This window comes from Lepisosteus platostomus, chromosome 9, assembly GCF_059453375.1.
Source record: "Lepisosteus platostomus isolate fLepPlt1 chromosome 9, fLepPlt1.hap1, whole genome shotgun sequence".
Classification (NCBI taxonomy): Eukaryota; Metazoa; Chordata; class Actinopteri; order Semionotiformes; family Lepisosteidae; genus Lepisosteus; species Lepisosteus platostomus.
The window spans coordinates 21055710-21127798 of NC_142619.1; the positions used below are offsets into that span (position 1 = coordinate 21055710).

General features: G+C 35.4%; 2 protein-coding genes across 4 annotated transcripts; both read left to right on the forward strand.

Annotated features, from left to right (window-relative positions):
- The first annotated feature begins 11079 nt into the window (after window positions 1–11079).
- Window positions 11080–37813, forward strand: dcn (decorin). 3 transcript variants are annotated; one of them, XM_088647180.1, is made up of 9 exons: window positions 11080–11337; window positions 14453–14604; window positions 24300–24545; window positions 26427–26539; window positions 28021–28234; window positions 29348–29461; window positions 29781–29874; window positions 35752–35890; window positions 36193–37813. In XM_088647180.1, the coding sequence occupies exons 3-9, from the start codon at window positions 24341–24343 to the stop codon at window positions 36391–36393; spliced, it is 1080 nt and encodes a 359-aa protein (XP_088503306.1). In that variant the 5' UTR covers window positions 11080–11337; window positions 14453–14604; window positions 24300–24340; the 3' UTR covers window positions 36394–37813. The 3 variants fall into 3 exon arrangements, with proteins under 3 accessions (XP_088503306.1, XP_088503305.1, XP_088503308.1); XM_088647179.1 differs by lacking the exon at window positions 14453–14604 and having other exon boundaries at window positions 11082–11337; XM_088647182.1 differs by lacking the exons at window positions 11080–11337; window positions 14453–14604 and adding an exon at window positions 11347–11481.
- Window positions 37814–61139: 23326 nt separating this feature from the next.
- Window positions 61140–68593, forward strand: lum (lumican). Its single transcript, XM_088647170.1, has 4 exons — window positions 61140–61294; window positions 61870–61992; window positions 65080–65980; window positions 67195–68593. The coding sequence occupies exons 3-4, from the start codon at window positions 65101–65103 to the stop codon at window positions 67347–67349; spliced, it is 1035 nt and encodes a 344-aa protein (XP_088503296.1). The 5' UTR covers window positions 61140–61294; window positions 61870–61992; window positions 65080–65100; the 3' UTR covers window positions 67350–68593.
- The last annotated feature ends 3496 nt before the right edge of the window (window positions 68594–72089 follow it).

Genomic DNA, 72089 nt, shown 5'->3' on the forward strand with positions numbered 1-72089 from the left:
CCCAAGGGAAAGAGAGGGACAGGAAGGACAGCAGACCGGAAACTAGGGACAGGACAGAGAAGGAGCGCCCCCTGGCTGCAGAGGGCGTGACAGGTAGCTTGTTCTGTTCTCTCACAACCCTTTGATCTTTACTCAGAAATTTGGTCTTTATGTACAACACCTAGGTTTATATCCCTGCCCTGGTTTATTGCTGCACTCTGAAAAATTTGGCTTTGTTCCAGTCTCTCTCAGACTATGAGGCGGTGTGTCCTAGGTCCCTGCTCCCTGCTTGCCTCCTCCAAGCTGGCACAAATAAGGGACCCAGCGCAAATACAAATTGTGCCACAGTTTCTACCAATAACAGGCATGCAAACAGTAACAGTAAAAAAAAACTAAAACAGAACAATAAAATAGGAACACCAGTTACAAATACATAACAGCAGACAACATGACATCACTGCAATTTACTCACAGTACAGACTTCCAGAATTCTCATACTGGAATCATGTCCATCGAAGTCCCACCTCCTTCTGAGAAGGACAATTGTTTGTTATAATAATTTTAGAAATCTTAATTTTGTATTTCAAATGGAAATGACTTATAGATTAGTAGAGAATAATATTTGAAGTGCTCCACACACTGAAATTAAAAATATGTTGAAACATATTTTAAAAATCAGTCACCTTGTATAAAAGTCTTTTAATTTTCAAGAACTTAATTGATTAAAATGGATCCAATATACGTAACATTTTGTTTTTCCTTGCAAACCCCTGGTAGTAGCTAGAGATTAAACAATATATAGAGTTATATAATGTCTTATAGGAGAAATGGCTATGAAGCATATATGTACAATATGTTTTACTAAACATATGACATTGGTATAAATTCCTCCTTTTACAAACAATACAGATAAAGTCCAGATGAAAGATAATTTTATGTGTTCAGTAATTTCCATCTAACAAATTAATAAGTCATCTGTGCTGTCATTATAAATTGTACATAACTTACAAACTGAATAATTTACTGTGATTTGTATGCTTATAAATCCAGGCTAAATATGGGTGTTCTTAAATTAAATTTAAAAAAAGAAAACTCAGTTAAATAGTTGCCGATTGAGTAATGTCTTTGAAAAAAAAACTTGCTTCAGAAACACCTAAAAAAAACGTTTCCAGTAAACCGGTCTGTGAAATAATTGCTGTACAGTAAAATAACACCAGAAACCAAACTTTAAAGTCTCAGTCATGAAAGAACTGCAGGCTTTCAGACTAAATGCCATTGCATTTTTTGTAAAACCCTTATTTTTTGCTCAGATCAGAAGTATATAAGACATCATTTTGAAGTACGGTAACACAAATAATTGAAAATGTACCTTTAACAATACATTTTAATGAATTAAGTATATAAAGGAATGTATTATATTTTTAAATTAAGGAGCTGAATCTTCCTCACCACTTAAAAAATTGGAAATTGCCAGCTCACATTAAAGAACAGAGAGACCCACTTCATACTTAACCTGCCATAAAACTACAGTTGGAGCTAGAAAGTAATAAATAAATTAAAGCAAAGCCTTGAGAAGCTAATTACTTAACATGAAAAAATAAAGAGATGTTTACATTATGCAAGACTGAGACAGCTTTTACAATGCAAGGATAAATTGTTTTTGCAGTTTTAATTTCAAAAGTTGGACTGATGAGAAAAGTTTCTCACAGGGCTACAGATAAATATCAGACTCAGTTTGAATATAAGTATAAACATGATATCTGAATCAAATAATAGTTGATACACAAAAAGTGGCACATTTATCTTGAATCCAAGAGATGTCATCTGTAAATTCTTTCAATGATACAATCATTTTAGTGACAGAGGAGAACAGTCACAGGGAATACAGAGGAGTTTTTTTTCCTCATTGTATTTCTTTATGCACAAGAAATTGAAGTACAGTACAGTGAATGCTTTAAATAAAAGGGCTTCCAGCACTCTGTTACCATGGGAATCACCACTCTACACTGACCTCATAGTTTTGGATTTTGCAATAGTGAAGTTAGTATCAAATGTTAATACAACATGTACTCCCACTCACATTGCACAAGAATCTTCCTATTTATTGCACACATTGTGTGATGTGAGATTTCAAGTCGTCACACCAACTTAATTTCATACAAAACAGCACAATAAACCTTTTTAATTGACCTTTTTTCTACTTTTTCTTCCAGAATGTTTTGTTTGTTGAATGCTGAAAAGCAAAAATGTAAAAAATATGACTGTTTTGTACTTCAATGTATTGTTTTCTAGAACCTTCAACAATTATTTGATTAGCTCAACTAATGTCAACAACCCTCAAAACAATATATAGTAGGGGAAAAGAGTAGGGGGATGTTTGCTCAGAAATGGGGTTTCCCCTGAAATGTACACTTGGAAAATCAACTAACCATTTTACACCATTCAATCCCAATAAATCCTTTCAAGTGAGTTCTTCGATTGGATAAACTGACCTTTCATTTTTTAGTTTCATACTCAATGCTGCAAAGTCACAGGCAGTTCCAAGGGTTACTGTTATGCAACAAGTTGAGATCTTAATGAACTTGAACCCACCAAAATATTAACAACCTTGAGCTTATTGGCCACACACCCTTGGAGACCTAAACTTACTTTTGCATAATGATGCAAAAGTAATAATAATAATTGCTTACACTTATATAGCGCTTTTCTGGACACTCCACTCAAAGCGCTTTACAGGTAATGGGAACTCCCCTCCACCACCAATGTGCAGCATCCACCTGCGCCAGTGCGCCAGAACGCTCACCACACATCAGCATAGAGGGGGATTATAAGGAGGCCATGATTGGTAAGGGGAAATGGGAAATTTGGCCAGGACACCGGGGTTACATCCCTACTCTTTTCAAGAAACGCCCTGGGATTTTTAATGACCACAGAGAGTCAGGACCTCGGTTTTACATCTCATCCAAAGGACGGCGCCTGTTTACAGTATACTGTTTACAGTGTCCTACATCACTATACTGGGGTATAAGGACCCACATGGACCACAGGGTGAGCACCCCCTGCTGGCCCCACTAACACTCTTCCAGCAGCAACCTTAGTTTTCCCAGGAGGTCTCCCATCCAGGTACTGACCAGGCTCACACCTGCTTAGCTTCACTGGGTTGCCAGTTGTGAGTTGCAGGGTGATATGGCATCCCATCATCAATCCAGTATCAACCCAGACTCAACTCATACAGTAGATAACTGGACAGCTGGGGTCAACTCAGTTTGTTTCAAATAAAATCTTTCATTGGTTGATGCACTTGATACTGCATTTTTGCAATGAATCAGAAACAAAATCAGAATTACCTTTATTTGCCAAATATATTTCATGTACAAGAAATTTAATCTGGTGTACTTGGGTGCTGCAAAAACATTCTACATATACTGTACCATACTCACATAAGATAATAGAAATCATTGAGACAGTGTACATACTGTATACTGTAACTAGAAAGAAAACCCTAGGAAAAACGGAGTTCAAATACTGGGGAGTTCTGATTTTAATAGACCAGTAGCATCTTCCTGAGGGAAGTTAAGGAAATAGGTGGTAACCTGGGTGGGAGATTTCATCAGCAATCTTTCCTAACCACTTCTTTGCTCTGGAAGTGTACAGTGGAGGTCAGATGACAGCCAATGATTTTTTCTGCAGAGTGACCTACCTGAAGATTCTAGAAGTTATGAAATATAGTGAAGGCCCATGTTAAGAGCAGCACCCACTGACCTGTTAACATGTGAAGTAAATCAATGTATTTGCAATGATGAATGGAATATAAAAGTAAATATTTTCCTTATTTTTTAGGGAACACAGCTGGCTATGTAGAGTGGTTTTAAGCATTCCAATACACCTCTTTCACAATACCACAAATTATATATTTGGTACTTTTGAATGTAGTCATTATGGTACTCTGTATCACACAGTGATTTGTGTGGCTTGTGTTTAGTAAGGATGGCAATTTGACACAATACAACCAATCTAGACACTGCATGTTTATTTTTTTCCATATAACAGCTGAGTATGTGAGACTACCAACCATGAAACCAAATAAAGAGGAATTGCTTAAAGCTTATAAAAGTTTTGACTATCATGTGAATATACCCTAAAGAATGTAAGGATTGGTAAAACTGATACTATTTCCACAGTTATTTGGGTTTTACTAAATTTATGTCTTTCATCTAAATTCAGCATGGAATTTCTTCACTTTAATGCTCAGGGAACTTTTTTCCAATAAGCTCTGAAAAATCTGTTTCCTGAATATACAACACTTAATGTATACAAATAAAATTTTCCATAACATAAGTTAAAAATCTTAAAAATCATAAGGATGGCTTTAAAAAGCTATTGTTGTATTTCTCTGGACATTTATTTGAACAACAAAAGTTGAAAATAATATCACCACTTAGCTAAACAAAATAAAAGAACTCTTAAACTGGTACATACTTAAGCTATGTTTCTGAAAAAAAGACATTTTGAATAGTCCTTAAATATCTGAACTACTAAACCAATATCTGTGTTATTGACAGGGCCCTGTCAATAACACAATAACACAGCTCCCTTGACCGCCCTCAGCATCCACACCAGGTACTTTCCCTTGCACCACACTCATTCGAGGCCCCTCAGGACAATTCCGGATCACCCAGATGGCATCTTGTACCTCCAGCAACCTTATTTACTGTATCTCTTGCAGTAAATGCCCAGTTTCTCTCTACATTGGAAAAACAGGAAGGAGACTTGGAGACCGCTTCAGAGAACACGTCAGGGCTGTTAAGATTAAAGATCTCCCAAGCCCACTGTTTCTCATTTCACCTCTGACGGCCACGACCACTCTTATCTCTCCGTCTGTTTTCTCAAAGATGGTTTTCCGAACTCATACATCAGAAAGACTACCGAAACCAAACTTATCCTGCAGCTAGGATCACAACTTCCCCCTTCTCTTAACGACAGGCTACTATTCTACTAAATTTTCTCCATTCACTGGAAGTTTCATTTCACACCTCTCGACACCTATTCTGACTTCACACATCTTGATTGGCCTCTCTTTCTGTCCCCTGCTCCCGCCTCTAACCCCTCCTCCCTCCTAGCCTTTGTTCTCCCACTACATTACCTTTGCCTACTGCCTTGTCTCTCTCACACCTGAAGAAGGCTCCACGGCCGAAACGTTGTGTTTCCTCTCTTCTTTTTTTCAGCATGGAATAAACCTATTACTTGTTCCTTTGCAGCCTACGCATGCTGACGCAGCTACCCACCTGAACTACTAAACCAATATCTACTGAAGATATGAAATGGATATTGACTTCTAAAGTTTTATCATCTTCATCTGTAAATGTTGTGTTTGTAGTGGCACAACATGAACAATAGGATAAGAAAAAATCCTGTTGTGGATTAGCATCATAGCATTTACTGTATTGGGATTTATTTTATTAATAATACTAAGAATAGATTGGTATAATGTGTATGGAAGCTTAACTGTAAGAGTAACGCTAATAGACCCCCCTGCCCTCATTTTCGTGAGGAATGAGCTAGGAGGGTGCAGCAACTGTGAAGATGGGTTTCCATGAGGGGTACAGAAGAGACAAAGGAAAGTATATACTGTACTGTATATGAGTACAGAAGTATCTGACCTTTTCCAAATTTCTGTAAAGAACTTAATTTCTACAAAATGTAAAACAAAATCAATATATATGTAATATGGAAATTTCATTTGCCCACAAAATAATAGCAAGCATGTATTTATTATGGTTAATTGATTTTTCTGTTTTATTTCCAATTTGTTTCTTTTCATATTTGTGTAGCACCTTTGATAACACAGGTTTACACATAGGAGAGGAGCGACTGCTTCTACCACTGAAACACAGCACCCATCTGGATGACACTCCACAGTTATTATGGGTCAAACAACACATCATGCAGAGAAATAAGAAATTAACTAAGAATTAACTAAGAACTTCAGGAAGGCTAGATTGTACAAGATCAGAGTAAAATGTAACCAGGACAATTGTGTTAAAACCCCTCTCATATCATCTGCAGGAAAATGTTTACCACCTCCAGTTACAGTACTAATATGTTCCAGGTATTATAAGTATTAGTTATGCAAGACTATAACCTGTAATATAAGGAAAATATGGACTGTAGTCTATGAGATGTCTGGTTCTTAGACTCAAAGATATTTACCATCGTTGCTGACGTGACATTGTAAATGTGAATTCAGACCCAACTGGTGTTACTCACAATCTGTGACATTCAACTTTAACTGGAAAAAGAATAAGTCAGAACTGAAAGGAAATCCAAGTTGGTTTATTGTAATCTAGATATTTGCACACTAATGAAACATACATACTATACCACTGAAATCCCCATGTCTAAACTCTAAATTTAAGTCATTATTATTGTAATGTTATTTCAGCAGTCTACATTTTCCAGGCAATCTACAGCAAACTGATTATTTTTAATCAGATTTTTCATTACTTTTTTGTAAATCCATAAGTTCAAAATGGTTAAATTGTTTTGATATTTAATACATATGTCTTTTATGGCTTTATTGCAGCATGCATTACAAAAAATAAAACTTCCTTCTTTTACTGGTCATGTTGTATTGAATAATAATAATAACTAAATAACAATAGTATTATAATTTGAGAATGTTCAAATTGTTCAAATGTTGGATGATAAGAATGTTCTTTTCTTAAAATTCTGAATATAAAATAAAACATTTAAAAAATCAAAACATATTTTTAGGAATAAAAAATGATTCATAAAAAATACCATATGCAGTTCTAATATAAGTATTTTAAAGGGTATTCTTTAAAAAGGGCCATGCTTCTCAAGCATTCTTTAATCTTTTAATTTTCATGCTTTGAGCCACTTTGGGAAAACTCATAGGTCAGGATTTGTTTTTTTTTTGGTCCCAACCATTTAAGCATCTGTATGGTAGTATTATTGAGATATTATGAGAATACCAAACTGAAACCAAAAAGGATACAAATTAAAGGAGGATATTGCATTATTCTGAAGTGTTTGGATGATAAGAAGTGATTGATCACTTTTATAATTCAAGCTGGGTAACTCTTTCAGGACTCTCACAGCATTTAGTAAAAAAGCCACTCGCAGTTCTCAATTCTAAATGTTCTAACTTATATCTTCCACTTGTGTCCTCTTATTGCTCTGGTGGTTCATTGTTCAAGAATGCACCACATGGTTGTCAATGTCAAAACACTTTACTTTTATTACACTAATTAAAATTCTGTAGTTTTAAAACTCAAATCCAAATCAGCAACAATGTGGGTCTTCCTTTAGACAAAATACAAGTTCTATAAGCATTATAAAGATTTCATGACTTTAAGTAATTTACTATTAAACATTACAACTGTTTGGTTTTGAAGAATGTTGGACTTTCATGTGAATATACAATATGTGTCACTGTTGAATGTGGATGTGCTGTTAATCAGCACTTTACAGATTCTTCATACAAATACTTTAAATGCTAGTCCTTCTTGTTGACATAGCTCACAAATAAGATTATCCAATGCCTTCTATTGCTGTGTTCATTTTCTTCAAAGATTTATTGTGAAATGGTTTTCAATTTTTGTAGGAAAGACTTACAAAAGTATTGGGGAGCATGGATTTCAACATTGACTGCTGTTTAACATCTTAAACATTGACTGTGATGTGTTGGGATGGTGTTTAGTGAAAGAATGAGTATAGGTTTCTCTAATGTAGCTCATGGCTCTTTTCCAATTTTCTTCAGAAGTTGTGTATTTTGGAAAGCTTTTTATAGATTTTTTTGTTTAAATCCAGTAACGTCAGATGTCTTAACAGAGACATGTCTCTACTAGCCTCGAAAAAATTCATTTTAGTTATTCTTTCTTTGCCTACAAGGCAACTCAGATTTACAATACTAAATTTTATATAATAGAAGGAGACATATCACTTTAATAAAGCAGACTGAGGTAAAAGATGCATTTATTTTTACAACATTCTAGGACGGTTTTATAAACTGTCAAAATATTTTTTTTCTAATAAATGAAGCAGATTAAAAATGAGATTGATAATAAGAATTGTCTTTCTTGCAAAATGGGCAAAGCACAAACAGACAAAATTGTATTATTTAAAAGATTCATTTTCAAATTATTTTCAATGGGAGAAAATACTAAGTGCTCTGCTATAACAAGTCAGCTCTTGTAATGAATTTCCTAATTATAGACAACATTGTTTATATATTTAGCTATCCTTTAGGGGGGTCTACCAAGAATTTTATTTAACCAATGGAAAATACTCATATTCTTCCAAACTTCCTCTTAATTTCTTTCCCGTGCCTTTTTTATTATGGTGACCACCAGCATTGTAACCCTCAGAGGTAAAATGTCTTGTTCAAATCAATGCAGTTTAATCCATCCAGATTTCTTTCAGAGTAACAATATGGAAAAATAAACATAATGTACTGTATAATGTCATCAAGTCTATAACTTCTACAATGTACAGTGACATAAACACAGAAGTTGACACAGCTTTTGTGGGCCTTAAGAAAACAGGACTCAATGCATGTTAAACTTGTTTATAGTTGCTTTTTAAAGAACATAGCACTCTGTACACATTAAAAACAGCTGTGAGCAAACTACATAATTGATAATAATACATAATGTATATCAGGTTCGATTTATGTTCTTTGAGGCTTTTCTTCATAAATTGCATTATCATCAACAAAGTTGATTTTTACTATGTAATACTATGTCAATTAAATATCTTTTAAAAATGATCTTTTGTTTTGTCAGGGACTTGACGAAATTAGTAAGACCCATATACTGTGTGTGTGGGCATGCACTGAAATGTGTTCTTATGCATAGTAGTACTGAAGAGGATTTGAAAAGTTACCTCCACTCTGTGAGGTTCTAGATAAAGTCCTTGGTGTCAGAAGTCAACAACATTATAGAAGCTCCAGCATTCAACAACACAGGTAATCACATTACCACTTTAATGACAAGGGTGGACACTCAATAACTTAAGTATTTATGCTTTCAATTCCTTACATTCACCCGTTGCACACCCAATTCATCTCAGCAGAGGCCACTTTAACAACACTCTCGTGTCTGTCCTCTTAGGACCCTCACTCAGTACAGCTGTGTGTGCCTGTATGCATATCATTTAACAATATGAAGACAGAAAGACATGCTGGCAACAATAATAATTTGAAATGGTACATGATGTTACATAAAGAGAGAAACCCTTGTTCTAGAAATATAAACCTAAGAGGTATCCTCCTCAGGGGAAGCACAAAAATCCTGCACAAGAAACCCCCCCCCCCCCCACAAGAAAATGGAAGACCTGCCAATGCTCATTAACCGAACCACAGTGCATATACAAGTACAATTCATTCCTCCATACAAAATAACCCCTTTCCTAACTGCGTCTTCCAATTCAGTGTTGCAGGGGAGCTGGAACCTATCCCAGCAAGCAGCAGGCACAAGGCAGGGTACACCCTGGACTGGCCAGTTCACTGGAGGGCACACTCACACCAATTTTCCCAGAAGCCTCTTAACCTACCCATATGTCTTAGGACGGTGGGTGGAAACCCACATGAACATGGGGAGAACATACATACCCTGCACAGATAGCACCACAGGAATTAAACCCAGGGCCCCAGTGCTGTGAAGCAGCAACACGAGTCACTGCACCACCAAGCCACCCAAAACAAAGCATTGATAATGAGAAATACACTTGCTGTGGATTTTGAATAAAGTAAATCCAAAATATCTGAAGATTTTTGAACAAGGGTTTTTAACATTCTACATGTAATTGGCACATTCACAATCAGGAAGATGAGGTATAAACATTAATATTTTTTTTTATGTGGATCAGTATTAAAAAAAATATTTGAAACATTAAAAATTAAAAATGTATTTGAAACAACAAAATTGTTCAACTGAAACTTAGACCTTTCCTTTGTATATAGATTAGGTTTTAGGATTTAGGTCCAGAATGTGGATATGCTGCTAAAATCTAGACTTTTTTATTCCAACAATTTGAGAGCCTGAAGCTAGAAGTACCTACAGTACATGTAATTATTTCATGCTTCTGATATGTAATAAGGCTATTAGACAACAACAGTACTTTAGAGTACTCACTTATATTCTCAGTTAACCTACTTTTCCTTGTTTTGTAAGATTATTTTAAGTGCATTTAAGAAGCAAAGTTCTAGTTAGTCCTATTCCATTTTTTCCATTCTGTAAGTCCCACAGATGCAATTACCATTACTGGATTTTATTATAGATTGCCTTTGATAGTTTTTGGTGCCTGATATTATATTATATTTTATGTTTTCTAGAAACTAAAAAAATTGAAAGGCTGATATATTTTTAAGTTCAGATAATGAAGTGACATTTGGGAATGTGCTGTGATGTTTCAGTCGCAAGTAACGCAAATCACAAATGGGTATAATAGAATTACTGTATTATTATAATAAAGTAATTTCTTTTCCATTATCTGAATTAGTTTATTATCAACTTCTTATATGAAGTATAAGAACTAGATTGAATCTATAAATTAAGTAGAACTTGTAAAAATGTTTTAGTCCTGTTGAAATAGTAAGACTTTCAAATGAAATCTGGATCCTTTTACTATATTAATGTTAATTGCTCCTCTTAATCTAAACTTTATAGAATAAAAAAAACAATTATTGTAGGAAGTTAGCCAGGAGAAGACATTCAAATGAAATGCATCAGTATCTAAGGTTATATAATTACAATCTGTGAAAAGCTTTCCATACCAAAACCTGTCTTCTCTACTGAAGAAAGATGTAGCTGCTCTTATTCAATAGTTTAAACCAAAATAAACACAAAAAAGTTAAGGGGGAGCAGTCTTTTGTAAATGCTCACTGGGAGAAAAGAAAATGCTTATGGAGTCTGTTCTGGAGCACAGCAGCCTGGGATCTGCACAAGAATTAATTCCCCCAGCAAGGAGGGAAAGAAAACGTTGATAAAGTGTTCTTGGCTTAAACGTAGAAGACATATCATTACCATATGATGTAGTGTGGGTGTCAGCCTGTGTTGTGTTCATTGACTGAGACTGGCCTCTTTTTTTTCTTGTGGTTCCAATTGCTTTGGAAAAGAAGCACAGAGGGAGTTATCTACCAATTGTCATCCATTGAAAAAGGACTAACGGGACCCTCCCTTTCTCTGCCCCCACCTCCTCTTCCAGCTCCACACACCTGCATTGCTTTGGCTGAACACTTTTTTAGTGCAATTACGCCTCGGCCTTGAGAGCTGCACTTCAAAAACCCCCACTGGATTTGGGAAAAAAACACCCCCAAAAAACAAAAGAATACAGGTATGGTTTCTTGCAGTCAAAAAACATGTTAGGAAGGAGCAGGACTCACCATGCATAGGGTTTTTGGAATGCTGGTAAAACTGTAACTTCTTGCACAGAAAGAGAAGGAGAGCTTGCTCTGTTCCTTGTACAGGGAAAAAAGAGGTAGGATGAAATTTAAATAATGGAGCTGCTGCTTTGTTCTAATGTTCTGTGTTAGATTTGTGAAATGTTAATTGTGTGCAGATTTTAAAAACATTTTATTCAAGCACAACCACAGCATTGCAACAAAAGTAAATTATAAAGTAAGAAAATGGTTTATAGATTTTTGAAAAGAGTGTTATAGATTTTTTTTGTGCTTTTTTGTGAAAGGTTGTAGTTAAAGAAAGGAGAATACTTGGCTGTTTCGTGTTCCGAAGTTTGTTACAAATGCTAATCATAATCTCATGAGCTAGTATCATATTCCAGTGATCACCTGGTATGTAGAACCCAAGAGGTGGGGTGTTTCCCCTGGAACTGCTCAGGTTGTCAAAAGTTCAGCAAAATGAATTATCTCACTTCAGAGTTATCTGTAATATGTTTTTCTAGACGTGCTTTACTTGTGTTAACAAATGTGAGGCTTGAATATGCTGTTTTTATTATTTATTTCTGGCTTACAGTTATGTGAATAGACAAAAGGAAGCCAAATAGATATAGATATTGTATAAGTCAATATTTGAATAAGTGGATGGTTTGTATTTTTTATATAAAAGTTATTTTCTTAGTATTGGCTACTAGTATTGTATTGATGGAAAGCCTGTTACAGTTTTAATTGTTTTTTTTTTCATGTATGCTTTTGGGATCTTTAAACTTGCTTTTTTAAATAATCCTTTTTTTGTCATTGTTAGAAATGCTGAATTAGGTGTGTCTCATTCATCCAACTATGCATCCTTTTTCTTGTCTCAATGTGAATAGTTTCCTTTCCCTTTTTTTACAGCTGCACTCCCCTAAATTGTTATGCCCCCAAGCAACCAAAATAAAAGGAGCAGCTGCTTTGAAGTAAACGAAAAATACCTGGCACTGGTGCCACATTTAATCCTTTAATAAGACAGCTTCCTTTTATTAAAGTGTGCCAGGAAGATAATTTCCTTTTTGAACACAATAATAGTTTTCTCCAATAAGAGATGCATGCAGCACAACATTGGAATTAAGCAAAGCTCCCTCCATATGTGATCTGGCAGCACATGAGTTACATCTGGAAGGTGACTGTTTTGTGGAAACAAACTGCATAGCTCTGACCATTAATTAATCTGTACTTTAGCCAGAAAAAACAGCAGAAAAATGTAAGATGTCTTGCTGAAATAACAACAATTGATCAAACTGAGTGCATTGTCATAAGGGGTTATTTTATAATAAGGTCAATGAGCACAGAAAACAAAATAACTTGAGTTTTGTCTGCATCTACGTATTATTGACTCCAACAGCCTTAGCTTAAGAGTCAAGTACAAGTCTATTTAATTCACCTTTGTAAAATCATAGCCCTGTAGTTTTTAATGTTCAATTTAATACAGAGTTGGCTACTACATACTGTTTTTCATAATGCAATGAAAAGCCTTAATATCATTGTAGAACTCTTTATAGATCTTAAATAAGCTGAAATTCAAACATCTGTTAGTCATTGCTGTTCAGTCTTCACTCATTCTAAACACAAAAAGGTTATTTTAAAACTAATAGTAATACACAGTACATTTTATGTTTTGTGATATGCTGATCAGTTGTACTGAGGCAATGCCCCTGTTCCAACAACTGACCACCCCAGCTGAAATCTTATTTCCAATGTCCATTTAACAGCCTTTCTCACTGACTGACTGGGGGAATATCACATTGCACATTCATAGAAACCATAGCTCCACCATGAATTATAAGCCAAGGGCTATGTGTTAAAAATATTACAGAGATACTATATCATGAAAACAGTTACTTTTTGTGTTTAAATGTTTTATTTCACTCTGTATTACACTTCAGATATTGTTAGAAATATGTTCATACCAAACACAGCAGTTTTAATTCCAACAGATGTTTATTTTCTCTACAGAATGTTTTCCCAGTGGGTGCTGTTGCAACACTCCAACATTCCAATACATTTACATTTGTCATTAAATTATGCTTACTGCATTTCCTGAGTGCTGAGAGTGTGGCTGTGTGATCTGTTTTCATTTTAACTCTTAAGCATACCGTTGGCTTGTTGCCATTTCTTTTCCATGGGGATTTTACTTGGCAGAATGCAGAAAATGTATGCAACATATGGATACACCCAAGCTGACGTACGTGTAGTATGGATTCAGAGCGTTGAGCTCAATTACACTGCACAAGTAGTGAATGAACAAGTAGAGGTTATTGTCAGGCTGTGGGAACAAAATGTTGTGCGTATATATCACCTTTTTCAGCTGCCTTGCACTTTTGCTTTTTTTTTTTCATTTTCAGCAAGGGATTACTGCCATGTGGAGACTGCCATATCATAAATTACAGCATATCTCCAATACTGGTTGGATGTTTCTCCAGTGAGAAATACAGGAGAAATATATAATGCCTTTGATTTTGCTAGATGTCCATGTGGATGTCTGTGGAGATATAGCATCACACATCCAGCAGCAGTATACCTCTATACAGATAAAGAGTTACAAGTAGCAATGAACTGCTTACATGTATGCTAAATGGAGCTGAGATCCAGGGATCATGGTGGTAAACAGTTGGAAGGGTCCTTCTCATGTTCCAAGAACCACTTTGCAATCCCAACTATGATGTTGAGGTTGAACAACTAGAATAGGCCATCACACACCATGTGGTGTGTCTTATGCAGCTGAAGTACACCACAACATTTACAAATCAATAGAGGAGCAGTTTCATAAACAGCACAACATACCTCAGACCAAGACATTTACACCAGCAGCCTGAAGGGGAAATAAAATGTAAATGTCTCCTCCCCACCTTGCTTTTTTCGTTAGTACTGAGCTTTTTGTGGGCTTTGTATGTTATCAAAGAGAAGGAGTTTTTGGATTGCCACAGCACTTTGAACATCCCATGACGTAAGATCCTAGAATATAGTTGTTATTGACTCTGGCATCTTTTGGATACAAGTGCCTATTTCTTCTTGCAGGGTTTGAAATCAGACATCTCTCCCTTGCAGCCTGAATTATAACACAAGAAGAGTTCCATAGCAAAACATTCTGCCCTGATGTGTTTAGTTGAGGTCCAAGGAACTCACCCAGCTATTCCTTGCAAGATGTTCTGATAGCACCATTAAATAGGGTAAGAAAACCAGATTCCCACAATCTTCTAATGAAAAGAAGCATGTACTGCTTTGAACAGATTCAGGGGCAACTATGATCTTCTTCAAATTTGGCAACCAAAACTGGACATAGTGTTCTAAAAAAAGTTCCTGTATAATTTTAACATAACTAATATTATGTTGAATTCTGCACTTTTTACATGTGTTTTGTCATTTTGGTGGTCTTGTATATTAAATTACAGAAAGTACATTGTCTGTATGAAGACACCATGGGTGCACAAAACACCTAATCCTTTTTTAAAAGCAGCTCACTCAATCTGACTAAAACCCATATATACTGTATATTATGTAATGTATATTTCTATAACTTGTAAGTCATAATCTCCACTTGCTAAAATAAACACTACTTGCTAGATGTCTGTCCTGTCCTGGATTATATGGAAATCTATTTTAAAAATTCTGCTACTAAAGTTTTTTTCAACTTTTTTATGTGCTGTTCTGTCCACTTTGTTTGCAAATTTGTCAGCTGGATAAACCCTGGATGTTACACCAGTCTGGAACAAGACACACACACAGAAATGGATATACTTACAGTACAACACATAGTTTGAGTAGGTAGCTGTGTCAGTATTCGTAGGCTGCTGCAAAGGAACAAGTTAAGGTTTATTCTATGCTGAAAAGTGAAGAAAAGAAACACAATGTTTCGTCTGTGGAGCCTTCTTCAGGTGTCACACTTGTTCCTACTCACAACAGGGCCAATTAACCTACCAGTATGGCTGTGGACTTTGAGAGAAAGCCAGAGCACCCAGAGGAAACCCAAGCAAACACGGCAAGAACATAAAAACATCACATAGATAGCACCTCAGGTGCTTAATTGAACCCAGGGCCCCAGTGTTGTGAGGCAGCAATGCTAACCAATGTTCCATCATCCCACCCTGTTAGAATCTACATAATGTATGTAAATCAGAAAATGCAGTGGCTTAAAAATAGATCTCCATGTTACTCTACTAATTACCTCATGTCAGTTAGATTTATTTCACTATATTTAAAATCTTAAATATCTATTGTATTAATTTTCCAATTTCTAATTACAATTACAATTTACACTTCAAATTTTAGTGTTTTGATTCAAATGGGAGTCCCTACCTGTATATGTGTTTCATTGATGAAAATAGGACAAACCTAGAATCTGAACTGAGGTTCCACCTTTGAAAGCACTCAGCCATTATTGAGATTATTTGATTAGAATATGGTTGATACAGTGGTGGTTTATGTATTGTATTGAATATATATATATACTGTATATATTTAGATATACAGTATACATTTTCTAGATATTGAGTGTGGCATGGCTTGTTCAGAAGTTAAATAATGCAGAGCCAAAATTGAGCCTTATGGAAAACCAGAACTGAAAGTTCTTTGCATAGTGACTTGAACTTAAAAACAGTGATTGTGAATCATAGCCAGCTGCTATATCACCCTGCAACTCACAACTGGCAACCCACTGAAGCTAAGCAGCTGTGAGCCTGGCTAGTAACTGGATGGGAGACCTCATGGAAAAGCTAAGATTGCTGCTGGAAGAGGTGTTAGTTGGAGTAGGAAGCACTCATTCTGCAGTCAGTTTGGGTACTGTAAAAATACTAAAAGGGTATTTTTTCTGAAATACTGGAAAAATCACCGTCCTTCCCAGATGAGACGTAAAACTGAAGTCCTGACTCTCCATGGTCATTAAAAATCCCAGGGCATTTCTCAAAAAAGAACAGGAGTGTTAACCACGGTGTCCTGGCCAAATTTCCCCCTGGCCAATACCAATAATGGGCTCCTAATAATCCCCATCTATGAATTGGCTTCATCACTTCTCTTCCCCACTGGTAGCCAAGGCAAACAAATCCAAAGGGAGTCCGTAGGGAAATCCAGGGTGAGCAAAAATCCATAGCCAGGTAATCCTTCCATAACAGACGAGACAAAAGTTAAAAGTTAGAGCGGGATCTGGTGAAGGGTCGGGGAAATAAAAAGGGGTAACGGGGCCAGGTGCTCCAAACCCCGGACCCAGATGGTCAGGATGCCATTGTGAAGCCTATGCCATTAGTCACTCCTGGACTCGCTGGTAGGGAGGCTTCCGGGCGTCCATCTTCCAAAGCTGAGCCCAGATTGGTAGGAGCATCTGGCTTTTATAGGAAGGGGCTGGAACAGGAGGCAGGTGCAAAGAATGAACAGAAACAAGAAAGAGCCGGAGAGCCCTTAAGAGGAGGGACTTACGATCGTGACATATATAAGTGTAAGGAATTATTATAGCCAGTATTGTCATGGGATAAATATTATAAATGGATTAAACTGCAAAGTTTCAAGGAGGCCCTTCCTCCAACCATATCATAGGCAGAATACAGTCGCTGTCTGGAAACCTGTTTCAGGTTGGGTACACAAGGCTTCTACTTGGTAACTGCAGCTCCTGTCTTGGCAAAATGTATCTTGCTGTTTAGGAAGGAGACTCTCAATAATGTTGCACTTTCTAAAGACGTGCATATTTCTATGACTTTAAACACTGTGTAAAGAAATGGGACGATAGTTAATAGGGACACCCACAGGTTTACTGATCTTAGGAATTGCTATGTCAAGGCTTTGTGTTATTCTTCAGACACTTTCCCAGTACTGTGCGCTTCTGATATTAGCTTTGCAAGCCCTGCACTTTCTCATTATCCTGGTTCTTGAGAAACTTAGACTTAAACTTCTTTTTCAATACATTTGCTATTCTTTCTTCATCACTTTCTATAAAGCCATTGCTCTCCTTTACATTATTTACTGATATAGCACTTACATGTCCTTTTAAATGATAATTTACGTTGCACCGTATTCAGTTTGCCTGGGGCCCGGTTCCCTTTTAAAGACATTATAAAGTGATTAAATCCTAATGTTGTTCTTAATTGAGTCACTATATCAAGTAGATCACCACTTTCTTCTCACTTCAAGTTGTTAAAAATTGGTATCAGATAAATAGAGAATTTATCTTGCGCCTCTAGCATCATTCTTTCTGAAATATAACTATCAATTCTCTAGTGATTTCTTACATATCAGACCCCTTTGTACGATTGAAAAGAAGAAAGCTCTGTGTTGATGTTTTTGTATTTACAAAACACGCCTGTATATTTGCAGATATTTGAATAAGTGCATTGGCCATTAATCTGATATCCATTCAGTGAAACACCAAAGGCACATACTGAACAGCAACATCCACCATTTTTTCTCACCTATACAAACTTTAAATAAAAATTACACTAGGGAGAATGTTTGGTTTGCAAATACTGGATTATCAAGTCCTTATTAGGCAAAATATATAGAAATAAATAAATAGAATAAAATCAAATAAAAATCATCAATAAAATCATTGGTGGTAATAGCAATTAAAAAAAAAACAATAGTAATATTATGTAGAATTTTACTTAACTATAAATTCTAAAAATTCTAAAAATTTGAAACTTTATCTTACATTTTTACATAAAAAATTACTTATAGTATAATCAGCTGTATAGCCCAAATTATTTTAACTCATTGAAACCTTATATACAGTACACTTTAAAGTTTTTCTTTTACAGTATATTATATATAAACACAGATATAATGCATACTGTGGTAGTTGAAATAATGCCAGACTACCTGAATAAGTAGTTTTGATCTAATATCTTAAGTATATGGTATTTGGATTTGTACAACAGTACATATTTTATTAATTATTTATTTTGATCTTTAAGATGAATAAGACAGGTCAGTGTCTTCCTCTTGTTTGAAACCCTTTTAGGTTCAACTAGTATGTCTTGAAAACACAGAATTCCATCCTGTCCATATGTTTCTATTGTTTCTATCACCCTTTTCTATTGTGGCCATGAAATCAAATGTGTTACTAGTTCTGTCAGTAACAACATGCTTCTGCCAACTTATGCTTGTCCCAGAAGTGATACTCCAGTGAATCTTGTGTTTTCAGAGTTGATGTAATCAAAAAGATACTCTTCTTTTCTGGTGAAAGTTTACTTTAATTTGGAGTTAATTCTAATTATTTCACATAACGTCAGAAGGCACATAAATCCTAAAATATTTTCTTCGAATCTGGTGATTTTTTACCACTAACACAAAATGTAACATGACAGGAAACAGTAACTTTTACACTTTTACATTTTCAAGGTCTATAAAAACTGATGAAGCTATGCTGTAACCATATAAAAGTTTTCACTCTAAAGCTTGTTTTAATTTAATCACATTATAAATATTTGAAATTATGTTGGATAGTTTTCTGTTGCAATCATTTGAGATAAATATATTTTCACCTTTGACATCTTTTCCATAATGATACAATGGAATGTTTAACATTTTAATCTATTCAGTTGATTTTTTCAAGTTAATTTATAACTTGCTAATTGTAAATTACAAGGTTGGTAACTGGTATTAACTTTTGAGTAGAATCTAGAGGCCTTTATCAAACAATTAATGGGCTATGTAGTTTAAAATTGGTGGAAGGGTTAATGTATTGAATACTTGTACAACTGCACGTTTTCTGGTAAGAAAATATCTGTTCATTGCATGTCACGTTAGTCATGAATAAAATACAGGTAAAATTCCTTTTTAACTCTCAAGTCATGATTTCTTAGTGAGTAGACTATGTTGACCTTCAGACCAGACTGCTGGCAGCCTTCTATTTTAGATATGCCCAGGTGAGAGCTGTTAATCTTCTATATACTGTGGTACAGATCAGACCAGGATTTGAAATTTTAAAAATTAGACTTCAGAAATCAGGTTTACAAAGGACTCAAGGTGCTTAATCAGACAATTTGAATTGTATACAGTATTTTGCAGAATATTATTATCTGGAGAAATAAATGTATCACACAATAGTGTATTTTACTAAGAAGAATATTTTGTGGTAATTATTTGTTATACAGATGGTAATTTAATGAATGAGTAGATTAAAATAAGCTAAATTACTAAAAATTGTCTTTATAAGCTAATACAAAAAGCAAAACCAAAGAGTCAAATGTCAACACAGTGAGTTTAATTGAAAAGTGTATTTGTGAGTGGGCATTTTTATCTTTTTCCCCGTTGCAAGTTTGAAAGATTTCATAGCGTTCATATGCACGTGTCTGGTGAACTGCAGTTGAGGCTATCATCACTGATGATGGTGTCTCAAAAAACACTATAAAATTTATTCTTGATTGTTTTTGATCTTCATGTGCTGGAAATCCTTTTCTGCCTGTTGCATCCAAAGGCTTTTAAAAATGTCTAAAAAAGGTAAATTCTAAATGAAAGGATACAGAAAATAATTATTGACACTCCCTGATAATTTGAACATGTGTTACGGCAAAGCAGTGATGACTTCTTTTCAAAATGATGTCTGTCATATTTCTGTTTACTTAAATGTGTCTACCTAGTAATCTCCTGTCAATACAGTGTAAAATAATTCTTGCATAACTGAATAAAGCAGCTTATGTGGCAGCAACATTGATTGCACCCTATAATTTCAATGCATGGCGAAAGTAGGGTTTTATGGGTTATACATACGGATAATGAAAAGGTACACTATGTCCTGAACTCAGCAGAGAATATACAATCATACTGATGGAAAATACTGTATATTGTATAGTCTGAAACAACATACAGTATATATACTGTCTAGTATTTATTGGCTACTTGCTGTGCCATTTTGTTCTCACATCAGCGCCTGACCTACAGTAGGTTGTGATGTGCAGGCACTTATTCTCTCATCCCACTTTTGTTCCTTCTCGCTGTTCTCGCTGCCGCATGCCTTAGTCAACAACAACACTCTGTTGTTGTCAGTCTCATCTAAAAGAAGAACAAGCTCTTTTTTAGAAAAGTGTGGTTTTCTTCTCTGGCATGTGTCCGTCATTTCTTTTGCGTTCGTCTTAGAAACGATAGGTGTCTGAATGTGTGCCTATTTAGATGCTTCTCTTAATTGGTAATTAAATTATGGTGTCATGTTTACTTTCTAATACTTTTCGCAACATTATTTCATCCCACTGAAGGACCAAGGACGACACCATATATTGAAAGTATTGTCAATTGATTGTTCTTCAATCGACTTGTGATGCTTTTTGCTAAGCAACTTCAGGGGCAGGGCTAACCAAGAAGTACTTTATATTTGCTCGTAAAATGACCAATTAAGAGGGGTTTTGGGAAAACATTAGAAAAAGTAGCACGTACGTTACGTATGTACATCATAAAGTTACTCGTTAATCTCTAAGACTCATCATTTTTGGGAAACTCACCCCAGATTCTCAAAATGGATTTTAGTAATTTTAGCTTCATACAGTAGTTTAACATCCATTGCATATCACAAAAGATTCCTATGAATTGGACTATCTGGTCGTCCCCATATTTTTATTCCCATAAAAGTAACTTGTAAGCAGGAAAATAATAGTACTGTCAGATTCAGTGATATACAGTATGAAAAGACATTCTGTACTACTTCTACCAGCACATTTTTAATCCTTCAAGATGACATAGTTTGCTGGCAGTAAATCAAGCATGAAGATCTGTACTATCTATGAATGTGGGTTTAAAAACACTCAAAAAACCTATTATATTGTAGCGTTTCCAGGTTCTTTTCAGAACAAAAGAACAGTGGAGACCCGATTAACAAACCAAGCGCTAGCTTTATTCATTAACAACCACACAAAACCAAACACAGGATATACACGCACATGAGGAGACTGACGGAACACGTACACATCTTTAGGGTGGTAATTACTTAACAACACGCTATACTTTTACAAGACTACACAGGGCACTAGAACTACACAGGTAGGGTCAGCCGCTGGTCATCGTGCTGGCCCTCAGACTCTCCCCGGCTACCACTCCCAGCATGCCCAGCGGTACTACGAGTGCCTAGGGGCGCTTCCTCCTCACCACCAGGCGAGGGCGTTACAATATGACAGCTCATATGCAAATATGTCTGAACTGTCATACAATAGGTTCTGAACTGTTGATTTCCTGAAGACTGCAAATGGATAACAGAGATTAAAAAGGTTTTATTGTGAAATCACTCAAACACATTAAAAGCCTGTTAGAATGAGACTTTATCTAACATGGTGGCAAATGATAACCTTATTGAGCTGCTTTAATTAATTTAATTTGTTTTGATAAACTCTCCTTCTCAAGAGGGATGTTTAATATAAAGGGAAAGTGAAATCTAATATTCCCGTTTGAGGCTCTTTACTACATAGGAAAATTCATGATATCTGAGGCATATACTGTACACATGGGAAAGTTCCTCATGCAAAAAAGTAAGCATGATCAAAGAACTAAGCTTATCTAATGTTAGATTTAAAATATATAGGTAAATAATCAGATTATGCAATTCATACAGAAAATGGGGAAATATGTTCTGAGGGGTATTACAATGGAGCTAATGCTATCCATTTTTTATCAGTATCATTTATTCAAACATGCTCAAGATGCATGCATGCTCAAGGTTTCTATGGGGAAGATACAGTAGATTACAGTTAATGTCAGCAAGAAAGTAAAGAACAAATAATAAAATATGATGATTTCCAATTTATTCAGACCCATGAACTCAACATTTGGTGGAACCAAATTGTTGCAGGAATTACAGTACACTTGTCTTTACCAACTTTGTTCTCTGGTTTGGAATAATGTTTCCCCTTTTGTGAGGGAAATTAGCTCAAGGTCCCTCAAGTTGCTTAGGAATCACTTATAGATATCAGCTTTTGAGTCTTTCTACAGATTTTTAATAAGATTTATGTCAGGACTTGCTCATGGACATTTAATTTCTCGTACTTAAGATACTCCAGTGTAAGTTTGACCTTGTGCTTTGGATCATTCTCCTACTCTAAGGTGGATTTTTGACCAAATTGTAGGTCTGAAGCAGGTTTTCCTTTAAGATTTGTTAGTACTGTGCTCCACATAATAATAATTATAATAATTGCTTACATATCGCTTTTCTGGACACTCCACTCAAAGCGCTTTACAGGTAATGGGGACTCCCCTCCACCACCACCAATGTGCAGCATCCACCTCATGAATGACAAGCTTTCCAGTCCCTGCAGATGTGAGGCAGAACTAATCCAATGCTGCCAGCACCATACTTGATAGTAGGGATAGAGCTGACTGGGTTGTTGGGTATGTTGTTTGTGTTAAAATGTACATTTAGTATTTCGATTAAATAGTTCCAATTTTGTTTTGTCAGATGAGAAAACACATTTTGTGATAATTTTGCATTATCACTTAAATACTTTCCATGCAGGATTGGCAATGTTGTTTTTTTTCAGTAGTAGCTTTTTTCTTGATACTCTGGCATATAAGCCAGCTTTGCCTCATGGAGATTTTCGCCCACCTCAACCGTTGAACTCTGTGAACTTTTTCAAAGTCTCTGTTGGATTCACAGTTGCATCCCTAACCAGTTTCCTCCTTGCCCAGCTGCTTAGTTTGGAGGAAGAGTCTGATATAGTTATAGTCTGGGTACTACATACACCTTTTTATTAATGATGACTTCACTGTGTTCAAAATTCTTTGAATTTTTTTAGTGCTCTTTACAATCTTCAACATTTTCCAATTAGTTGTTTTGAAAGTTCATTAGACTTTATGGTTGAATCTTTGCTTGAAATTCACAACCTTCCTGAAAGACTTTCAGAAGTAGATTTATTTGATTTGAAACCATGTAAATTACTTTTATTGCAGATAGTGCCCACTATATGAATATTCAGCTTTTAACTGAATAATGAACGAGTGGATTACTAGTACAAAAGAAATGGAAAAACAAACAAACTTCTAGAGTGGATATTAAGACAGAATTCTGAATTCTAAAGACAATTAATGGAGACTAAAATTGAGAAAATCACTCCAACATTGCAAATACATCAATTGTTTGTGACAAACATATTTGAATTAGTTTGGAGAAAGTTAATATTTTTGTGGAGATTAACAATATTTGTTATTAAGATAGTGATGTTTTAGTGCTTTACAAAAACATACATTTCGAGTTGGAACTGCAGAGTAAAAACCTGTAGCAAATATATTCCGAGCAGGTAGAGTTATCTACCTGCCAGCAGCCATATCACTCTGCAACTCACAACTGGCAGCCCACTGAAGCTAAACAGGTGTGAGCCTGGTCAGTACCTGGACCTCCTGGGAAAAACTAAGGTTGCTGCTGGAAAAGGTGTTAGTGAGGCCAGCAGGGGGTGCTCACCCTGCGGTCAATGTGGGTCCTAGTGCCCCAGTGTAGTGACAGGAATAGTATACTGTAAAAAGGCACTGTCCTTTGGATGAGGCGTAAAACTGAGGTCCTGACTCTCTGTGGTCATTAAAAATCCGGGCGTTTCATAAAAAGAGTAGGGATGTAACTCTGGCGTCCTGGCCAAATTTCCCATTGGCCTTTACCAATCATGGCCTCCTAATAATCCCCATCTATGAATTGGCTTCATTACTCTGTTCTCCTTCCCACTAGTAGCGAATGTGTGGTGAGCGTAGTAGTATTATTAACTCTTAATAGGCAGTGACCACAGTCTCAGGACCATAGCCTCTCAGAAAGGCTGTCTTGCAATATCACAAAAAGCAAAAAATGTCAACCAAAAAACATTAGGTATATTAGAACGGAGAACTGAATCCAAAACTCCGATAGACATACTGTTTGTTATCATTTTGTTGAATAGAGATGTAAATATTAATGTTATATACTGTTTGGTTTTTTTTGCAGATATCATTCTAGGCCAAACCAACATCTGCATTGACAGAAACATGAAATCAGCGTGTCTTTCTCTGCTATTGGTCACAGTTTGCTGGGCTCTGCCCTTCCGTCAGTCAGGTTTTCTTGATTTCATGTTTGAAGATGGCTCTGGAGATATCACCCCAACTCCAACTCTTGATATACAACCACCTGCTGGACCAGTTTGTCCCTTCAGATGTCAGTGCCACCTTCGGGTTATCCAGTGCTCTGACTTAGGTAAGCTAGTCATAGAAGAATATTAATTTTTGATACCATTCTGTTAAAGATATATACAATACTTGTAAATTCTATATATAAATGTATGTATATGTTATATACTCCAGTGCTCTGAAAAATTGATGTTCTATAATGATACAGTATGGATAGTTATAACAATGAAACTACACCGAATTTTGCAGATCTGTGAGTTCATTTAAAGATTGAATATCCATGTTAAAAGAGCCTTCATTGTCTAAAATGGAAATTGCTCAACAATTCAACATGGTGGCAAAAATCCTAATTAAGATGGAATAAGGGAGTAATTTGAATTTGTTTACTTTACCGTCTTAAATTGCTGAGAAAACAGCAATCTCATGCATAAGAATGTGTCTGTTGGAAACCCTCCTCTTTTGCAAGGAATGAGCTATGGAGCTGCCTTCAGATTGATGGTGGAGTGAAGGGAAGGACGCGAAATGATAATGCACTAGTGGGTGTGCTAGAATCATGACACTTATATATACAGTAGATGAGCAGAAAAGCAGTAATGTAGGCTAGGTTGACTCCCCCCTGATCTTTCATTTAAAACTCCATTAAGTCCTATTTCTGGAGCTTTGTGATTTAGCAAAATGTAAGTGTGGTAAATTTAGTTATTTATAGGTTTTATGTCTATCAGTTTACTATCTACAAACCTTTCACTATTCACAGAGAATATTTGTCTAATCAATTTTAAATGTATTTTATTTTGGTGGTACAGGAGCACACGGGTTAGCATCATTGCCTCAAAGCACTGAAGCCCTGGGTTCAATTCCGGACCTGGGGTGCTTATAATCTGTGTGTAGTATGTTCACAATCCAAACACATGCAGGGACAAATAAATTCCACACAGATAGCACCCCAGGTCCAGAATTGAACGCAGCACCCCAGCGCAGCAAAGCAGCTATACAGCAATGCAAAACAAAGATGTCACCGTGCATTATATATTTTTTCTATTAAATAAAACAAATTTATCCTGTTATTGTTATTGTTTTCCTCCTCTTTCATGTAAGTCTGCCAGATTGCTATTTAGTAATTTGTTTATTACAGAGAGTATAAACAACAAACACAGTACAACATTCTCTATCTATGGCTGGCAACAGGGAAAACATTTTTTTTCTGATTGTGTTTTCAAAAAGCATAGCTATTATAAGAAAAAGTGAAACAGTTCATACAGCTCTTATACACTTAAAAAACAGGGGTGGGGTTTGAGGTTGGAACTGGGTATTAAGCTAGGGAGCTGCAAAAGTTAGGAAGTTCCATTACCACACATGAGTCATGCTGCAGGATCAAAGAATATAGTTCCCAGGGGCAGCTCTGAATTAGACAATCTTAGACAATGCTGTCTTCTATGCACCTCAGCACAAATCTTTTCTACAGACCTTTTAGATTGTGTTTATTGTCTAAGGGCGGGAGGGCTGCCACTGCATTTTTTCAGTCAGAAGGCCAATGAAATCAGCCCAAGTGTTCAAGGCCTCATTTCAGGTTTCAGGAATGATCTAATTCAAGTTATATTTTAAAGGACAGTAAAAACAAATACCAAAAGGACATTAGCAGCTTTTTCTTTTATTTTTGAATAGTGGGAAAGCCTATAGTATCTCATTCTACACATTTGAAAACCAAAATATTTACTCCAGGCACTTCTATAAAACCATAACTTTAGTTTTTAAATTTATTTTTACACATCATAATGCATTTTGCGGGCATTTTTTTATTTCCATGTGTGCCACTGGATGAAAGTATCTACCTGTCTCCATCCAAAACTTTTAAGATCTCTTAATCTCTCTGTTTTACTCATATGTGAGCATGTAAGGCACATTTGGTAATATCAGCCTGTGTTTTAACTTACTGTTTTATTTTCTGTAGGTCTGAAAAATGTACCAGAAGATATTCCTTCGGATACATCTCTCTTAGACTTGCAGAACAACAAAATCACAGAAATCAAAGAGAATGATTTCAAGAATCTAAAGTCTCTGCATGTAAGTATTGCCTGTAAGCGTTTTGACTTGCTTTCTGTACTCTGTAACAAATGGTATCATTGGCATGGCAACTGGGATGAAAAGGAGCAAAGGACACTGAAATTTACTGAAGTTGCATTTCACTGCCTGTTAGCCAGTAAGTTACTTAGCTGGTCATTGAAGACACAGAGATGAATGGACCAAATTAAGAGTGGACACACCAGAAGGTTGTAAATATAATACTTTATATTGACCTTTTTATGTTTTTTGTGTGTGTGCGTTTTGGTACCCAACAGGTGAACCTATAAGAACTCCATACATGAGCTTTGTGTTCTCTTTTCCTTTACATCGTTGTACCTCCTGTGCCTACTCAAACTCTTATAAACATAAGCTGACCAACACTTAAAATACTTAATGGTACGCAAAAGGAGTGGTGGATTCTAACCAATCCTAGTCCTGTGGCATTTCAACCATTGGTTACACACAACCTCATTTTCCTGTCTGGCCAGGTGATTGGATGACTGTGGTATACAGTATATACAGGAAGCTCATTTAGCATTCCTGTTCCCCCAAAGTCACAAGAAGTATAATTGATTCTTCGTAAAAGTGTATAAGTCTTTAATTTTTTCCCTTATACCTTTCCATCTTGCTCCGCATACCTTGTCTAAGAGCATGGGTGCTCCCCTCTGCAGCTGCCAGGCATAAGGATTCTTTCTAGATGAATGACTGATTTTTGCCCCATCCACAAAGTTTCACAATCAAACTGGAGAAGAACCACCTACTACCAGAGCAGTGGACTATACTCCTGCTTCTACACCTAAAGTCCCATATCTTCAAAACCCCCTAATGCCCCAACAAGATAACTTCTGTTATGATGTGCCTTTCCCATTTTAGTCTGAGGAGAGTGCTAATTACACTATCTGAGTCTGATGATATAGTAGCTCCCACACTGGCCCTACTCCTATGTCTGCTCCCAAAGCACCCAATGCATGACAAACATGGCTGTGCTGTACTATGGCTGGAATGCCCTCTTGTCCAGAGAAGGCCCCATAGCTTTGGAGTGGCATGTTTATTTGTGCTTGCTTTGGGAAGACAGATGTAGATTTCTTTTTTACCTTGCAAGAGTCCAATCACTGCTGTCTGGTTCTCAATCAATGATACAGTATATCTCCAAAGCTATGTGGAGAAAGTCGAAAGAAAGCAGGTGCAAGTCAATATGTTGAGAGATTGGTCCTGGTTTGCATAGATTTCCATATCTGATGCACAGAAATCTGAGTCTTGGACATAATTATGCCAATATTTACATCCATCTTAAAGAAGCATTTTATGGGAATGTTTGAGAAAGATATTAAGAACTTTTATTAATGGATTGTTTACTGGTCACTTTTAAAGGTAACTATATTAAAATGTCGAATCACTGCATTTAGATAAAGTTAAATAAGAGATATTAAGATAACTACTTACAAGCTAATGTGTTTTTGCATTCTATGTGTTCATCCAAGGCACTGATTCTTGTCAACAACAAGATCACCATTATTCATCCCAAAGCCTTCGTGCCTCTTATGAAACTGCAGCGCCTCTACCTCTCAAAGAACTTGCTGAAAGACATGCCAGTCAACATGCCCAAGAACTTGCAGGAGCTGCGTATTCATGAAAATGCAATCACCAGAATAAAGAGATCATCATTCGAAGGAATGGTCAACGTTATTGTTATGGGTAAATAAGTATATGAAATGCAACTACTCGAGCAAGTATTAAAACTGAAAAGGAATAATGACATCTAAGAATCAGCTTTGTGAATGTTTATTCAGTATTTTAAGTATAATAGTTTCAACTTAACCTATTTGGTTAAGGGAAAGCACCCTGATAGGACAAGGAGGTTCAGACCCCCATTCAGAGAGAGGAGTTAATCAAACTGCAAAGCTGAAGATGGGATGGAAGGGGGATTTATGGGACAAACTGAGAAAAATACATGTTTTTGTGAGATACATTACATATAGCTATCATCAGTTATGAATATGATTTAGTTGAGTTAAATCGAATAGTTTGTCATTATTTCTCCAGAACATCTGTTAATAACTTACATTTTAAACAAATAACTCTCAAATCTCTTAATTATCCAGCATTAAAGATTGTTTTTTGTATGTGTTAACTGTGAGAGTGGTTTTCTAAAATACTCTTCAGTTTGTACGCTTTCTGAAGTTTGAGTTTTTTCATGTTACTTCAGAACTGGCTTAGTCCCAAGCATGAGAGAATTTTTCCATCTGAAGAGCAGAGCATCAGAGAAGTTCCAACATCAAAAACTGATGCCTAGTTTTACTTAAACAAACAAGGAAAGCACTATTGACAAAGATTATAAGACATTTTATATAGTGTAATATATTTGGGGAGGAGTAAACTTAATGGTAACATAAATGTTGCCCTTGAGAATACAATTATTTTGATAATACAAGGTATTTACAAGAGAGATCATAAGAAGTAGTAGAGATATGGAGGAAGGCTTTCCTCAAACACATTTAACTGATTTACCTCATATTACTGTACATTCTGAGGAAATTTACATTTATTTATAGTGAAAGACTTAGATTAGATGAGACCTATAGATTAGCATGTGAATTCTGCATACAAAGAAAATATGCACAATTCTGTTTATGGAATAAATATGATCAATATAAGTCTTTACAATAATTCTGAATATTGTACAACCAACCAAAAAGAAACACTGAAGTCCTCATGAAAACTGAAACTGAAGGACAAAATCAATTTTTTAAAAATCTTATTGAACGTTTACTGAGATGTATGTTGTTGTTTTGTTTTTCCTGTATACAGAGCTTGGCTCTAATCCACTGAAGAGTGGAGGAATAGAAAATAATGCTTTCCTGGATCTCAAAAGGCTGTCATACATCCGTATATCAGATACCAACATCACCTCTCTTCCTAAAGGTATAAAGATTAATACATCTTCATGGTATACTTTGACCTACTTGAGATTTACAAATACTGTAAGTATAGTAATTAGAGCACAGTATTAAAAACTACCATATGTTTATATTAGAAATCAAAGTTTGAGGTGTTTTATGATCTTGTTTTGTCTTTGTGGATATTAAATATATTTATTGACATTTTTAGGAATAAGCAAAAGTATTGTATTACCATCGGCATATGATAAAAGTGTATAATGTTTTATTTATCAACGTACAGCATACTGTACATTATTTTCCTATTTTATACAGGTATGTTAATATTTTGCCTTTCGTCTTAGGTCTTCCTAGTTCCCTGTCTGAACTCCATCTGGATGGCAATAAAATCTCCAAAGTAGATGCTGACACTCTAAAGGGACTCAAAAATCTGGCTAAGTAATAATATATTCTTGAAACTGCATGCTTTTGAGTACTCATTTCACCCATTTCAGTAATGAGATCATTTTTAAAATAAATATGAGACAAGAGTTTGATACAAATATGCCACCATTTGAGTCTTCAATTTCTAATTGTATGTGCTGAAGTGAACTGTAAAAGAACAAGACTACTCCTAAATTCACCTTAACCTAAACTTCACCTAAACACAAAATATTATTTTTTAAGCAAACATCTACAGAATGTGACTTTCTTAATTGAAGTACAGAAAATGTGAACTTTACAGATTCTTACTACTTTGTGTAAATAGATATTTTTAAAATATTTGCTCAGTTATAACTAAAAAATAAAGAAAAATGAAAAAAAAATGAAATGGATTATTATAAAAAAAATTAGAACATAAGTTTGAAAAAAGGAGGAGGAAATTTGTCCCATCTGTTTTGTTAAGTTTGTCAATGCCCTTGAGTTTTTTAAACACTTGGATCCCTGTTCAGGATTAAAAACACTCTATTTGCCTGTCAGTAAAGGTCATTCCTTCATGCACTGGGTGTATCTGGTTTCTATTTACTGAACTTATTAAAAAGCTGGAATATGTTTACATGTTGTATCTTGCTGATAAAAAATGTAGACAAAATTCTAAATAAAAGTCGTGCTACTATCATTGAGTAGCTTGAGCATAACATCCCGTGTTTGAATGAAATTATACTATTTTAACTATTTATTCTAACATTACTTGTATTGGTTCTCCACATTTCCTATAAGGTTTAAATTATGTGTTAATGTAAAAAAATAACAATTCATAAATAGCTTCTTGGTTCAGTGTTGAACCAAGTTTGTAGTTTTTGTGTTTTTACTACTTACATGGACAATTGTACACTTTTTTAAATTGAATATTATTTTCCATTATTTGCCCATTCTCAAATTTGATCTAATTCTTTGTCAGTTTTTAATTGTATTCACTCAATCCTTGTAGTTGACATCATTTATTAAATTCATATATCAATCATTGATATGGCTTTTAAAATGAAAGTTCCAGAGGGACGACAACAGCCAATTTCAATCAGACTCAGCTGTCAGTAATTTATAATCAATCTTCATGTCATTTCCTCACTTAAACATTAGAAATACTACATAGAAACACTACAAGTGAAGCTCTTCTCTCCCTCGCTTACTTCTTTTGCATGGTCACTGCTATGAATCTTACCTGTTTCACTGACACTGCAGCCTCTGCTCTTTCACAATGGATTTTCAAATTTTCTGCTCTGATGAATAGCTTTTTTCTCAGACCAGATATAAAACAAGTTTTTAGCCTAGTCCACAACTGCTACACTGTCTAGGTCCATTGCTTCCGAACCTCAGCATGCCTCAATGCGTGGTTCTCAGTGTCAAGCATCTATGCCTCAATATGAATTAAGATCTGTAGCAGCCGTTCCATCAGATTCAAAACATCAATCCTCTTAACCATCTCCAGCTAATTCTCCAGCAAATCCCAGCTGCTCCAGTCAAACACAGCCTTGCCTCTACTCTCCATTTCAAAACTTCTCCTGCTATCAGAAATTGGGACATACCAGGACTTCAACAAATTCTTCACAGACCTGAAATTCCATTTAAAAGAAATTATTGAAAGAAGGAACTGTTTTCTCTGTGCCTTTCCACGATTCACAATGAACAAGTCCCAGTCTTCCAACAAACCTCTGTGGCTCCTGATGATGTTACTTATGATGCTACAGCCCAGTCGGCCACAAGGACCTTCAAGCTGCCTGTGCTTCCATGTACTTAGTCCCTCTATGTGTCTAGTACATCTACAGTACCTCTTCAATTTTAGAGTTTTCTTTCTCTCAGTTAGACCAACCTGTGTTGTTTCTTGTAATTTTCTCCCTGCTCAGTCTTTTTCAAGGTCTCAAACTCCTCAGCCCCAGGTCCTTCTGGCATCCCAAATTTGGCTCCACCAGTACAAGTGGTACAAAAAATCTCTCCTGTCCCCTGTCATCCAAAATAGCTCAGTGGAAGCCCCTTTTCCTCAGCCTATCGGCTCTATTACAATTTTCTCTTATGTACACCCCACCCTTCAATTTCTCAATTCTCTCATCCAATGTCCTTGATACAGCCAGCAATTTCCCAATTTCCAATGACCTCTCTTGCAGCTCCCATATACAAGTTTCTCCTTCCTTACAATCACTACTATCTCTGCTTATGAGATGTTTATTTCACCTCCTGTTTCCCTCTCTCTCAAACAGCAAATCTGCTTAGGTGCAGATGTCATACTCCACTGACTTCTTCCAAGGCAAAACTGTAGACTGTGGTGTTCTTTCCACCACACTTAAATCTCCTGACCCACATTCCTTTTCCAACCTCACAATTTCTGAATTCTGTTTTCAGTTTATTTATTTTCAGAGATATCATGTGTTCAGTATTTCCAAACTGTCCCCAAGAATGGGAAGATTACATATATATTATATTGTATCTATCCATCAATTTCAGGGGTTCACCTTTTTTCTGAATACCTGAATACCATAAACAATTTTCTGCCAGAGTTGCAGCCCGTTAGCTCCAGTGGAACCAACAGTCTTACTGGCGATCCTGGATACTGACCTTTACTCTTATATTTTCACTCATGTTACAGCACTATCCTGCACCATTTGCTCTTCACAATCCCATTCTACAAACCTCTGCCCTACAGCTGTCACCAAGATTGTCTCCCATCCTTTTACCTTTTCCCCCCTCAATCTCTCTCTGTTAAGCAACAAGTCTTCTTTAAACCAAACCATGTCAGAGATATTTATGTCACGCCCTCTGCAGCCAGAGGGTGCTCCTACTCTGTCTTGTCCCTAGTTTCCTGTGCTTTGCTGTCCTTCCAGTGTCTCTCTCTCTGGGGCTATTTATTTCTGGGTAACTCATTCACCTTCGCTCAACATTGACGTTTGGATGTCCTTAGACCCGCCTAGCACTAGGTCACCTCACATCCGGTGCCTGAGGGCATTGGTTTCTATACGACTCCTGAACTGCTGAGCCCGGGCTAATCCCCCGGTCCGCTGCTACGCATATGGGTCTTTTTCCGCTCTCCTGCCATTCCACGGTTTGTTCCTTCCGACATCCGTGACAATTTACCATTGTCATATTTTGTTAGGTAGAGGACATCTAGTCTGTAACAACATTTTGTCTTCTTGCCAGTTTCTTCACATTTACAGTTTCTGCTGTGAAGCTCATGCTCGCTTTGTGGGTCCTCGTCATTCTTTTGCTACCCCCTCTCCATCATGTACCCCAAATAACCACTGATTCATCTCTCTACTGCAATTAGCCCAAGCTGGCTTCTGAATTTATCCATTCTGGATTTAGTCATTGTTTACTCGGTGGCCTTTCATTTGTTTTTATCCTGGCCTGTCTATCCTCTCCACTGCTCCTTTTACCTGCAAAAACTTGTGAGTGACCTCCAACCTCAAGTCCATTGACACCTTTCTTGATTGGCCCTTTTGTTTCACCTCCTTTTCCCACTTACCATTTCAGCCTTATTGCGATCACAATTCTTAAATATTCTGGTCTGATAATTGACCTGTCTACCCCCCGTAATTCTTTTGTACCAAGCATCAACACCCAATTCCCTTCATATTGGCACCATTGATCATGCCATTTCGCTTATTAAGAAAGCAGGAGCAGGAGCTATATTTAAGGTTTTCTTCAGATTGTCCTCCATCCTTATTAAATTTAAGCTTTGTTTTGTGCTGACGAATGTTAAGAGTTCACTTAAATGGATGTGTTAACTGATTTTTTTCACTGCCTTTGAGGATTTTTGAATACTTGAATCTTGAATACTTGATTTTCTTTTAAATTAAAAACATATGGCTATTTTAGCCTTTTAGAGCAAGACATTCCTTTTAGCTCAGGAATAACATTGGCCACTCTTCTCTAAACAGATTTCAGATGTCTTATTTGTGGTAACAAAAAATGGTGACCAAAATTGAATACGCTATTATAGTTGAGATCTTATTTGTACATAATAAAATTTATTTCTTTAAATTATGCACTTTTAAATATATATCCCAACTCCTGTTAGCTTTTCAATGTATCATAACATTGCACAAGGTTTAAAATACTAAAAAAAAAATTTTACTGTATGAACCTGCTTGCTGTATCTTTGATGAATTTTCTTCTTGATTTGTTTAGTAATATGTTGTTTACTTATGTAAAAATATATTTTTCTCATATTATTTTACACTACAGTTCAACTTAACCTGTACTAATAATGTTTTTTGTGCCTTTTTTGCATTCCTGCATTGTTTAAAAGGTGAAAATGATGTGCCAGTTTAAACACCTGTATCTTTATGCATAGGTAGCTTCTTCGAGTTTAGAGTTTCCCTCTTTTATTTTTGTATATTGCGTGTTTCCATCTCTGCATGCAACACTGTGCACTTGTCCACCTTAAATATCATCTGCCATATGTAAATGAAAAATCCTTCATGGATATTCATGCATGACCTTCTTAACAGTATGTACTAATTGAAAGATAGTAGTTCAGGTGGGTAGCTGCGTCAGCATGCGTAGGCTGCAAAGGAACAAGTAATAGGTTTATTCCATGCTGAAAAAAAGAAGAAAGAGAACACAACGTTTCGGCCGTGGAGCCTTCTTCAGGTGTGAGAGAGACAGGGCAGTAGGCAAAGGTAAAGTAGCGGGAGAACAAAGGTTGAGAGGGAGGAGGAGTGAGAGGCGGGAGCAGGGGACAGAAAGAGAGGCCAATCAAGAGGTGTGAAGTCAGAATGGGTGCAGAGAGGTGTGAAATGAAACTTCCAATGAATGGAGAAAATTTAAAAGAACAGTAATCTGTCGTTAAGGGAAGGGAGAATGTGTGATCCTAGCTGCAGAATAATTTTAGTTTCGGTGGTCTTTCTGATGTATGAGTTCGGAAAACTCATACATCAGAAAGATGAAAGATGACTTGAAAAGTCCACAGCACAAAATGTTCTGTTTGCACTTGCTCTGTGGTTGTCGAATTTAGTGCTTTTTGTGAATGTAAGTACAAATGTAAGTATGGCTTTTTGTGTAAAGTGACATTTTTATTGTCACTCCTTGGTATTTGTAAGATTTCTAAGGTGGCTTTGTCAGCTTTGGTTTTGTTTTCAACTGAAAATTGGATTGTCCAAGCACAGTCTTCATATCAGTCTTTGTTGATGTGCATTATCCATGGAGGATCATGTAACTTTCAGCATGAGCAATTATAACACAAAAATACAGCAGATATAATGCATTTTGAACATCAAAGAACATAACTGAACTATGTGGATATTTTAATAAAGTTCATAAACTAACAGATAGAGCCTAATTGAGCTTTAAACAAAAGCTAGGGAGGAGGACAATCCTAACCTCACCCATTTCAGCTCACCTAAGAATAAAGCATAACTATGAAGTATAAGGTATCCATAGTACCTTTCCAGAGTTTGGCACTGTATATTCCTCCCTACACTCCACAATCTCCCTGCAACTCTTTAGCTCGTTCCACTTTGGTGGAATTTTGGTCTATTGATGTCTCAGATAAGCAGGTTAAGTCAAAAGCCAATACACAAAATTGAATTACTTTTATTATTCTGTCTTGATTAAAAATAATGTTAGATATGACACAAAGGTCATTTTATCAATGTATACTGAGAGGCATGAAAAACAAGACAAATGCTAATGGCTCCAGTAGTGATTCATTGCATGTTTAGAGCCTCACAGTATGAAGCAGATTATAAAAAGCACATGTCTCTACATATGTAAAATGTGTGCATATTTTTACTCTGACTCTGACGTTCCTATACTTTTGGACTTTTTATATAAAAGATTACCAGTTCCCATTCCTCTTGATCTAATTTAAACTTTTATCTTTGATTTACTCCTTTTCTTTAGACTTGGTCTGAGTTTCAATGAGATCACAACTGTTGAGAATGGATCCCTTGCTAACATCCCCCACTTGAGAGAGCTGCACCTGGACAATAACCTCCTCACCCATGTTCCCCCCGGCCTTCCAGAACACAAATATATTCAGGTAAAATACAAGACAAAGAGAAGGTCTGGCTTTGAATGAAGAATACAAATCTATTGATGTTGGTTTATGATTTTGGTTTAAAATAAGTCAATCAGGAATTTCAAGCTTGTCATGTAAAGGATTGGGGCACATGCAAAGCACCTCTAGCAAAAATAAAGACTTGGAAGGAGCAGGCTGAAGTTTAATTTCATTAGGGCCCAACTATAAGTAATTTCAAAATTATTTCCAAACTATTAGGTCCATATTTTTATCTTTTCTTACATATCGTATTTTGCCCATTGGGGTTTTGTCTTGTTTTGTAGGTTATCTATCTCCATAATAACAAGATTGCTGCAGTAGGAACAGAAGATTTCTGCCCTCCAGGTTACAACACGAAGAAAGCCATGTACTCTGGCATCAGCCTTTTCAGCAACCCTGTGCCTTACTGGGAGGTCCAACCCGTCACCTTCCGTTGTGTCTTTGATCGCTCTGCCATCCAGCTGGGAAATTACAGGAAGAAATAAATAAAGCCTCTCATTAATCTCTGTTCTGCCCCACCCCCAAATCCCAGTCCTCTAGTTCTTTTTTAAAAAAAGAGAATCCACTTTCGATATCATACTTTTACATTACAAAATTAGAACCTGGCTTACAGCTATAAACATCAATGAAGAAGATTGTGAAAAGAAAATGCAAAAATAATATGACAACTTGCAACACAAATCCAACCCTTTTTCTTCCAGCTAAAGAAGCAGATCAATAAAACAAAGAAACAAAAAAATACAGCAGGTACTCGTGCCAGGTTGCAGTATCCCTGAAAAAACTAGTCAGCTGTCCTGCTGAGCAGGCTGCTAAAGGGTTAATCTGTGTCTAAAGGTACCCTTAACTAAAGGTGGTATACTTAATCTAGTATTTTATTATCATTATAGTGCTAGTATACTTGAAGTGTATCACTGAGTTACAGAGTACAGAGTAGTGTACTACTTTTCATTTTGTAGATGAGAGAAGTAGAAAGGTTTTATTCTTCCAAATTTCAGTATTTCTTTTCTCTGCTTGCGTTTATGTTTTTTTCTTGATTTTTTTTACCCGCTTTTTATTTTTCAGAGAACTTTTAGCACATTTACAAATGGCCATTGTAATGTCATTTAAACCAAATCTAAGATAATTGCAGTTTTTAAAGCTATAGAGTAAACAACATATTCATAGCCAATGACGCATCATCCCAAAAAAAGTAAAACTATAAGCATGCCTTTTTATTTTTCAGCAAAACATGACTGATGGACTGCAGAGTTGATCATTTTTAATGTTGGGAGCAGAAAGGTGGCTCATCTCACCCACCATTCTCATGTTTGAATGTTCTATGTATAGATACTGTATATACAACCTGTATAAACCCCTTCTTGCTTTCAAGCACTTACAGTAGTTCAAGACTTAATATATCATCAATAAAAGTGAGCTGTGTGGGTTTTGAGTGGTTCCATTTCAGGAGTCCTGAGCCAAATACAAATTATAGAAAACAATAGCTTCACAAACATGTCTATGATCCATAATGAAGACAAGTGTTAGGCTTAACATACAGTAGCTGTTATTTTCTACATATATTTCTACATATGTTTTATCTTTTTGTAAAAGATGACAACATAGCTAATCACAGAGACATTTAAAAAGAGAGTTTACAGTAATGAGCTCTCTTCATCATTAGGCTTTTATTGTTCAAATGAATTGTCAGAATTCCTAAGATTTCATTATAGATGCTGTAATAGCTTCTGGGAACTGAGCTCATGCCAACACACTCATCCTGATCATTCAGTATTCAGACCAAAGTTTTATAGGGGAAAGAACAAAACCATCATTCTAACATCCAGTGCACAGTGTTTTAAGGTTACTAACCCAATTCAACATTAAAATTTATCGTTAACAGAATAAATGAATAGTCTTTATCACAAACATTTTTCTGTCTTTTTATATTTTTGTTGAATATAAAATGGCACAGTGGTTAGCATTGGTGTCGGGCACTACTGGGGCCCTGAGTTCAATTCCGGACCCGCGGTGCTATCGGTGCAGAACTTGTATTATCTCCTCATGTTCATGTGGGTTTTTGCCATATTATCAGGTTTCCTTCCATAGCCTAAAGTCTTACTGACAGGTTGATTAGCTTCATGGAAAACTAGCACTTGCATACGTGTCTGTGTTTGCATCTGTGTGTGGCCTGCGATGGATTGGCGTCCCATCCGAGATGTATCCCACCTTGCACCTGTTGTTCCACCTCCAGCTCCCCACTGTATTAGATGAAGTGATTGAAATCCAGTCTTTCTATCTGCAGTGTAGTTGTTTAGTAGAAAATAAATCTTCAAGAATAAAAATGGCATGTGAAAACACTTTCAAGACTGTGGAAACCATACACTGCAGGTGATGCATCATAATGATGTTACTATTCACAAAAAGGTACGATTGGCATTAATTTCCCTTCTTGATGAAAAATGGCAATCAGGACTAAACAAAATAATTTTCTAGAAAATTTACTGAAAAGCAACAAAAGCCAAATATAGTACATGCACATACAGCAGTGGTTATCAAACTGTGGTTCACGTACCACAAGTGATACACAGAGTGCCCCCAGGTGGTACGCCAGACAAATGTGTTGTGTGCACTGAAAAATTGGGAATTAAAACTTGAAGAATTAAAAATGTAAATTTTTCATCTATAATTTACTTAATCGGTTTCAGAAAGCTTGAGACAGGTTTTCATATTTTCTATTTTCATAAAATTAGTTTGTGAGTCAAATACGCAGCGTACGTACTAAGTTGATACACCTTAGGGTTTTCAAAATATCACACTTTTTATGTTCATTGGTAAAGTAACATTGATGATGAGAAAAGCATAAGTCCCTTCTGCTGCAATAACAGTATCATCTGTTTTTCTGCCAGATGTTACAAAATAATCTGTTAATTTGGTTGAAATCTCTCTCCTCGAATTGCCTTTTTGAGTTTGTCTGAGTCAACATGAGCTTGCAAGTCAAGTTCACCTTTATTTGTCACAGAGATAAAAGTACCAGGCTTACACACCAAACATTCAGCTTCAGCTTCCCATTCTTCTCTGCCACTTCGAAAACCCAGAAATGTATTTTTAAGCTCTGCTGTGAATTTACACTTTGGCATTGTGTTTGAGAGTAGGAAAACGAGAAACAATTTCGCTCTCTCGTGACATAATCATACACATACAGGATGCAAACTGAATGACAACATAGGTCGTGATGCGAACTAGAGAAGTTAAGAAATTCTCTTTCTAACTATCTTTATAACTTTTGTTAATTATTCTTCATGGTGAAAATAATGGGTTGAAATCCCGGACTTTTCTGGATATTTGAAAATTCCCCCGGATGGAGATATAAGGATCAAAATCAAGGACATCGCCGGGAAAATCCAGATGTATAGTAACCCTATCGGCCACCGACACAAGCTCTTCTGCTGAACCTAACACAAACAGCACTGCTAGTGTTAGCAAGCATTGGAAAATGGCTACAAGGTGGTACGATCCAAATTAACTAAGTGCTCAGTGCTATTTTTATGATGTATGTGATTGTGTGTGCACACTCATGTTGGTCATTGAGATTTTCAGTGGTTCCTATGAGAGGATGACTTGTAGGTGGTACTTGGATGGTTTGGTTTGATCAGGGGTGGTACTTGGTCCAAAAAGTTTGAGAACCACTGACATACAGTTTTGAGAAGGAAATTAAAAAATCAACATGAACAGCATAAGCTGTCTCTTACTAGTTTCAGAATCAATCAAAATCTGTTATTGTCACTGTTTATCTTCTTTACACAGCTTGCTCCATTACACAGTTTAACGTTATTAAGAAGACATTATTTTATCCAGATACATTGGTTGAAATTAAGTTTACAATTATAACCATTTTTGCACAAAGACAATCCAGTGAAAAAAAGAAATACAGTAAAAACTGTTATGGACATAATAAAACAAGGATGTTGCAGTGTTGCTACAGTATAAACAGAGAAAAAGATGGAGATAAGATATTTTTAATGGCTTTTGCAAATGGCTGAGGTGTTTCTTTTTAGCTACAGTACCAAGAACAATTTAAAGCATAGGTACTTTAAAGAACTGAACCTTTTTGGTCTTGAAGAATAAAGAATATGAGGAGACAACTCTAAAGCATACTTTCTATTTTTATTGATTATTTATTCATTATTCACTGTTTCTATCACTATTATTCACTATTTATTCATACTTTCTATTTTTATGGCTAACATACGTTTTATGAAATTTCTGGTTGGTTTGTTTTAGACTCATGATCCTCTGAAATTAACAGAAATATCTAGGGAAAATAAATATGAGAAAGCGCAGTGTACAATTTTAATGCAACACCCCTTCTACACTTTCTTAAATCCATGTATTTATAAATAACACTCCAAGAGAAGTACTTTACATTCCACCCCTGACTTTTGTGTAGAGTTTGTTCTGCATCTTTGAAGCTGATGCAGAAAGAGGGTTAAGCACATCTTTTCCAGCTAGAAAAATCAAAGCAGTGTCTTTGCTTTCAAAAAGAATGCTTACTATGTACTTTTTTAGAATGATAATATACTGTACATACCTCCACCACTAGCAATTACCTTCTGTTCTCAAATTACCATGAGCTTGTTGGGTAATGTGCTGTGGTAATTTGAGTGAACCCAGCGGTGTTGCCAGGTTTCTAAGGAGCAGTGTATCCAAAGGCACACAATGACTCTATTACCTGGTGGACAGTCCTGGTCATGTCATGGAGAGCGTGACGTAAGACAGAAAAATAGGAATATATTAATTTTTTGTAAATATTTTGTGAAAACCATCACATCCATCGCAGTCAAATTTAATTGCCTTACTGATCAGTAGAAAGAAATTCTATTTTACTGTTCCTGGCTGTAGACTGTGGAATCCTGGAATACTACAGTGAGTCCAATGCAAAGAAGCCAACTGGAAATAAATAAAGCTTATCTCTATACTAAAGACACATTCCTTCATATTAAATCAATCATTATGGCACTTCTTTCTCTCTGACACCCTCTTGTGGAAAATGCTTTCTGACATTTTTTGCAGTTCATTACTATTTACTGTACAATATGTGTACACTTTACCCCCTTTCAATGATGGAAAGGTAATGTTGTACCCTGAAGTCCCCCTGTATAAATTCTTTGTGAGGACAAGACAAGAATACATAATCAAGGTGTGCATTCAACCTTTTGGTATAAAACACTAAATTAAATATATTTAGCTCAAAATGACTCTTGTGAGATTCTGGAAAGCAGGAGGAATATAGCCAACTCTATAACTAACGAGTTCAAATCCTGGCTATCTCAATACATCTGTCTGTAATGTGATGCTGTCTGTAAAGTGTTAACATCATTTAATATTATCAACATTTAAGAATAATGAAGTCTAGTTTCATGTATAGGACCTGTTGTGGGCACCATCTCATTGCACTTTCAAAACTAGTACATACAGTACAAGAATACAATAGAAAGTATAACAAATAGTCAGAATTCATACTAACAATGAGAGAACATACAATATGAATAAGAACTGTATAGTTGTCAAAAAACAGAAACAAGATTTAATTTAGCATATTGCAACTCTCACATTTGATACTCTGAAAGCCTCTAAATTACAGTGTATTAAGAAAAAGCAACAGAAAAAAACACCTAATATACTAGAAAAGTACAAAATGTTAAAAAGCTTTTAAAATTACAGGAAGGTTTACAAGATTAAGATTACAGATCAGTTGTTGTGACAGTGGTTTTTGTCCTACAGATAACAGGTTTAAAACAGATGTCTGTTATACGTTTAGATATCACTAAAGCTTGGAAAATAAATAAAAGCAAAAACAGATTCTTTGATCTCTTCTGATTACAAAAGGATATTTTGAATGCCACTGATAAGAAAAATAGAGCATTAGGCTGTGGGGCTTTTTAGTTACAGGGCTACTCATGTGAGGGTTGTGGCTGGGCATGACAGGGAGAGTAATGGCCGATAAAGGGGATATATAGTATAATATATGGTGCATATCTATCTCCCCTTGTCAAACTAAGCTGACAGGCAAAAGATCAAGAGAGCAATCTGAAGGGCTTCTGTAGGAGATTGAGCATATAATGAATAAAGGAAGACTAATGGCGGAGCAGCAGGCAGGCAGTTGGTAGTGGGTGCTTAGTATTATTCATTTTAATAAAGATCTTTTCCATAGTTATTAAAAGTGCAGTTATGTTACTCAAGCTTTTGGCTTTCTGCAGTCAAAGAGTAGCATTTCCTCACACCAGCATGAAAAAGCCTATCAGAACAGAATGGTGTACAAGAGCTTGCACCAGATTTTAAACATTGTCCTCCTCTGGTGCTCAAAATGGTGATCTCTGAACTCTCATACTGTACCTCTAAAACTGAGTTGTGTGAAAAAGATTTAAATCATCTTCTGAATCAATCATTATTGATTAAGTCAGACTGTAGAGCAGTACTCCACCCTTGTCACATGTACTGTATATTAGACTGCATAAAAAGAACTTCACATACTGTAAAGAGTTCATATAGTATGAGTTATAGTGTAAACGAGGGGAACATAAAAAAGATTTTGTCATTATTGATGAGAAAGTGGGTAAATGATCCAACTTCACTGTTATAAACACCAAGACATAAGGTCAGAGGCATTTTCAAAAGCACTGGCAAGATAGAATGAATTAAGATACTTCAGGACACTCAAAAAGGAGGTCAGTAAAAATATGGAAAGAGAGGGAAAAACATGGTAAGGTTTGTGGGAGTGTGCAGATAATAAGAGAAGTGGAAGGGAAACACAACTGAAGTTATGGTAACAATAAAATGAATGTGTGAAACAAAAATGAAAACAATGTAATAAAAAGAAAGGAAATAACACAGTCCCCCTTGTTAAGTCAAATTTTGTTTTCATGGTATCTGGTGGTTGAAGCAGGAGTCTGTTTTGAGAGTGCTGGTCTTCGTCATAATGTGTCATCCTAGACAAGCAAAGCAGATTAAGATGCTGATATTTTAGAGCTTCCTTAAGAAGTCAATTGAATGCAATTCTAGAGATTAAGTAACATTGAAAGTTCTGGTCTGGTGAGAGTTTTAAATACTTTCAAAAGACATTAGTCTGCATAATTTAGGTGGGCAGTGGGTAATCCAGATATGAACTGTGTGCCACTAACAAGTTAAATCTTAGCTGTATTTAAGGAATGCAGTCTTCAGTTTTAGTTTGCGTGAGTGAAGAAAATACTGTTTTTTGAGTTTCACCACATAAAAAGTTTTTTTCATTGACCTCTTTAGTCATAACTGAATATTTATCACTCTCATCTGTGAAAAATGTATAAAAATGATCATTTAATGTACCTAATAAAGCAGTATATGCACACCTTATATTAAACAAGTATTTAACAATCTAAAAGCATCAGAATATTTAATATGTGTACATTTATCATAGGTCCAGAGAGACATGTTAGTACTTCTAAATTCTACTGCCTGTAATTACTGTTGGACAACAATATTTTTTTTAGTTGTTATCTATCTAAGGAAGCATTCCTAAAATACATGAGCACTTACTACTTTTTAGTAGTAAATAAATTACGTACATAAAATTTATCAGATTTTGATTAAACAAAAACAGAAATGTTAAGAAGAAACTAAGAAGTGTTTTCTGGAAGTGTGCACCTATTATTCTATATTTGTAATTATGATAAAGCATAATCAAGAAAATATGCCCTCATGAATGTTTGACATTTCAAAGGTTTGAAAAAACATAAAAAGGTTTAATGTGGTCTAACATGCTTTCTCTGTATTTCACTACACTGGTAAACTTACCAAGGGATCTTCACTTAATAAATAAATTAGCCAGTGCCTTTTAAACTAATCTGGGTTCGATTTGGAAGAATTGCAGTATTTATGAGAACATCTTTCTTGGAAAAAATTTAAAAAACCATTTATTGGACAAATATATGTATAGCTCCTAGACATTTTGTGAACCTTGTTCATCAATTCAACATTACATTTCCTGATTTTTTTGTATTTTGTAGTTATAAAAGACATAGATAAATTAATGGCATATTGTTAAGTGTCTCATATTCATTCTTCCATATGTCCAACAGAAACAGAGGAACAGCAAGCACATTTCTTGGTTAATTTCCTTTGGAAGATGCCAGATTATTTGGTGAATGGTTTGAGGTTTATTTTCTGCTTAGTTTCTGAAATGGGAATTCGTGCAAATAATTTAAGGATGATCACTTTACTTTATGTTTCAAAAAGCAAAATCCTAAATAACTCGTACTATAAACCTACACAATAATAAACTAAAGTGTGATTGAGACTTTATTAATGATTTATTAAGTATCTTCATATTATAAAGACTGTGCTTCACAAGTGGGGACCCACTGCCTAAAATTAATACTAAGTGGAGTAAGTGTTAGTAAGCCATTTCAGCATCACACTGGCTCTGAGAATAATTACAGCTCTTCAGGGTCTTGCAAGTATAATCCAAATTGCATACGTAACTAAGGAACAACTGCTGTTTGTTGGTTTGCTATGGGTCTGACACTGTTCTTTACATGGTAAATTATCCATTAAAGCAGAAAAACACTTTACATCACATTGTGAGCATATGTTAACTTCAATAAAAGACACCATAGGCTTGCACTTGCACCTAGAGTTAAGAAAGGATATACTTCAGTTCTCTGAACATTTCATATAACTGTTGTCTTGTTTCCTTGACTCAGTGAAAAAAAGATGCCAGCAAGGCGGAAATTGACGTAGATGCCTGAAGAGACAGGATGCGCTGGAGGAGGCTAGTTGGCGAGGCAATGGACCGGCTTTGGTTCGAGATGCCACCTCAGTAAGCAAGTTGTCTTGTTTCTCCTCCCTTTTCCCTTAAAGCAGCCTTTGTGTACTTTACAAGCTGCTTTGCCAATAATAAGCTAAAGCCAAGTCATTACACTACTATTCCAAGTTAAACTGCACATTTTCTAGTAGTTAGGAGACAGTGTGATATGAATTTGTGCAGATTAATCTCTTTAGAAAAGTATGGTATAGAAGCTAGTTTGATCCCAAGTATTCCAACAGTGGAAAAAGGCCTACAGTAGGTAGAGACAATAATTAGAAAGGCAGTAGGGATATTTAATTATAACTTAAAACCTGTCCAGTTTTGCTTGTTAATGTACTATACTAAGCTGACCTTGACATAATACTCCTTTCAATGGATAAAACCCCATACAGAAAATGTAGTATGCTACCTTGTGGAAGATGTGACTAGAGTCACATGCAAGTTGATTTAACAGTTATACTGAAGAGGGTGAGCGTTTGAATAGCCAAGAATAGTGAACCTTTTTTCAGCAGAATCCTAATTGCAAGCCATCAGCTCATATTCTGATTAAACTCCCTCATCATGATCCAAACGTCCTATATCATCAAGTTCCTGTTCCCAATATTAATTCTCTACTACCTTTTATATGCACTTACTGTATACATCATTGATTGAACTATACCCGATCAAAGCAGCATGATAAAATATCTAGCTCACAGCAATCATTATCACTAATGCCTTTAAAATTATGCCTGTCAACAAAGTGTGGAGCTTGTAAATGATGGTAAATTGAGGCATCTACAAGAGTCAAAAAGGTTTTGGAGCAGTACAAAAGCAAAAGTAAAACAGATTGCATAATACTATTTATCTTGTTGGCATACCCACTGAGGTTCCAGAGGTTTACTCAGGCTTCAGGATCCCTGGACTCATGGATACTCTCAGATTCCTTTGTACTGTATAGCAAACCGTGCTCTATAATTAACACTCCTCTTACTTTAGACTTACATTTGAGCCAATATATGTTCTCACCTACTCAGTCGTACAGTATATCCATAGCTAACATCATAGATAGGAACATTTTATAAATCTGCATATTGTCAGTCTTTCTGGCCCCTCAGCTTTCTTTGCATCTGTGACCATTTCTTGCACTGCTCATGTTCCTAGTTACTCAAACCAGTTTGATGGCTATCCCTTCTTATAAATTCAGCACTATTCCTTTTTAGTGTTCACCTTCCAGTGTCTATTCCTCTCTCTGCTGCATTAATTTGTCATATCACTGTTGACTGTTCTCCTGATCACTGGACCCAACAAATTTCACTCATTCATTGCTTCAAATCAGAGACTGCATACATTCATTTTAAATTCTCTATCACTAAGACCAATTAGTGAAGGATCTCATCTACCCAGTCCAACCTACTACTCATTGTTTAACAATGACAGCTTTAGCAAGTTTGGATTGGTGAACTCACTATTTTTTTAAATTAAGGATTTTCCATTAGGTAGCACAGTGGTTAGAATTTCTTCCATGCAGTCCCTGGGTTAATTTTCTGGGGTGCTATCTGCACGGAGTTGTATATTCTTCCTATATTTGCATGGATTCTTGTCCAGGTGTCCTGGTTTCTTCCCATAGTCCAAAGACAAACTGGTAAGTTAATTGCTTTCTAAACCAATGGACAAGTGTGTGTTTGTGCCTTTATGTACCTATGATGGTAGCCCATCTAGGGTGTATCCAACATTGCTAGGATTGTTTCTGACTCCTCCATAAACTTGTACTGGATAAAATGATTAGAAAATGGATGAATGAATTATCCAAGAGTGTTACAATATTCTCATGTATTTCCCTTCTTCACAATAACTCAAAACATTTAAAGGCAATATGTCATTGACTCTTTCTGCTGGAAATGCTACTGAAGTTCTCTTCATACTGTACCTTTTATATTGCTCTTATACAGTATGTTCAATCTGCAAACTGTATTCTTGACACCCAAAGAAGGCTCCACAGCAGAAACATTTCTTTTCTTCTCTTTTCAGCATGGAATAAACATTTATTTGTTCCTTTGCAAACTGTATCCTTGTCCATATTCTATATCTGGTTTAAGTAACTTGAAAATTATAAATTGGCACAATGGGGGTATCTTTCATTTCTTTCATCTCTCCTCAGCCAGACAATAATGCCCGGTCAGGTTCACTGAGTCAAATTACTTCCTTACTCATTTTAATTAGGTTGACTTGTCTGGAATGAAGTTTGAAACCAATGTTTAGGAGTGAGTGAAACCCTGACCTTGTTTACTTTGGCCTATCTATTTAAAATATATTTCTAGCTTGAAAAATTGCAAATCATAAATGCATACTCCTCTCCACCCCATCTTCAGGCTTGCAGCTTCCTGGCTCATTCCTCATTAAAAGGGGGAGGGGGTGGAGTAACAGTTCCTGTTGATGTTCTCAGTTATTTGAGTATTGCCAATATAATAATACAATTGCCAGTGTGATTTGCCAGTCCAATAATGCTCACTTTTTCTAATCTATCCTCTTCTTCTTTGTAATCATGGTTTGTTTGAAGTACTGAAATGAATTAAGTCAGATGAAATTGATAAACTGTGACCGAAAACAACATACAGTATTTAAACAGGATAATGTCTGGCATAAGATATTTTCAGGACTAAGTGAATGTTTCAATTTTGTGTGTTTATAACTAAAACAATAAATAACTGAAGAAGAGGAATATTCCATTAGGGGAAGAAATTAGGTCATACAAAATTGTGGGGACAAGCATATGCAGTTACATCTGATGCTTAAATGAGTTCTTCACAGTTTCTCAGAAATTAAATCAAGAATGTCAAAGTAACAAACTAACAAAAACGAGATGTTGTAAGAAGCCCCTCATAGTTTTTCTTTGGGGGACTGTGGTGGTGGATGGGAGGGGTATTACTGACAGCTTTGTTTATTGCTTCCAGATGTGGTTTACTGAGCTGAGGGAAGCTGTGACAGAATTCCAAAGCTTCAGGAAGATGAAACTGAGAATGAGTTCCATATGTTCTGTGAGAATGAGAAAGCTATAGAGAGGGGGTTGGGATAATAATGACTTTTGCCTTTAGACGTAAAACCACAAAGAAGCAAACGGTGAAACTGAAAATATAGTCTTACACAAGGTATTTCTCCTTGTTTCCTAACATATATTTTTTAAATACATCATTTACACTAGGTCACTGTGAAATGGTGTATGAGTAGTGATCTGTGAAGAATAGCCAGAGTGGATTTAAGAGGCCACAATCTGGGTTTAAGAGGCCACAGTCTTGAATCCTAGCAACCCTATTGAAAGATGACAGTGTAAGACAGCTGAGATAGCTTTTTTCCTCCATTGATACAATGGTTTTAAACTTATTTCCTGGCTTTGAATGGAAGGTAAAATGTGCACTTACCTTTTCATTTTTATTTTTTATCTTTCCTACTGTATTTACCTGCTACATTTTTATTTTCCTATATTCTTATTGTCACATTATTCTGTTTCTTCTAAGATTTGACTTATATGCTGTCTTTTTTATTTAAATTACTGAATGTTGTTTATCCTATGTTGGATTTTTTTTTGTCTATTTGCTAATTAGTTTTGTTTATATGTTTTTCAGTCCTTTGCTTCAGCAGACAATCACTAATGCATACCTGTATGTTCAAAAATATCATTAAAACCACATACAGTATGCATATATACTGTACATCATGGTCCTATGTCAGGGATTGATTAGTGGGTTTGAATAACATCACCTGGGGAATAAAAACTCACCAGTGCCTTGAGCAGGACAGAAGAAAAAGAAGACAGAGAAAGACAGGACTACAACTATAAGGCATCAATTGCAGGCCCTGGGGGAGACTCCATGAGCACCTCTTCTGCTTTATAGAGAAAAAGGGTAATATTCCCTCCCGTAGGACATGTGAACTAAATTATCTCAATTGAACTGTCGTGAAAAAGGTACAGGACATACAGTACCAGAGTCACAATAAATGTATAGGCTAGAGTTCATGTTCCTGGTTTCTGTAGAATTAAGCAGACTGGAGAGCATGTGATTAGTGCTGCCAATGGATGCAATACTGGACTATCGCAGGGGTTATCCCCAGTAATGATGATCCTCATGAATACAGCTGAGAGGACTGGAGTACCTGGGGTAAAGTAAGTCACTCAAGGATACAACAGCAGCAGTGTCCATAGTGGGGACTTGAACCCCCCAAGCTTCTTAACTATGCTAAACAGCTCACCTGTACCCCCTGGTCCTGCATTTAAATTTAAAAGTACAGTAGTAATGGTCTGCAGTACTTTAATTCTAAGAAAGTTGTATTCATTCTGGCGCGAGCCTCTTCTTGTCTTTTGAATCTATACAAGGAAAATTCAATGGATACATTTATATTCATGGGAAAAATGAACAGGTAAAGAGAACATTTAAAATTTTAAATGTTTTAAATAAAATGTTAATTTTTACCTCCAAAGCTTTTCTAACAGTTGTTAACACTCCTAACCAGATTAAGTTTTATAGGTAATTGCACATTGAATGAATTTACTTTTTAGTAATAAACTGTATGAAAAATTATATATATATATTAGTCAAAAAATAATATGGCTAATTGTTTAATTCACAGCATGGGTTAGTATGAAAACAACAAAAAAAGCCTTGCTCTAAACCTTTGTTCAGAAAAATATTTTCCACATTATACCAACATATTTTTAAATACAAATAAATTCCCATTTATTGTTAAAAATATTACATAAAACTACCAGTATGTCATAACACCAATATTTCCACCAGAGCCCCAGTAGGTATTCAAAGGTCACTTTTTGTAACAGACTTTTAGTAGACTGGCATAATGGCATAAGTGTGCTTACTTCTTCTGCCTTGCAGCTCATGGGTCCAGGGTTGGTTTGCAGTCTGTAAAGTCTTCTATTAGCAGTTCTTGTGTTCCTCTGTGCTTGTATGGGGTTTTGCCAAGTTCTCATCTGAATCACATTATCTTACTGTGATTATTTAAGATATTAAAATAAATCTGTGTTCAGCTATCTACAAGTAAAGCTTATTTGGGACTATATTTGGTTCTACTATTGCTATGATTTTATATCACTGTTTTTCCTGGTCTAAATTGCAATGGTGAAATTGCAAATTTCTGAACTAGAGTGTATTTGAGTCTTTTGTGAGCCATTTGCTCACACTGAAATCAGAAAGTCATACTTTGAATGAGAATGTCTGCATTTCCTTTTCACATATTTTTTTTCAATATACTCAAGTCATATATTGCTTTATTGTTTTCAGGTCAAAGTTCAATTTGCATTTTGTATGACGGTTGTACAGCCTATATCAATTTACCTAATAATTAAACACATGTAAGAAAGAAAGCTTAAAAATATTTTAACAACATAAAATATTTTGTTTTAATTTTTCACATGAATTAAAATAAATTAAGCATAAACACAAAGTTTCCACTGCCCTCTAGTGTACACAAATACTTTTTGGGAATTTAAACATTATTGTACATTACTGTTATTATTATGGTTTTAAATTCCTTTTAAATCACTTTAATAGTGAAAGCTAAGAAATTACATTACATGAAGGTATATGAACATAATGAAATTAACAAATGAAATGAGGCTATTAGGTCTATCAATTTCATTTTGAATTAGTACAAATGCATGTGCATCATACAGTATGTAAAGTTTCTTTTGTGGGGTAAAACGTAAGATAAAGAACATATCTGTATTAGATACACTGAAGTAAATGTAATTTATCATTTAATTGCCTCAGACGTAGACTTAACATAAAGGGAAAGGGACTCTTCAGTGATGCACACTATAGAGTAGGTTATAAATTTGAATATGGTCATCAAATATTAACATGATTCATGTTAAACCGAAACATACAGGGTTCTTCAAAAGTTGTGGTTTAAATGAAAGGGGTTGCGTAAGCTATGGTAAGTGCCTTCAGAAATATCCTGGCGTCTTCTCTGATACAGTTTGCTTTTCCAGAAGAGTTTCCGTAGCCCTGTAGACTTCAGCTTCCGTGAGGGTAACTACTTAATACTGGAAAAGTAAGAAAAAACATCCATACTCATTTTGGAAAGATGTTTTTTTCCTCTCAAAATAAGTAACCATTAAACTCAAGTAAGCAAGAGTTTATAGTCATAAAAATATTTCCAGTCAGACAGTTTCTCTGGTTAAAACATTACCATGGCTGTCTGTTTGGCAGAGGGAATTCATTACATAAGTTTCTCAGGTCAGACAAGACAACAATGGTCTGTTTCCCATGGGTGTTTTGCTTCTAATTAAAATATCTACAGTATATCTTAACAAATTAAGGTCTTGTCATAAAATCTGCAGCTTTTCCATGCAAAATTCCTGGGATCATCTACATTCTTCATTATGTGACACAAAAATAAGAGGAAATCAGTAATAGGTGAGCCAAATAAAAGTCCCCCCCCCCAAAACATGTGATTTAAATAGGCAAAATGAGGATATTTCTTCTGGAAATTCTTGATTGTCAGAAAGTCTTTGATGTCTTGCAGACGCCAAACACTTGTGATATGTAACATACTGGTTAAATCTCATAACTGCAGGGTTACAGGTTTAAGTCCATGGCATTGACCTTGTCTTGTACCTTCAGTAAAGAACTATAACCTAATTTAATCCACCAGCTGTATAAATGGGTAACAGCACTGCTAAGTGATGTCTCTGTGAGAGACTTGCATCCTACCCAGGGGGTACAGTCACATGCTTTCTCACCCACTTGACACCACAGAAACAAAGATCAGAACAAGAGTACTCAGAAATTACAGATTCCAAGTTTAGAGAATGTGTTTGTGTAGATATTAATTCAAGCTGCAAACATATTTAACTGTCTAGCTTTCTTTAAAGCTTACCTTAAAGTTTAAAGATAAGCCCAATTTTAAGGTAACTGTTGCTGGAAACCAGCAGGGATGTAAAATTTTAGAGATAAATATTTAAATATTTGTCTTGTGTACTTACTGTAGGCATTTTCCGAAATTGGGAATACTAGACATTGAGAAAATGAGGTTGCAAATATCTTCTACCGAATCACAAAACTAAAAGAACAAAAGCCAATGAAATGACAGTCCTAGAAATATAACAACCAATATATTGATCCCATGCTTGTAAATGAGGAATTAACTTCAGTAAAAATAATAAATAAAGCTAGTGTTTCCATGAAAAATAAGTTAATAATTTGCCTTACATAGTTTGTATAAATGGGATCCTTTTTGTTTCTCTGTGGTTTCTTATTTTGGCTGCTTACATTAATCTCTATGGCTTTCCAACAGATATATGAAATTATCGCTCTATGGTACCTGAGAATATTTATATTATAGCTTATAAGACCATGTATGAAAATGTGTTAATGTATATTAGTCGCACTTAGTATACCAACAGAATAGCAGAACATAAGAATGGTTAAGAACAAAAGCAGCCATTTGGCCCATCCTGATTTTTTCCTTAAGTTTCTTTTGTAAATAATTGTTCCAAGGATCTCATCCACAATTTTTTTAAAAAGAAAACACCTCTCACCTGGAAATTCTTCAGATAACACTATGATTGTGGAAGTTGCCTCATGAACATTACAGAGTTATCTTTAGCCATGTGAAAAATGCAATAATTCATACTGTAACATAGGTAAGAATAATGATTAGACTCTAAAAGTCAAAGGCAGTTTAGTTCTGCTCATGAATTACAGTCATTTTAAATGTGCAGTCAAATCACTGATCAAACTGGAAATTTTCATCTGAATTTGATTTTATTCTTTTTAAACGTTGATGATGCTTATCTTAGCACATCTTTTATTTGGTGTATTGCATCAAAGTAATCAATTCAAACACAACTTTGAGTTTATTCTTAGGATTTAAGTTATTTTTAATCAATAGTAAACAAGTAAAGATCTGTTCATGAACTTACTGCTTACCATATACTGTAACTTTTGGGAAACTAAAAGTGATTCACACCTGGAATTTTGTCTTCTCATTCTTCCTCCTTTGTTCAAAGGTTGAACTTGATCCCTGCATCCCACCAATGCAGCTATCAGCAGTTTTCATAGTAACTGAAATCACTCAGACAGTGGGTTCTTGTATGTGCCTGTATAATAACAGATTTTGAGATTAGCAGTTTTGTGGTCATTTTTATGGTCAATAACTGCTGATGCAGCAGGTCTCACTAGTCTCACTACTGCATTAAATTGTTTTACCCAGCTTTTTCTCATGCTATAAAGCATTTCAAATTTAAAAATACATTTATGTCTAACGGCAGACCAGAAGCTTTAACTGAGCACTAAGGGGTGGAGTTAAGGTCTCAAAATTAGGCAGAAATAATTCTAAGGAATTGATGCAAAGTTTCACCTGGGAGTAAAGATGAGACAACAGCACTTCATTAAATTTTTATGCTGGTGTAAATTTCTAATAAAATACATCAATTGTCCCTTTGTGGTTTTTTTTTTACTTTTTGCAGAATCCTTTGATATAAAGAAATACTTCAATACACTGTTTCTTTTTAAGGCTTTAACACAATTATCCAGTTTAATGTTTCAGTTGAAATTGTTCCAGTTATCATGTTAGGGATTTAGATTAAACTTTTCAGAGTAATATACTACTTATTATTCTCCTACATTCCATGATATGTAGATATATACAGCATATACTGTACTTTAACAGTGCTAATTCTCCAGGACACCTCTACTCACATATTTTTATGGTTATGCTTAGAATTAATAAGGCTATGTCTTATTCTAGGTGACCCATAGCTGTATTCCTTGAATTGCAGTGTATAGGAATATATACTGTATTAAATCAGACTCATCCTTGAAAAAACACAATGTCTATCACTGCACTCCTCCTGGCTTCTAAATTGCTGAGACATCCAACAGAGAGAGTACTTGGACTCAAACAGATGTATGTAAAACAATTTAATACAGTATGTTGATATACTCCGAGATACTGTATAAGATAAGATCACTTTATAAGCCATATACAATTTCTTGCACTAGGAATTTGTCTTTTTTTGCATACCCCAACTTGCTCTCCATGAGACACACAGACAGGGAGAGAGAAGCTTGGGGTCAGAGCGCAGGGTCAGCCATTTATACAGTGCCAATGGAGCAGTTGGGGTTAAGGGCCTTGCTCAGGGGCCCGACAGAGTAGGATTCCTCTGCTGGCCATGGGATTTGAACCAGCAACCTTCCAGCCATAAGCGCAGATTCTTAGCCACAGTGCCTCCGCTCCGCCCCTTATGTAGCCTTATGCATTCAGCAATTAGATCTTTGAACAAAAAAGACTGAAAAAAATAAAGTTTTATATACTCATTTCTTCAGTATTTCTGCTTTTGCCCATTTTTGTTTTGCTATTTGATGTGGTTGAACATGTCTTGAAACACAATTACTCCTTGATAACAGCTAAGCATCCCCTAATCAAATATCGTTGTGGGAGCTGAACCCTTTCTTAGTTAAGGTTTTCCCAAGTCCCTGGATGTATCAGAATACTGATGATCTGATCAAATCGATGCTGCCCACTGAAGCAAATAAAAAACAAAACAATGTTTAGTAGGGTTTAGATCAGGAGATCTAAATCTTATTAAGGAGAACTCAATCTAATGATGAATCTAGCGATTAATCAATCTTTTTATTTGTAGCCACAAAGTTGGCAAGCACCATCCTTCTCCAAAACAAACTACTCCTATTCAAGCATTTTTCCTATTGAATCATCTCGGTATGTAAGAATACCCATCTCTTTATTGCACCCTATCAGTCAACTGTTTGTTGAAAGAATGTAGAGTATTAGAGTGGAAAAATAAATAAATATGTAGTAGTGAGACCGAGAAAATGAAAAGGGTAGACTATGTAAAAAGTGCAGAGTGCTGATGCGAATTGCGTCTGAGGCCTGAAAGACACCACCTGGATTCACGTTCACAGGAAACTGTCTTCATGTCAGAGCGAGAACAGGAGATGGTTAGAGTTTTAGTCGTTTTTTAAGGTGTGAAAGGTAGATAAAAGTACATTTTGTTCTCCTGAGAAGCAAGGTAAGGAAGACAGAACAAAATCCACAAATGTAGTGTGGTCAATTGATCACCAGTTGTGGAAACTTACAGAGAGTGAGAGGGGAAAGTTTGTAACAGGAAATTCAAGAGATTAGCTCGGTGGTCAGAGAGGCCTAGTACAAGATAAGTGAGAGACAAAAGAGTTATTTGCAATTACTAAATCCAGGGTGTTTGTGATCCTTTGTTATGAGTGTGGCTAAGAACAAACTGGATAGATTAAAGCAGTGGTTCTTAAACGTTTTGGACCAAGTACCACCCCTGATCAAACCAAACCATCCAAGTACCACCTACAAGTCATCCTCTCATAGGAACCACTGAAAATCTCAATGACCAACATGAGTGCGCACACACAATCACGTACATCATAAAAATAGCACTGAGCACTTAGTTAATTTGGATCGTACCACCTTGTAGCCATTTTCCAATGCTTGCTAACACTAGCAGTGTTGTCTGTGTAAGGTTCAGCAGAAGAGCTAGTGTCGGTGGCCGATAGGGTTACCATACATTTGGATTTTCCCGGCGATGTCCTCTATTTTGATCCTTATATCTCCATCCGGGGGGAATTTTCAAATATCCAGAAAAGTCCAGGATTTCGACCCCATTATTTTTACCATGAAGAATAATTAACAAAAGTTATAAAGATAGTTAGAAAGAGAATTTCTTAACTTCTCTAGTTCGCATCACGACCTACGTTGTCATTCAGTTTGCATCCTGTACGTGTATGATTATGTCATGAGAGAGCATCGTTTCTCGTTTTCCTACTCTCAAACACAATGCCAAAATGTAAATTCACAGTAGAATTTAAAAATAAATTCTGGGTTTTCGAAGTGGCAGAGAGGAATGGGAAGCTGAAGCTGAATGTTTGGTGTGTAAGCCTGGTACTTTTATCTCTGTGACAAATAAAGGTGAACTTGACTTGCAAGCTCATGTTGACTCAGACAAACACAAAAAGGCAATTCGAGGAGAGAGTTCTTCAACCAAATTAACAGATTATTTTGCAAAATCTGGCAGAAAAACAGAGGATACTGTTATTGCAGCAGAGGGGACTTATGCATTTTACACAGTTAAACATCATCACAGTTACTTTACCAATGAACATAAAACGTGCAATATTTTGAAAACGCTCTCCATCCCAACCCCCTTCCCAGATAAGGCAATAGGAAATATCCTCAGGGTGTCCTCTTTTTTTGATGTTCAAATATGGTAACCCTAGTGGCCGATGTATAATCCTCCTCGTTCTCAACGGATGGGCTTGATCTATCGGAGCTGGCGTCAGTACTCTTGGCGTCTCTTCCTCTCAGCCATGACATAATACTTAATTTTTGCAAAGTATATTTATTTTCGATCACTTGTTCTGTTGGCGTGTGGTCCTAAGCTGTATCAACATAGTACGTACGCTGCGTATTTGACACACAAACGAATTTTATGAAAATAGAAAATATGAAAACCCCTCTCAAACTTTCTGAAACCGATAGATGGAAAAGTTACATAATTTTTAATTATTCAATTTTTAATTCCCAATTTTTCAGTGCACACAACATATTTCCAGGGTTATCTGGTTACATGTACCACAGTTTTAGGTACTACAGTTTTAAACCACTGGATTAAAGCATTGCAGCAAAGCTAGAAAATCCTTAGCTAAATTGGAAGACTATGAATCTACTGTATGTAGTAGTAAATAAACACTATTACTGTATATTCCAACAGTATATTTATTGAGAACACAAAATATGGAAGAAAGGGACCAGTGGTGACAAAAGGAAAATATGTTTGTTTTTTTAATTGAACTAGTGACTTTTGCTTTTGCATCTTTGTGCCATTTGCTTTTCTTTTATTACTCTACCCACTGGGGCCCATGCTCTCTTCAAACAAATTTCCACCTTCTGGAACACCATGGACAAAGGTGGTTTAATTTAGTGCAGACCTTTCTTTGTAGTGCACTTCTTTTCCTCGAACTTAATAAATCATTGCTCTGAAAAAATACCTATAAAGAATGTCAGTGAGGTTTTTTATGTGCAACATTGTTCTTCTGATTAGAAGACTCTGGACTTTTTTCTCTTTTAATCATTTTAACAACTTTTGATACTGTGGAGTGTTTGTTTTACACCATTGTTTGAGTACAACGTAACTAGATTTGACATGAATATGTTCTGTGATTGAAAGGACTTGTAGGACACCATACAGTTTCAATTTATCAGCTTCTTCATCTGACTCACTTCCAAATTATTGGTACCCTTGATAAAGATGAGCAAGCATATGCTGTATAAAATAAATAAGTGTAATAAGTGAAATTTTATGCTCAAAAATATAAAGAAACTACATTCTCTAGTTTATAGTGAGGAGGCAAAGAAAATTGTAAGGTCCAGAGGAGACGTGCTGACCTTACGTTACATCTAGGGACCACCAACTATCCAAAACTGCAGTTAGATGACGCCTCCATGCCAATAGATTATTTGGAATGTATAACAGAAAAAAAGATCCAAGAGAGTTCCAAGAGGTCCAAGGCTAGAGGTCGGAATGCGGGTTAAGCAAGGCAAACAAATCCAAAAAAGGGCGAGACGAAAGGGTTGTCGAAAGGTCCCAAGTGTCAGTGGTCAGACATTTGAGGACGATGCAAGCTCAGGAGGCGGATAGATTCCTAATAACAAGCGAGGACTAGGAGTGAATGGAGGGTTTAAATAGTGAAGGAAGAAGTGATTGAATAATGAGGATTAATTGATGCCGGCTGTGCTTGTGACAAACAAATGTGTTGGAGTTTGCTAAACAGCCTCAGTAGTAGATTTGAACTGGGTGCTATGGTCAGCTGAGATGAAAAAAGAGCTGTATGGGCACACACAGCAGCGGTGGATCCTACATCGAAAGAAGGATACATATACAGAAAAGAACATCATAATAATAATAATCATTTTATTTGTTTAGCACCTTTCTACATTAAAATGCAGCTCAAATTGCTTTACATAGTGAGCATAAAATAACACAAAATATGAGAGGATACATAAAAGAATATGATAATAACAGTAATAGCAGATATAAAAATAAATGGAGTTTATAACTAAAGTTCAGGAGGGATGACAACGACCACGCTCAGTCGTACTCAGCTGTCAGTAATTAACAATCGCTCCCATCACTCCCTCGCGTACGACTTTTGCATCCCACCTCCACCCCAGCTCCACCTCCGTAGCTACCCCTTGGTTACCCTGCGTGGGGGTCCTGGCCTCCTTGTCCTATGGCCAGGAGGTCGACCCTCAGCCAAGCGAGTTAAGCCAATATCTGCTCCATAATAGTTCATCACACTTTGATCTTCGGTGTAAAATTCCTAGTGAAATAGTAAAAACAAGAAATTAAAGAAAAAATTGTATTGATGCAAAAGAAAAAGATAATTAAGAAGAATAAAATGTCAACATAAAATACAAGGGAAAAATATAATTAAAGCCAGCAGCTACAGCAGTATATCACCCTAGATATAAGGTGATATAACTCTCTATAGACATAACTGGCAGCCTACTGAAACTAAGCAGGTGTGAGTCTGGCCAGTACCTGGATGGAATACCTTCTGAAAAAAGCTAATATTGGTGTTGGAAGAGGTGTTAGTGGGGCCAGCAGGGGGAGCTCACCCTGTGGTGTGTGTGGCTCCCACCCCAATATAGAGACAGAGACACTATACTGTAAAAGGGCGCTGTCCTTCTGATGAGACATAAAACTGAGGACCTGACTTTCTGTGGCCATTAAAAATCCCAGGGTGTTTCTAAAAAATTGTGGGGTGTTACCTCGGCGTCCTGACCAAATTGCCCCCTGTCCTTTAGCACTCATTATCTCCTAATAATCTCCATCTATGAATTGGCTTTATCACTCTGTTCTCCATCCCAATTATAGCTGATGTGTGGTGAACATTCTGGCACATTATGGCTGCCATCACATCATCATGGTGGATGCTGCAAATTGGTGGTGGTGGAGGGGAGTCCCCATTACCTGTAAAGTGATTTGAGTGAAGTGTCCAGAAACAATATTATTTATATAATATCATCTTCTTCTTTAATACATATACTCTATATGCTGGACAGGACACATACTATAATTACACATAATACTATATTATACGGTTAAAAAAATAAAGTTTATATTTTTATTTGAAATGTACATATTTATAAGATTAATTTTATGGGGGAAAACATGTCAGTTTTTTATAAGATTTCAAAGAGGATCTATCAGAATTAGCTAAGATAAGAAATATTGTCTGAGACAAATGTGTTATACGATTAGATAAGTATAAACCATTTTAAGGCAGTTTCAGAGATACGATTCCAGTTTTCTAGGTGTTTCAGGAGTATACAGGGTCTATAGTGTTCAATCCTACACAGAAATCTAAAAGTTCAGAATTGAGACATCGTCAGCATGCAGTCTCAGATCATTTACCACTTTTACTATTTGCAGTTTTGGTGCTATGACAAGATCTAAAACCAGGCTGAAATTTTTCAGGAATATTTTGTTTATACAGGAAGTCATTTAAACACTACCTTTTCTAAGATTTTGCCAGAAAATGCAAGCTAGAAATGCTCAAAATTAAGAAGTCAAAATTACTTTTCTTAAGCAGGGGTTTGACTAGAGCAGTTTTAAGTTCTTCAGAAAAATACCTCTTTCTAAGAAACAGTTCAAAATATCTAGTACACTATTAGACTATCTAAGACGTCTTTAAATAAAAATATTGGGATCAGATCAAGAGAGCAGGTTGAAGAATTTAGCTTTGAGACAATGAATGTAGTCACAGCATACCAAGGTTAAGTAACTGTAGGATATAAGCTAGTTCAAATGGAGTGGCTTATACTAGATTGAATGTTTGTAGTTTTCTTATCATAAACAACACAAACCTCTCACATTTTGATGAAGACACCAGGATAACCCAATCAGTGGGGGGCGATGAGTTTAATAGGCGATCAATAGTAAAGAATAATACTCTTGGATTTCTACCACTATCATTAATGATCCTTGAGAAGTACAGCTGCCTTTCAGTAGTATTTCCTTGTTATATATGTCTATGCACATTTTAAGTATTTCTTTGTGGACTATTAATTTGGTAATGAAATATACGGTGGTGAATCAGAGCTATTATGTGACTATTTTGCTTCTACTTATTCCTGGGCCCTTGTTAAGGTCATCAACATCATGAATTCTACCAAATACCAAGATATTTGGCTGGCAGTGAAATGTCTAGGGGTAGGCTAATGACCCAAAGCACATATTAAAATCCATAAAGAAATGGTGAGACAACTATAAATTAACATTTTAAAATCTCAGTCTCCGGACCAACTGAAAACCTGAATTAAAGAGGGCTGTCCATAAGCCCAGACCCAAGGATATAAAGAATCTGGAATGATTCTGTATGGAAGAATGGGGGTGTATAAGATCCCTCCCAATGTTCTCCAGTCTCATAAAACATTATTGGAAATGGCTCAGTGCTGTTATCGTGCAAAAGGAAGGTTACACAAAGTACTGAAAGCAGGGGTACCAATAATTGTTACACTTATTTTTTCGGATATCAATTTTATAATTTGAGAAATGTGGAATTTAGCTTTCTATCATTGAATCATTAACAAAGTCAAAATATACAGTATTCTGCAAGTTGGAAAATTTAAACATAGCTCATTACCTGTGATGTTTATTTTATACAGACTTTTAAGCTCATCTTTATGAGGTGCCGATAATTTTGGACATACTGTATGTATTACTAAAAGGAATTGTGATCAGTGGACTAGGCAGGTGTTCATAAGCCAATACTGAATCATAACAACCTATGTTTGAGACGTTTTGTTGTCGTTTTGCATTACAAAACTATAAATGCAGTGAATAATTTAATAATTAAGATTATACTGTATATCTTTTTCTAAATATGTTTTAATTGTTTCTGTCCATTATTACTATTGAATAAGTAGCTTTGAAAGCAAGTGTAATTTCTTTGATTAAACATTCTCATAGCAAAAAAAGCATAAAAAATGAATACAGACTTTGCAAATCTTGTCATCACCATAGAAATTCATTTTTAGTCTCAGATTAAAATCAATTTACAGTATAATGAAATGAAACATCTTTTAACATTGAAGGTATATTGTAAAGAATAATATACTTTGACTCACAATTTTCTAAATTTGCTAGAGAATTAGGTTAGCTGTAGAGGTTCACATTTGCATCTGAAGATTTAACACCCAGCACTCAAGCCTGCATTCTTGTTTGGCATGCATGAAAAAAAAGAGAAATGGGCTATACTCAATTGATTCCAGACGTCAGTAACATTTGGGATAGAGGGGGGAGGGTATAAAGACAGAGGGAGGAGGGGGAAGAGAAACATCTTCAAAAAACAGAGTTCTCCCTATCAAAATCAAAAACTAACCTTTGCCATTGTTTCATTATTCCTGATGAAGTGCAGGGTAAAACTGCAGTTTAGAGTCAGATGCTGCTGATAATGAATATGGGCCTTTTGATGTGAAAGAAGATGACAAGAAACTGAGATGTGTTGATTTATGTTTTGCCATCTGTAAGTTATTGGACATGGTCCATACCTTGTTTCTCCATGGAAGGTATTACGTCTTCAAAATAGAGAAGAAGGGAAAAATAAAGATTTTGGAAGTTAATAGTATTAGTATTAATTTTAGTTAGCCCATTCTGTCTTTTTTTAAATATCATTCTCAGCTTTGACTGCTGAATTATGTTTCTCTAAGCCATAGGCTGTTGGCTCCCAGTAAAGGCATCAGCTGTTTTTTTTTCACCTTTTTCCATTTTTTAAACTATTGTTTGATTTTTCTGGAAAGGTGATTAAGAGGCTTACGGGAGTTTGTGAGGCTGCTTTTTTTAGCACACAGATAAATTATTTTATGTTTCTTCGAACTAATTGAAGTTTCACTAAAAAAGAACAGACGCAGCCAGGTATGCATATGTAATTCCTCTCTTATAAGACACTGAAGAATCATCGCGGTAGCAGATGTGTGACCCTTGTGCACCTGCATTTCGTTAGTGAGCCATATTTTTCTTATGCCACACCGTAAGCCCATATTGATGACATAGCAGCTTTATAGTGCTGCGTGACTACATTTGGTTGCTGTGTTTTGTTAGCTCAGGACCACAGAGGTCTGGCACGGGCTGCTTGCTTCCTCCTAAGCCCCTATTCCGACAACGAACGCTACCTTACTGCTCCTGAAGTTGGGATATCAGACACACCATAGAGGTGCAAAGAAGGTAAGTGCTTTTGCAAATGTGTCCTGCAGTTTATGGGTACTTTTTTTCTTATTCCCATCTGAAACTCAGAATGCAGATGGACTGTGGATTGAAAAAAAACACTGCAACTCCTCTGTAACTACAGACTGCAGTGTGTAGCAGTGTATAAAGGTGTAACATGTAAATGGAAAAGTTACATATTGGAGTTCCAGTTGTACTTATGTTTTATAATTTAGATAGCAAAATATGTTGAGTTAAGTTTCTAACTAGTATTTTTGACAGGTTTTAAAAGAAGTTTGCAATCTTAAGCATTTTATGTAGGTAATCTATAGATGCTTCACGTTTGTCTCAGACAATATTTCTTGTCTTATCTAATTCTGATAGATCCTCTTTGAAATCTTATAAATATATTTATAAAAAACTGGCATGCTTTTTTTTCCATAAAATCAGCTTATAAACGTGGACTTTTTTATAATTTCTAATATGAGCTTTATTTTTTTTACACTTATAGTATTATGTGTAATTATAATATGTGTCCTGTCCAGCATATAGAGTATATGCATTAAAGAAGAAGATGATGCTACTCATATCTATTGTTTATCTTTGCTTTCAGCATATTATCTACATATACTGTACATGAAATGTGAATGCCCAGAAAGGTTTAGAAAATTCTATTACTTTTTGCCAGAGTTTGGAAAAGTTAACAGGTCCATCTGACTGTTTTATGTGTAGCTTCAGGGGATGTCTATGATTACTGCAGGTGTTCAGACACAAGTCAAATTACAGTTCTGGTCTTATACTGTAAGGTAGTTTTATGGTTTAACATAGCAACATTATAATTGTTTTTCTTATTTTCATTTGCAATGAACTAGAGACAAGGGGCATCAGATCCATCTGCTTTTCTTAAACAAGGCAGAGAACTTTGTCATTATTACCATGTTAAAACCATAGTAGAACTCAGGTTAACATTGCAAGTGCCTCAGATGGTCACAGAGCTCATTAAATATATGGTGCAGAAACAAACTTAAAGTTTTACACTTGTATGCATATTATAATATATGTGATCCTAACTTTTGCGAATATATTTTTATATTATTGATCATTAGATGTATCAGCAGAACATCGAATGAATGTGCTGTGCTTGGCAAGTGATTGACAGAGATATTGATGATGATGAGCATCTCTGTTTGGAGCTCTGGCTCTTTTTTTTTTTCAGAAGCCCTGCAGGCTTTAAGTTCTTGAAACACAAGCCACTGTATATCTATCTGAGGCTCCAATAATGGGCTTGTACTTGTAGACTGCATTTTGTGCTACTGTCAGTCACAAAAATGTAGAACAATTTTTACCATAAATAGCAAATTTGGCTTATAACAGCCTATGACTTTTAAGAAACTGTAAAGTACTTCCAGTCTGATGTAGCTGAGTGATGAAACATGTATAGGAAAATATATATTTAGAGGTTGAATTAATGTACTGTATATATAATGTATATAATTTATTCTTTTTAGTTCTAACAGCTTTTGTTTTTATTGAAATGCATGTTTGATAAGAAATCAGAAATTACACTAATGAGGACTATTTAGTATGTAGGGAAACAATCTTACTTCTGAACCCTTGGGTTCAGTTCCAGTCTTATAATTATTAAGGCCTCATGACTCATTAATAGGAAACATATTCTCAAGACGTCACAAAATGTTTTTAGTGGCAGGAGCACAGCTATGGATAACAATAAAGAACTATAGAAATAATAAGAAAAGGTGTGCGAAAGATTTGCTTATTTCAATGAATTGTTAACCAAACTAAAATCATTTAATATTGTTTATACAGTACACATATAATATAGTCAATTATGCAAACAAGTAAATTAAAAATAAATATCCACGATGAGCACATTCATATTGCTTGATTGTGATATTGAACCAGCAGCAGTAGTAGTAATAACAACAATAATAATTTTATTATTAATAGTGATGATAGTGATCACTTAAAAATGTATGATTTGCAAAGACTATACACCTCAACTTTTCATGACCTTTACACTGAAAAATTAAAAAAACAGTTTTATGTATCATTCAATATTTTCAGCCAATTGCACGATGTACAACTAAGTTGGCAGGCTACTGGATACTGTGTAACTGGAAGCAATATACAGTTTTTTTTTTCAACAGAAATGAGGTCCTAGAACTATCTGAAACTATACAATTTTTATGTTTACATCCACTTATGTTTTATTGTTTTATGATTAAGAATACCAAAGCTATGAGTGAGCTCAGTTTAATCTGCAGCTATACTGTAATTTAGTTGTCAGATATAAACAAAATGGGACAAATTCACCACATGGAACTTAAACAGACCACTCAACCAGATTATTTTCTGTTGGGGCAGGGTAGGATAATACAATGTTGAAAGAAGTTTTTATCATAGATAGCAACCTCAGTCATAGTTAAAAAAGCCACACTACACTTAGCCCAACAATGAAAAACAACAGCTGTTAGCCATTAAACAAGCCATCAAAGTTCACCACACGTCATGAAAAGCAGCAATGCATCAATCTGGTGATTTTATAATATCAGTTTAAACTTTCTACTGTATAAAACAGTTCACAAAGCATAGCTGAATACAATGTTCCCATAGCTCAGCAGATTGTCTTAGTTCAAATGTGATGAAAAGTTTAAAAGGGAGGGGGAAAATGAGCCAATGAATTGTGATATGATGTGTCTAATATAAGTTTCATAATAAAAGTACATTTTTACAATAGTAGATTAATACTATAAAGCACTAAGAATGCTGAAGTCAGTGACATACAGTAATAGAGAAGACTACACAATGAATATTACACACGAGAAGCAGAATAGTTTTTAAATGTGGTATAATGCAGTGTTTAAAAATAACTGTTTTGGTTTTAAACTCTTGAGTCCCAGCTTATACAGCAGTTTATTGGAAAAAGTCTGATTTTAAGTAACAACAAATTAATTCAATTTGCTTCTTAAAAAAATATGGTGTACATAAGAAGACAGTACTTTAACACAAAAACCATGTATAAAGATAAAGATCTAAAAAAGAAAATGAATAAAAAATTTACTTCTTTTTCTTTTTTTCCCCAAACAGATTTTATTGCACGGCATTAAAATGAATCATTTCCATCTCCCACTTTTCGCAGCACTTTTGAGCTCTGTTTTGTGCCAGTATTATGACTACGGAGCTTATTATGACCATCCATCACCGGTGCTAGGACCCTCTGGACCAAACTGCCCACAGGAATGTAACTGTCCAGTCAGTTTCCCAAGTGCCATGTATTGTGACAACCGCAAATTAAAGTACATACCAATTGTGCCTTCAGGAATCAAGTACCTTTACCTACAAAACAATCAAATTGATTCAATCAAGAGTGGCATTTTTGATAATGCAACAGAGTTATCTTGGCTTATCCTTGACAACAATCAGATTGTTAACAGCAATATAGGGAAAAACACATTTTCCAAGTTAAAATCTTTGCAAAAGCTATATATCAGCTACAACAACCTAACAGAGCCTGTGGGACCTCTCCCCAAAACAATGAATGAGCTTAAAATCGTTGGCAACAAGCTTTCAAAGTTCCCCTCCAGCCTCTTAGATGGACTGGAGAACCTCACAGCTATTCACCTTCAGGAAAATCAGTTGAAGGATGATGCCATCGCAGGAGCTTTTAAGGGAGTCAAATCCCTCGCATACTTGGACCTAAGCCACAATAAAATTAAAAGACTGCCTATGGACCTGCCAAGCTCACTAGAGATGTTCTATATTGATCACAACAATGTCACCAGCATTCCCAGTGGTTACTTCCAGAAGTTTCCAAAATTGCAGTATCTCAGAATCTCCCACAATCAGCTGGTTGATTCTGGCATCCCACAAAATGTCTTTAACATCTCATCTCTCATCGAACTGGACCTGTCATTCAATAAGCTTCAGTCTGTCCCAGCCATAAATGAGAACTTGGAAAATCTTTATGTGCAGGTTAACAACATCAACAGTGAGTTTCTTTTGATTTTAGTATTTTTTTCTAAAACACAAGATACTGTACCACGAAATCATGTAGCTGAAAATATATACAAAAGTATCTTAATGACTGCTTTATACTACTGCCTTATATGACTTTTTCAGAGAAAAGGATTTATCACCCAAATCCCTGAAAATTAACTACAAAGGCAACTTTTACTAAAACCTTTACTGCCATACCTAGTTACCACATGCTTTTTTCCTAATAAGTAATCAACACAACAATTATGAAAAGAATCTACATATTGATCTAAATATTGTTAATACTGTAAATATAATTTCCTTAATTATTCAAGAAGTTTAAAATATGTTTTATGGCAAGGCTATCACAATGTAAAATGGTTATAATATATACATTATCCCTTATAACTGGAACCTCATATTTAAAAAAAAAAAATCATAAGAAAAGTAAGATATACAATAAAATATATTTTAAATTAATGATAAATTGCACAATGAAATTTGCCTCTATAATTTTACAACCCCATCTTTTCAATAATTTTATAACTCTATATTAAAGCAACTTTGCATTATATTAATGAAATCATGTTATGTCATTTACCAAGCCACTTTATACCGTACGGTATATTAATCAAGTATTAAATAAATGTGTAGAGACGTTTTTCTCTTTTTCATTATATTAGTAATTTCTATTGCAATCAGAGTACAGAAGGAAAGCCCATCATGTTTAGTTAATGAAACCAGAAAAGCCTAAGTAGAAGCTACATTCATGTAGCTGTATATGGCAGAAAATACAGTACTGTCACACCAAACTCCAGAATCAGTGTATAATATTTAACTCGGTTACCTTCAGCAAATACTTTCTAACCAGAAGCATTTCAAATTATTGGTACCAAGGTACATGTTAATAAGACTGAAGTACTTTGAAAACATTATTTTAAGAATATGAATGCTAAAAGAATACACAACCACACGTCTAACAGTAGTTCAAATAACCTAAAAATGCACTTCATGTTATTAATGTATATGCATATATGAAATTTGATATGCGTTTACAGTAAGTTTCTATTCACTTCAGTCTCGCATAATATTGACTCACTAAACATTAGTCAGAATCTAAATAATAATCACACAATGATATGTATATTTCATTTGAATCTGACAGCACATTATTGAATAATAAAGCTGTGAAAAGAAAATAATTAAATATTATTTTTATATTTTCAGAGATTGATTTGTCAAGCTTCTGCAAGATTACTGGGCCTCTAAACTACTCTAGACTGAGACATCTGCGTCTGGATGGGAACAATCTGACAAGGAACAACCTGCCAGTGGACATGGCCAACTGTCTGCGCCAAGCCAGTGAAGTCATACTTGACTAATGGCTTTAAACTTTTACCTTACTTTATAAAGCCATTTTTCAATGTTAAACCTTGTCAAGGTCTTTCCGCTGAGCTACATCTCTTATATTAACAACAGAATTGACCTAAAATGTCTATATCCAAGGCTTTGAACAATGTTTGAGATCTTAACTTGGTTTCATTGTTGCAGCATTGGACAGCCTGTATTTAGTACTGTCATGTCTTATACTTTACTAAATGCTTGAATTTAAAAAAAAACAAAACTTGAGGCCTCCTTCATTCTCTTTCTGAGTTCTATGCAGTAGTCCTTCACTTCCAGAAAGCTAGCGCCGAGAAATTCCACAGTCAGCCTCTGAAAATTGTAAAATTAATGACAAATAAATACATAAACTAAGCATTAAATTCTCCAGTCAGATAACAAATAATACACTTGTACACTCAAGCAAAGTTCAAAGCTTTTGAGAATAATTTCTTGATTTAACAGTACTTACTAACAGGTTAATGCCTGAGCTGATAGTAATTTCATGATAGTAATACGATAGTAATATCCTGATCCACCAGGATAAGGATTTGCATGAACCTTTTTTCCTATCTTTTGGTAGAAACACACATTGGGATAACCTGTATTATCAAAGAGCTACTGAACATAATATTAATTTCATATTAGCATATTATATAGTATGCTTTCAAAAGTATTGTGTTTGTTGTTGCTTCATTCCCATTTTTCTTTTGTAAGATTGTCTTTTATTTACATAGAAAAGCTTTAGAACACATACTAATAGCTGTGATTATCTAGTGCTGCAGGGAGAAAAGTCAAATGATAAATAATTAATAGATGGCATTAAACACAAGCCAATATAATCACAACAAATTCTGAAAGGCATTGAGCAACCTTCCTGTATAGAAAATAAAACTATTTTGTGGACCGTGAAATGTAAATGTTGGTCTTTCAAAGCATTAGCTAAAATCACTATGGTGTTGGTATCTGATGCCTCTAGATGAATGTAGCAAAATGAAATGTATGTTTTTATGTCTTCTGGGCAATGGGAAAATAACAGCTGAACACTGAATAAATGCGATGTGTAAAAATACTCAGACTTTTACTGATTTTGGAGTTGTGTCACGTTGCAGTTCAATCATAGCTGACAAATTCTCATAAGCAGATTTCCGTTCATTTATATCATGTAAACATTTATGCAACATTTTCCATTACTTGCATGCATCTCATGATAACGTTTTAAAAAAATAATAAAACAGCAATTTAAGATGTTGTGTTTATGGTTACCTTGTTTATTGTGGCATACATGACCTTGTACAATTCTACTGAATTCCATATATGACTTCAACTAAAAAAATTCAAATTAAGCTTTGCAATATCTACTGTAAGGTCATAAAATACAGATCAATAAATAGTTTTTTTTAAAACCACTGGCTTCAAATGTTTGGTAAATATATACTGTACACTGAAAATATATACTGTCTGTAAATTTTGCTGACTATAGGAAAAAAAATAATTAAATATTTTTCTCATAATACCTATATATTTTAAGAAGTAAAAAAGGAAACAGGCACCAAACATTATTTTCAATGGTATCTTTATTGATGTTAATCATGCCAGACATCATAATCTAAAGATGCATGTATTATGCCTCTGAGCTCTTAAAGTAAGAGAGTTATATAAATAAATATATATATTTATAAAATAATTTAATCTTATTTTGCCTAACATTTGATATAAGCAAGAGGTCATTCTGTAGCAAGATGGCATATCATAAAGTGTGAAAAATGTAATGAATCTGGACCTCTCATTTTACTTTGCATTATACCATACAAAGTCTACCATAAAGTCTTTTTAACAGGAAATCGACATTTGCAGTGAGTTATTAACCCATTGAAGGGGAAGAGTTTTTAAATGCTGAATGTTGACATAAATAAATACATATACAGTATATTATTAGTAATATATTAAATAATAAATACATATTAAAACAAATTCAGTCCATAAAAAGAAGACAAATGCTCTTTTGAAGCAGTGCAGACCACTGGTGTGGGCTCTTTATTGATAACTGGCAGGGAATGGGTTAATATCTCATGAATCAGAAGACGTGTATTGGAGAGCAAGCAGGTAATCCCACAATGCTCAAAGCCCACTTCTGCAATTTTCGTGCTGCAACAGTGAAAAATGCCAACAAGACATTTACATGTACTTGCAGGCCAAATTATTAATATTGACTAATACATGCCCTAATATAAAAAATACATTTAATAAAAGACAAAAAGGAATTGTTGCATGTTCCTAACACTCCCAGGCAAAAGCTGTTAACATAGTTAAATGAGTAAAACATGAATTTTCAAGTGTAAAACAAGCTTTATTAAGTTCTGAAGATGGACTTTGTTCGGGTAAACAGGAGGCAAGGATGCAATCTGGTTTCCACTGAAACATCTCTTTAATCTTGGCTCTGGGCTTCAGTTAGCTAGTTTTTGGAACCCTTTTCAATGAAATCCATCTGGTGCTTCTTCCTTTTTGCTGAGGACAGTGTCTGGAAGGGATGAATTTATACATTCGTTCCAATGGAAAAAAATAATAATTGGATGGGAGCTGGACTCTTTTTTTTATCACTCTTTTTTTTGAACCACTTCATGAACATGCCTGATACATATCAATGCTTCATATTCAGAAGATAGTAAAATGGGTTTAAATGCATGAATTACTGTTTAAGCCAATTTGCAAAAATATAATATCCATTGTGTTTTGGTTTTTGCAATTTATGGTAGTTTTATTTCAAGCAAAACATTTGTATACTGCTTCACTTGGAAAATGATTTTTTTACATACACTTTACAGTTTCCCACAGCATATTAAAAATTTTTGAGGGAAGCAGCTCATGCCTTGCAGAAGTATGGAGAATGTGGTTCAGACAAGAATCTGTTTTTTGTCTTATCCTACTTCCCATTTGCACCTTTTATACACTTAAAGATTAGGTTTTTATACACTTATTAAGAATTTCTGTCATTGAAGCTTACTGTACATCTGGTCTTCTGTATTCACATACCACATTAATTATTCACAGAGAGAGATGAAGGCAGATGTTTTGTCATACAACAAACGTTAAAGTAAACCATTTTTTATTGTCATTTTTTTTCACTTTGCATTTTTATTTCAGTTCTTGCTGAGAAAAAAATATTTCCACAGAACATTTGGAAAGTAAAATCATACAAAGCATAAACACATTACAAGAAACAATGTCAGTTGAAAAATGTCTCATATTTGCTAATGGGTATCTGTCCACTGGCATAAAAGTTGAAAAACAGGTAATGTACTGTGAAATAAAAAAATAAAAAAGCATGTACATTTACACTTTTTTATCTTTTTAAGGGTACCTGAAATACATACTGAATAAAGGACAGAAAATAAGCATGTTATAAATAACTGAAGTACTGTAATATACAGTATCATAGTTGTATTTCTTAAAATTAAAAGTCAGTGCTTAAAATCACTTATTAAAAATAAAAAAACAATTAGCAAAACAGTATCCTAAACTGCAACATAATATTATTCTTAACATAATATTGTGAGAAAATAAAGTCATGTGTTATCATATAACTCATAATTGTAATCCGTCCATCCATTCGTAATTACTTTATCCAGTACAGGATTGCAGGGGGACTGAAGCCTATCCAGGTAATAAATGGGCACAAGGCAGTGCCTGATTTCCCATTAGGCACTGTAGGCACAGTAGGCACAGTGCCTAGGGCCTATGGAATTTTAAGGGCATACAAAGAAGGGAAACACTAATGGCAAACGAAAAATAATCTGAAACAACATGCTTGTGATCAACTCTTGGTGCTTCAACTCAATAATCATATGCTATCTAGCGGCTGTTCTAGAAACTGGAAGTATCGAAGTGATGGTTTAACATTAGAATAGTGTAGCGCCCACACTGGTCGCCTTAGTGGCTACATCTCCCCTTAGCTGCGCACCCGCAAGGCAGGCTGGACTTGAGGTCAGTGTGTCGACCGGAGATTGACCTCAAAGTGTAAATAGTGTAGAGAGTTTATGAGGAGCCATTGTAAATAGCTATCAAGTGTTTGCTGCTTTGTAAACTGAAGTACTCCTCCTTAATTCTTACCCTGTGTGTGTGTGTAACCCCTTCAAGGAGTTTCAATCTCTATCTGTCAATGTCCGAAGGGCAGAGGTAAATAAATGTGTTGTTGCCGGCATATCAGGGGTGTGCGAGCTTAATTCTCGGTCATTACAATAGTTTAAAGTGCATCATGTCAATTGACGTAATTCAATTGGCGTTTACCCTCGTTTTTCACATTTCGGCATGAGAGTGCCTAGGGCCTACGAATACCAAAATCCTCCCCTGGAACAAGGTAGGATACACCCTGGACAGGATGCCAGTCCATCACAGGGCACACACATAAACAAACACAAACTCACACCAGGGCCAATTTTCCAGAATCCTTTCAACCTACCAGCATGCATTTGGACTGTGGGAGAAAACTGGTGCACCCAGGAGAAAACCACACGAATGCAGGTAGAATATACAAACTTCAAACAGATAGTTCCCAGCTATCTGCAGTTGAACCTGAGTGCTGATAACCACTGCACCATGTGACATCCTCAGCATTTTATTGTTTAACAAAAGGATTGATTGGCTTTAGCATGAAGTCTTTTGCACCAGTATTTATACAAAAGACGTTATTTCCGAGAAGATTGTGTGTAAAAACAACATTACAATGGGAAATAAACAGTATA

Bases quoted from the DNA above. Each gene is read 5' to 3' on its own strand.
- dcn (XM_088647180.1), top strand. From the start codon at position 24,341: ATGAAATCAGCGTGTCTTTCTCTGCTATTGGTCACAGTTTGCTGGGCT. The intron at 29,875-35,751 runs GTAATAATATAT...CCTTTTCTTTAG, and splicing joins GGACTCAAAAATCTGGCTAA to ACTTGGTCTGAGTTTCAATG. The intron at 35,891-36,192 runs GTAAAATACAAG...CTTGTTTTGTAG, and splicing joins CAGAACACAAATATATTCAG to GTTATCTATCTCCATAATAA.
- lum (XM_088647170.1), top strand. From the start codon at position 65,101: ATGAATCATTTCCATCTCCCACTTTTCGCAGCACTTTTGAGCTCTGTT. The intron at 65,981-67,194 runs GTGAGTTTCTTT...TTATATTTTCAG, and splicing joins GCAGGTTAACAACATCAACA to AGATTGATTTGTCAAGCTTC.